This window comes from Prionailurus bengalensis, chromosome A1 (genome assembly GCF_016509475.1).
Source record: "Prionailurus bengalensis isolate Pbe53 chromosome A1, Fcat_Pben_1.1_paternal_pri, whole genome shotgun sequence".
NCBI lineage: Eukaryota > Metazoa > Chordata > Mammalia > Carnivora > Felidae > Prionailurus > Prionailurus bengalensis.
Genome location: NC_057343.1, coordinates 16,274,051 through 16,346,139, shown reverse-complemented (window position 1 = coordinate 16,346,139; position 72,089 = coordinate 16,274,051). Strand labels below are relative to the sequence as shown.

At 34.5% G+C, this 72,089-nt stretch overlaps 1 protein-coding gene across 8 annotated transcripts; it reads left to right on the top strand.

The window, feature by feature from the left end:
- Nucleotides 1-20,813: 20,813 nt before the first annotated feature.
- Nucleotides 20,814-57,042, top strand: POSTN (periostin). 8 transcript variants are annotated; one of them, XM_043577612.1, is made up of 23 exons: nt 20,823-21,071; nt 22,370-22,468; nt 27,244-27,308; nt 29,073-29,230; nt 31,876-32,040; nt 32,941-33,087; nt 33,846-33,987; nt 35,108-35,320; nt 35,901-36,035; nt 37,186-37,334; nt 38,445-38,581; nt 39,762-39,892; nt 40,432-40,562; nt 40,669-40,771; nt 40,878-40,945; nt 41,670-41,715; nt 45,149-45,229; nt 48,372-48,461; nt 49,133-49,222; nt 49,954-50,031; nt 50,421-50,504; nt 55,046-55,087; nt 56,257-57,042. In XM_043577612.1, exons 1-23 carry the CDS (start codon nt 20,953-20,955, stop codon nt 56,292-56,294), a joined length of 2,511 nt encoding a protein of 836 aa, XP_043433547.1. In that variant the 5' UTR covers nt 20,823-20,952; the 3' UTR covers nt 56,295-57,042. The 8 variants fall into 8 exon arrangements, with proteins under 8 accessions (XP_043433556.1, XP_043433578.1, XP_043433547.1 ...); XM_043577621.1 differs by lacking the exon at nt 45,149-45,229 and having other exon boundaries at nt 20,814-21,071; XM_043577628.1 differs by lacking the exon at nt 50,421-50,504.
- Nucleotides 57,043-72,089: the final 15,047 nt, after the last annotated feature.

The following is a 72,089-nucleotide window of genomic DNA, read 5'->3' as shown; positions in this document are numbered from 1 at the left end:
CTACGTGAAATTACTATTAAGGCTGAAGGCAAAGACGAAAAGAAAAAAGTTATAATTTTATCTCTATTTCATTTTGAATAAAATAAAAGTAGCACTTAATCAAAATAAGTCTTTTATAAGCCACAGGGAAGATATTACTATGGTAACATGATCCCCAACAGAAATAGCAACACTGATCTTGACATGCTCATAGGATTGGTCTTCTCTTGATATACCTACCACATGGCATACAGGTAAGACCTGCAAAGACCTCAAGCTCAACACCTAAGCTACAATTTAATGCAACCTCATGAGGAGCTTATATAAAGCTTTACCCTCAATGTCACCATGCAAAATAATCAGAAACTCCTTTTTAGATTGTGTATTTCACATGTTGATAAGGGACACAAAGCATAGTTGCTTTTCAACACACACCAGGCAGGTGTCAGATACTCCTTACTTTCAAAGCACTGGCAACCATCCCTGTCTGCTGGCAGACAAAAATCAAAAAAATCAAAAGCCAAACAGTGCGACAACAAAATTCCTTAAACCTGTCTAGACAAAATGCTCAAAAGGGATTTTTAAAAATCAATTTACATGTATTTACAGACAGATGTGGAGAGTTATTGCATATCATCCTGATACATTTGAATAATATTCCTATGTGTGTATATATATATTTTCTCTTTAATTTGGATATGCTCTATTTTGAAGACTTGTCAGTTCAGCATCTCAGTGTCACTGTGACCTAACCATACAACCCTCACAGTAAAAATTATTCAGCAAGTACTTTGCCTTTGCTCATTCAACATGTCTTTTCTCTCTTACTAGAAGAGAGCTGGGTTCTCTCTGTATCTCCCCAGAGTTGATTTCCTGAATAGACCTAGGAGCTACCTCTACATATGTTCCTTCCCCAGAGGTGTCTTAATCCTAAAACTCCAAATCTTCTTTCACCCACTTCACATTTTAAAAAGCACTTTTACACCCAGTTCACTCTGTCTTCAACAAAAAATTTACTCTGGGTATTTTCACTGCTGTTTCTGGTGCTATTGTTTCTTGAGGTTCATCACCATGCCTGTCAAGGCTGAACAGTAGGCATCCTGAGTGTGTTTGAGGGCCGCTCCTGACATAAATATAGTGTTGGCGATTTTGAGTGATTCACACTTCTCAAATTTGAAACGGCACAGAACTTACTCTATTTGGACATTTACTTAAAATCTTCCTCCTTCTTTAAAAATAACTAGTAAAACATCACTGAGAGGTTCAAAGGACAGATATTAGCTGATTACTCAGCTAAGGAGATCAAGGAATAGGGATGTAAGAGACTTTCCCAGTGTTCTCAGCTGATGACTGAGTGATCAAGGGTTCAATCCAGGCCATCTGACTTCCCAAAATATACAGCATGGTCTCTCTCTTTGCCTCAAGTCATTAAGTTTTAATTTCTTTACCCTAAGCCTTTTTATTTCTATTAATATTCAAATCTCCCTTTAAATGTTAACACTAATACAGAAGTTTCTGTGAAAGAATGATCCAATACAAAGGTTATAGAGAGGAAGGAAAGAAGAGAAATAAAGAGAAAATAACTTCTGTTAAGTGACAGATAGGTACCAGCTTCATAAATTTACTTAGAATTTTTCCAAATTTTTCTTCTCAGAATCTGAGTTCAAACAGAAATATCATAGACTCATTTTTACCTTAAAAAATAAGTAACTGATGGGGGTAGGAGCCAAGATGGCGGAACAACATGGAAGTTTTTTGTGCGTCTCGCGTCCATGAAATACAGCCAGACCAACACTAAACCATCCTACACACCTAGAAAACTGATTGGAGGATTAACACAACAATCTGCACAACCTGAACCACAGAATTCAGCAGGTATGTGGCGCGGAGAGCTAAACTTAGGGAGCGAGAAGCCACAAAAAGTAGGGAACCACTTTTGTGGGTGGAGAAAGGACGGAGACTGGGGAGGCGGAGAGAATATGGGAAAAGCACCCTTCCCCAAAAGCAGCTGGAGAGAAAGTGGAAAATTGGAAACAGCCGCAGGGACTAAACTAAAAAGGGAGAAAGGAGAAAGTAGAGGGTTTAAATTCCATTAAGACTGTAAACAAGGGGAACACAAATGCTGCAACTCTGCAGCTCATACCTGGCGGTGCTCTGGTGGGAAGGGCGAATCCCCAGGAACGGAGTGGGGTCCAGGAGGTTCTCGGGTCACACGGGGAAAAGCGGTTCCACTGCTGGAAGGACATTTGGTAGAGACTGTTGAAGCCACCTGGTTGCAGCAGACCCCAGAAGGCAGCCACATTCACTGGTGCTGGGGCAAGGTCGTTGAGGGGGAAGCCTGGTGCCCATAATCCCTGAAACGCTGCTGCTACACTGTCTCGCGAACTTTTTCTGGAGCAGGCTGGCACCTGGCCGCAGTCTCAGGGCACCAGCAGCAGCAGGTTCCAGCGGGCGTTCCTGGGTTCAGCCAACATTCAGTTATTGCTCAGTGAGACCCTACCGCAGAGGGGCGGAACGGGTCAAAGCCACAGTCCTTCAGAAGTAAGGGGCCGGAGAAAACAGCCACATCTGAGACAAAAGTTGGGAGAGAGGTATTGCCTGGAGCCTGGTTACGGAGAGTGAAAAAGCGGGGAGTGGACAAGAGTTGAAGACAGAGGACAGGTGCGCGATTGCTGATCCAGAAGAACACACTGGGTAGCTGGGAGGCGCCATTTTCATCTCGCCCGCGCTTGCGCATATGCACCCAGGAGCACCGCAACACTCCACCCCAGTAGGCTAGCAGCGCCATCTAGTGGAGAGCAGAGCTGTTACACTGAGCCCCGCCCAACTGGGCCAACTTCACTCTCAAGAACACAAGTCTCACCACCGGCTTAATTTATAGACTAGAAAGAGCTACATAGACTGACTTCTAGGGGGAAACGAAGCAATTTCATTCCTACTTCAATCTGTTAGCAGGTTCATCTATTCAATTTTCTTTCTTTTTTTTTCTTTTTTCTTTTTCTCTTTTACAATTCTTTTTCTTGAACACAGAGAAAAAATTCATTTTTATTTTTAATTTTTATTAAAAATATCTTTAATTTTTATTACTGTATTTTTTACTTTTGTGTAATTTTTTTCAAATTCTACTTTACTTCCATCATTTTATTTTAGTCTACTTCAGTGTATTCGCATTTTCAAATTTTCAAACAATTCCCTTTTTTCTTCCTTTTTATTTTTTCTTTTTCATTTCTTTTCTTTTTCTTGAATGCAGAAAGAGAAAACACTTCATTTTTACTTTCAATTTCTTTAAAAAATATTTTTATTTAATTTTTACTACTATATTTTTTGCTTTTATGTAAATTTTTTCAAATTCTATTTTATTTCCATCATTTTATTTTAGTCTACTACAGTGTATTCACTTTTTCAAATTTTCAAACGATTTCTTTTTTTTCTCTTTTTTTCTTTTCTTTTTTCTTAAATACATAAAATGAAAACTTCATATTTATATTTAATTTTTATTAAAAATAATTTTCTTTAATTGTTTTCTACTATATTCTTTACTTTTGTGTATATTGTTTTCAAATTCTATTTTACCCCCATCATCTCATTTTAGTCTACTTCAGTGTATTCATTTTGTCAAATTCTCAAACGATTTCCTCCCCCCCCCCCCCCGCTTTTTTTTCTAATATGTCAAACCACTTTCAACACACAGACCAAAACACACCTAGGATCTAGCATCATCTATTTGTGTGTGTGTGTGTTTTTAATTTTAATATTTTTTAATTTTAATTTTTTAATTTCAATTTTTCTACTTCATTAATTCCTTCTATCCCTTCAAAATGACAAAATGGAGGAATTCACCCCAAAAGAAAGAACACGAAGAAATGACAGCCGGGGATTTAACCAACACAGATACAACAAGATGTCTGAAACAGAATTTAGAATCATGATAATAAGAATAATAGCTGGAGTCGAAAATAGATTATAATCCCTTTCTGCACAGATAGAAGAAGTAAAAAATAGCCCAAATGAAATTAAAAATGCTATAACTGAGCTGCAATCATGGATGGATGCAGCGGCGACAAGGATGAACAAGGCAGAACAGAGAATCAGCGATATAGAGAACAAACTTATCGAGAATAATGAAGCAGAAAAAAAAGAGGGAGATTAAGGCAAAAGAGCACAATTTAAGAATTAGAGAAATCAGTGACTCATGAAAGACGAACAAAATCAGAATCATAGGGGTACCAAAAGAGGAAGACAGAGAAAGAGGGGTAGAAAGGTTATGTGAGCAAATCATAGTGGAAAACTTTCCTAACCTGGGGAAAGACACAGACATCAAAATCCAAGAAGCACAAAGGACCCCCATTAGATTGAACAAAACCTGACCATCAACAAGGCATATCATAGTCAAATTCACAAAATACTCAGGCAAGGAGAGAATCATGAAAGCAGCAAGGGAAAAAAAGTCCCTAACCTACAAGGGAAGACAGATCAGGTTTGCAGCAGACCTATCCACAGAAACTTGGCAGGCCAGAAAGGAGTGGCAAGATATATTCAGTGTGCTGAATCAGGAAAATATGCACCCAAGAATTCTTTATCCAGCAAGGTTGTCATTCAAAATAGAAGGAGAGATAAAAAGTCTTCCAGACAAACAAAAATTAAAGGAGTTTGTGACCACTAAACCACCCTGCAAGAAATTTTAAGGGGAAATTTCTGAGGGGAGAAAAGATGGAAATATAAATAAATAAATAAATAAATAAATAAATAAATAAATAAATACCAAAAGCAACAAAGGATTAGAAAGGACCAGAGAATACGACCAGAAACTCCAACTCTACAAGCATCATAATGGCAATAAATTCATCTTTCAGTACTCACTCTACACGTCAATGGACTCAATGCTCCAATCAAAAGACACAGAGCAACAGAATGGATAAGAAAACAAGATCCATCTATATTCTGTTTACAAGAGACCCACTTAGACCTCAAGACACCTTCAGATTAAAAGTAAGGGGATGGAGAACCACCTATCATGCTAATGGTCAACAAAAGAAAGCCAGAGTAGCCATACTTATATCAGACAATCTAGACTCTAAAATAAAGACTGTATCAAGAGATGCAGAAGGGCATTATATCATAATCAAGGGGTCTATCCACCAAGAAGACCTAACAATTGTAAACATTTATGCGCCAAATGTGGAAGCACCCAAATATATACATCAATTAATCACAAACATAAAGAAACTCATCGATAGTAATACCATAATAGTAGGAGACTTCAACACCCCACCCACAGCAATGGACAGATCATCTAATCAAAAAATCAACAAGGAAACAATGGCTTTGAATGACACACTGGACCAGATGGACTTAACAGATATATTCAGAACATTTCATCCTAAAGCAGCAGAATATACACTCTTCTCCAGTGCACATGGAACATTCTCCAGAATAGACCAAATACTGGGACACAAATCAGCCTTAAGTAAGTACAAAAAGATCGAGATCATACCGTGGATATTTTCAGACCACAACTCTATGAAACTCGAAATCAACCACAAGAAAAAATTTGGAAAGGTAATAAATACTTGGAGACTAAAGAGAACATTCTACTAAAGAATGAATGGCCTAACCAAGCAGTTAAAGAGGAAATTAAAAAGTATATGGAAGTCAATGAAAATGATAACACCACAAACCCAAAACCTCTGGGATGCAGCAAAGGAGGTCATAAGAGGAAAGTATATAGCAATCCAGGCCTTCCTAAAGAAGGAAGAAAGATCTCAGATTCACAAGCTAACCTTATGCCTTAAGGAGCTGGAAAAAGAAGAGCAAATAAAACCCCAGAATCAGCAGAAGACAGGAAATAATAAAGATTAGAGCAGAAATTAATGCTATCGAAACCAAAAAAACAGTAGAACACATCAATGAAACCAGAAGCTGGTTCTTTGAAAGAATTAACAAAATTGATAAACCACTAGCTAGTTTGATCAAAAAGAAAAAGGAAAGGACCCAAATAAATAAAATCAAGAATGAAAGAGGAGAGATCACAATCAACACAACAGAAATAAAAACAATAATAAGAGAATATTATGAGCAATTGTATGCCAATAAAATGGGTAATCTGGAAGAAATGGACAAATTCCTAGAAACATATACACTGCCAAAACTGAAACAGGAAGAAATAGAAAATTTGAACAGATCCATAACCAGTAAAGAAATTGAATTAGTAATCAAAAATCTGCCAAAAAACCAGAGTCCAGGTCCAGATGGCTTTCCAGAGGAATTCTACCAAACATTTAAGGAAGATTAACACATTTAAGGTGTTCCAAAAAATAGAAATGGAAGGAAAACTTCCAAACTCTTTCTATGAAGCCAGCATTACCTTGATTCCAAAACCAGACAGACCCCACTAAAAAGGAGAACTATAGGGGCGCCTGGGTGGCTCAGTCAGTTAAGCATCTGACTTCAGCTCAGGTCACAATCTCGCGGTCCATGAGTTCGAGCCCTGCATCGGGCTCTGGGCTGATGGCTCAGAGCTGGAGCCTGCTTCCGATTCTGTGTCTCCCTCTCTCTCTGCCCCTCCCCCGTTCATGCTCTGTCTCTCTCTGTCTCAAAACTAAATAAACTTAAAAAAAAAAAAAAGCTGCTGAGGATTCAACTCAGTTAAAAAAAAAAAAAAGGAGAACTATAGACCAATTTCCCTGATGAACGTGGATGCAAAAATCCTCAACAAGATATTGGCCAACCGTATCCAACAATACATTGAAGAAATTATTCACCACGACCAAGTGGGATTTATATCTGGGATGCATGGCTGGTTCAATATCCACAAAACAATTAATGTGATTCATCACATCAATAAAAGAAAGGACAAGAACCATATGATCCTCTCAATAGATGCAGAGAAAGCGTTTGACAAAATACAGCATCCTTTCTTGATAAAAACCCTCAAGAAAGTAGGAATAGAAGGAGCATACCTCGAGATCATAAAAGCCATATATGAACGACCCAATGCTAATATCATCCTCAATGGAGAAAAACTGAGAGCTTTCCTCCTAAGGTCAGGAACAAGACGGGATGTCCACTTTTGCCACTGTTATTCAACATAGTATTGGAAGTCTTAGCCTCTGCAATCAGACAACACAAAGAAATAAAAGGCATTCAAACCAGCCAGGAGGAGGTCAAACTCTCTCTTCGCAGATGACATAATACTCTATATGGAAAACCCAAGAGATTCCACCAAAAAAACTGCTAGAATGGATTCATGAATTCAGCAAAGTTGCAGGCTATAAAATCAATGCACAGAAATCGGTTGCATTCCTATACACCAACAATGAAGCAACGGAAAGAGAAATCAAGGAATCGACCCCATTTACAGTTGCACAAAAACCCATAAAATACCTAGGAATAAATCTAACCAAAGAGGTGAAAAATCTATACACTGAAAACTATAGAAAGCTTACGAAAGAAATTGAAGAAGACACAAAAAAATGGAAAAAGATTCCATGCTCCTGGATAGGAAGAACAAATATTGTTAAAATGTCGATACTACCCAAAGCAATCTATATATTCAATGTAATCCCTATCAAAGTAACACCAGCATTCTTCACAGAGCTAGAACAAATAATTATAAAATTTGTATGGAACCAGAAAAGACCCTGAATAGCCAAAGCAATCTTGAAAAAGAAAACCAAAGCAGGAGGCATCACAATCCCAGACTTCAAGCTGTACTACAAAGTTGTAATCATCAAGACAGTATGGTACTGGCATAAGAACAGACACTCACATCAATGGAACAAATACAGAACCCAGAAATGGACCCAGAAACGTATGGCAAACTAATCTTTGACAAAGCAGGAAAGAATATGCAATGGAATAAAGACAGTCTGTCTCTTCAGCAAGTGGTGCTGGGGAAAACTGGACAGCGACATGCAGAAGAACGAACCTGGACCACCTTCTTACACCATACACAAAAATAAACTCAAAATGGATGAAAGACCTCAATGTAAGACAGGAAGGCTTCAAAATCCTCAAGGAGAAAGCAGGCAAAAATTTCTTTGATCTTGGCCGCAGCAACTTCTTACTCAACACGTCTCCGGAGGCAAGGGAAACAAAAGCAAAAATGAACTACTGGGACCTCATCAAAATAAAAAGCTTCTGCACAGCCAAGGAAACAATCAGCAAAACTAAAAGACAACTGACGGAATGGGAGAAGATATTTGAAAATGACATATCAGATAAAGGGTTAGTATCCAAAATCTACGAAGAACTTATCAAACTCAACACCCAAAAAATAAATAACCCAGTGAAGAAATGGGCAAAAGACATGAATAGACACTTCTCCAAGGAAGACATCCAGATGGCCAACCAACACATGAAAAAATGCTCAACATCACTCATACTCAGGGAAATACAAATCAAAATCACAATGAGATACCCCTTACACCTGTCAGAATAGCTAACATTAACAACTCAGGCAACAACAGATGTTGGCGAGGATGCGGAGAAAGAAGATCTCTTTTGCATTGTTGGTGGGAATGCAAGCTGGTGCAGCCACTCTGGAAAACAGTATGGAGGTTCCTCAAAAACTAAAAATAGAACTACTCTACGACCCAGCAATTGTACTACTAGGCATTTATCCACGGGATACAGGTGTGCTGTTTTGAAGGGACACATGCACCCCCATGTTTATAGCAGCACTATCAGCAATAGCCAAAGTATGGAAAGAGCCCAAACGTCCATCAATGGATGAATGGATAAAGAAGATGTAGTATATATATAAAATGGAGTATTACTTGGCAATCAAAAAGAATGAAATCTTGCCATTTGCAACTATGTGGATGGAACCGGAGGGTATTATGCTAAGTGAAATTAGTCAGTCAGAGAAAAACAAAAATCATATGATTTCACTCATATGAGGACTTTAAGAGAAAAAAACAGATGAACATAAGGGAAGGGAAACAAAAATAATATAAAAACGGGGAGGGGGAACAAAACATAAGAGACTCCTAAAAATGGAGAACAAACTGAGGGTTGCTGGAGGGGTTGTGGGAGGGGGGATGGGCTAAATGGGTAATGGGCATTAAGGAATCTACTCCTGAAATCATTGTTTCACTATATGCTAACTAATTTGGATGTAAATTTTGAAAAATAAAAAATTAACTAAAAAAAAAGTAACTGATAAGTTACTTCTGCTTCTCAGAAGCGTACCTTACCAGATCAAATTCTTTAAGAAATAAAGACTTCTTGGGGCACCTGGGTGGCTCAGTTGGTTGAGCATCCGACTTTGGCTCAGGTCATGATCTTGCTTTCATGGGTTGGAGCCCCGCGTCAGGCTCTGTGCTGACAGCTCAGAGCCTGGAGCCTGCTTCAGATTCTGTGTCTCCCTCTCTCTCTGTCCCTCCCCCACTCACACTCTGTCTCTCTCTCAAAAATAAATAAACAGTAAAAAGCTTTTTTAAAAATAAAGACTTCCACACAATAGAATTTCAGGCTACATCAAATGGTGGAGGACCTTAGAAGGATGAAGAATTTGGAAGGGAAGAAAGAGGGTCTCTGCTGGTCTCTGAGAACATGGCCAGTAAGAGAAGTAAGCTCAGCCATCAGATTGGACAGTTAGGGTCACTGCAGTCTCCAGGCTCACTCCAAACACCATCCATCCCATCTTCACATGTTCAACTGTGTGAACGTATAGAACACTATTTGGATCAAAAGTGATCCTAAAATTCAATTAATGGAATCGCTTTATTTTGGACTCATCAAAACCCACAATCTTTATATTCAGTTCTAAATATTTTATCTATTCAGAGGATTTTTACATGCTCAATTTATTAGAAGCATAAAGTATTTGTTTGAATAACTTAAGAAGAATAACAACAAAATCCATTTGATATACCTTGTGTCAGAGTCACCGAAATCAGTGGTTCTCAAACCTGGCTGCTTATTATTGTTTCTCCGGGAAGTGCTGATTTTTTTTTTCCTGGGGTGATGGTCTGGCTTTCTATATTTTTTAAAGTTCTTCATGTCATTTTAATATGTAGGTAAGGGTCAACCAACACTGATTTAGACATTTTATATAACAGTGCTTTAGAGTCCAAATCAGCTGTTTGATAGTCAAAATATTTTCTTCCCTAAATAAGTATAAAATCTTTACATCTTTTTAAGATTTAAAATTGGATATATAGATAAGTTAAAAGTCAACTTTTAAGACTTTAATTACTAAGGTTCCTGTGTGGCTCAGTTGGTTGAGCATTTGCCTTTGGCTCAGGTCATGATTTCATGGTTCATGGGTTCGAGCCCTGCATTGGGCTTTGCACTGACAGCTGGATCTTGGAGCCTGCTTCAGATTCTGTGTCTCCCTCTCTCTCTGCCTGTCCCCTGCTCATACCCTGTCTCTCTCTGTCTCTCAGAAAATGAATGAAAACGTTAAAAAGATTTTTTTTTTAGAAAAGGCTTTAGTCACTAACAGTTTATCAAAAATATTTTCATCTGCTACATCCTGGATTTGTTATTTTGTCAATAAAATCTCAAAGGAATTAGGTTAGTTATATCTGAATAAGCTATGAAGAAAATACTTCTTGAAGCTTTGAAAGAAAAATAAATCACTTATTTTTGTTTTACTAACACATTAATGAAGAACTATTATAATGAAATTAATAATCTGGACGAGTAGAAATCAAGAACTTCTAATGGTGCTAAAAGCAAAATAAAAACAAGTGTATTTTTATTTTGGAATGTATCATATTTTTAAGCTACATGATCACGTATATACTACTTAAATAAAATATAGATGTTCCGAGTATGTTCCTGACCACTAGCACAAAGTTAGCAACAAGACACTTAATTGGAAATGCAGTGATCAGAAAATGTAATTGGTATAAGTACAGGTTGTGTTGTCCACGAATTCACTTTAGCAAAAGAGCCCTAATTCTGGTATAAGATTATTCAGCAGATTGAAGTTTTGAGAGCCCTTGGAGAAAATGCCATCTTGTGTTAAAGGCTGTCATCTCTGTTGGTGAGGATGCAGAGAAAGAGGCTCTCTTTCGCACTGCTGTTGGGAATGCAAACTGGTGCAGCCACTCTGGAAAACAGTATGGAGGTTCCTTAAAAAATTAAAAATAGAACTACCCTACAACCCAGCAATTGCACTACTAGGTATTTATCCAAGGGATACAGGTATGCTGTTTCACAGAGACACATGCACCCCCATGTTTATATCAGCACTATCACCAATAGCCAAAGTATGGAAAGAGCCCAAATGTCCATCGATGAATGAATGGATAAAGAAGATATGTGTATGTATGTATGTATATATATATATATACACACACACACACAATGGAGTATTACTCGGCAATCAAAAAAAATGAAATCTTGCCATTTGCAACTACATGGATGGAACTAGAGGGTATTGTGCTAAGCGAAATTAGTCAGAGAAAGACAAATATATGACTTCACTCATATGAGGACTTTAAGACACAAAACAGATGAACATAAGGGAAGAGAAGCAAAATAGTGTAAAAACAGGGAGGGGGACAAAACATAAGAGATTCTTAAATATGGAGAACACACAGAGGGTTACTGGTGGGGTTGTGGGAGCGGCTTAATGGGTAAGGGGCATTGAGGAATTTACTCCTGAAATCATTGTTGCACTATATGCTAACTAACTTGGATGAAAATTTAAAAAATAAATTAAAATAATAACAATAATAATAATAATAAATCAATGCTAATCACCACCCCTCCCCCCCCCCCCAAAAAAAACGCTGTCATCTCTGTAAGGGCAAGTCTGAACACAATAAGACAAGTATCCAAAATATTCAGACTTATCTTTTGTAAAGCTCAGAATAAAAATCAACAATACCCAAAGCCACCTATAGATTTAATGCAATCTCAATCAAGATTCCAAGGGCATTTTTTACAGAAATAGAAAAAACAATCTTAAAATTTCTATGAAACCACAAAAGATCCTGAATACCCAAAGTAATCTTGTGAAAGAATAAAGCTAGACGCATCATACTTTCTGATTTCAAAGTATATTACAAAACAGTACAGTATTGGCATAAAAACATACACATAGACTCACATGAATTGAAAGCCCAGAAATAAACCCACATATATATGGTCAACTAATATGTGACAAGGAAACCAAGAATACTAAGTGGGTAAATGATAGTTTCTTCAATAAATGATGTTGGGAAAACTGGATATTCACCTGCAAAATAAAATGAAACTGGATCCCTATGTTAAAAAGTTAACTTGAAAAATTAATTCACAAAAATTAACTTGAAATGGATTAAAACACCTAACCATAAAACCGCACAAGTAAAAATCCCAGAAGAAAAAATAGGGGAAAAAAAACACTGACGGTGGACAATTGAAAAGTGAAATGGAAAAAAAAATGTATCATTTGTAATAGCATCCAACAGCGTAAAGTACTTTGTGAGGACTCATCTCAAAAAAAAAAAAAAAAAGCCTACTGATTTACAGTTGCAAAAATTAGTTGCAACCAGTAGAGGTCAGACGTTTAAATTTGCAATATGATGCTCATCCAGTTCAGAACTCTGTACCTGATTTTCAAAATATTTTCTAAATTTTCTCTCATTATTCACACCTCTTTCCTTTCAAAAAGCTCAATGCATTCCCTGCCTGCTTTTTGAAAGGAAAGAGGTGTAAATAATGGGAGAAAATTTAGAAAATATTTTGAAAATCAGGTACAGAGTTCTGAACTGGATGAGCATCATATTGCAAATTTAAACGTCTGACCTCTACTGGTTGCAACTAATTTTTGCAACTGTAAATCAGTAGGCTTTTTTTTTTTGATATTTTTTTTAATATTGTATTTAAGGCAAACTGCAAAATCCCAAGAGGAATGTAATCCAGTAAGACAAAAAGATGATGCACTAACAACATTGTGATTCTGTGATGATTTATGAAAAGAAAGTAACTATTAGATATATATATTACATCCATATACCTTACCCAATTTAACCCCAAGTTAGAAGACTGTAGGCATTTCTGGGTCTATGAGGAGTCTCAAGAGCCTAAATGCCATTCTCTCATGGCTACAAACATTTGGATCCTCCCGCATTTGAGGGGTGGATTCTATATGCTCTCCTTTTATATTTGGGCTCACTTGTAACAGCTTCAACCATTAGCAAATATGGCAGAAGATCTGTATGTGTGCTTTGAGGCCAGCTCAGAAAAGCCCATGAGGGGGTGCCTGGGTGGCTCAGTCCGCTAAGTGTCTGACTTCAGCTCAGGTCACGATCTCACAGTTCATGAGTTCAAGCCCCACATAGGGCTCTCTGCTCTGCTGACAGCAGAGCCTGCTGACAGCCTGCTTTGGATCCTCTGTCTCTCTGTCTCTGCCCCTGCCCTGCTTGTGTGCATCCCCCCCACCTCAAAACTAAATAGACATTTAAATAAAGGCTATGCATCTTCTGCTTTTTAAATGGATAGTTGAGCTGTCATGTATGAAGTCCAAATACTCTGAGGCTACCATGTTGGTGAGACCACATGGAAATGCTCCCCTGATAGTCCCAGCTGAGCCAGGTCTTCCAGTTACCCTTCAGCTTCCAGCTGAAGCCACAGACATCGTGGAGCACAATGGCTTATAAGCAATCCCCAGTGTGCGCTGTTAGAATCCCTGACCCACTGAAACCTAAGTGCAGCAAGTAGATTGCTATTTTATGCCACTAACTTTGGAGTGATGTGTCAGGCAGAAATAGATAACTAGAACACCCAGAGGAATGAACTGAGCTCCCTCCCTTCACCTGGGTTTTGTCAAAGCAGAATTATCCAAATCATGGGTCGACATGGGCAAATGATTTGCTTGCTTTTCTCAACCACCCTCTGGCTATTAATCTTGTTAAGAGTCAGGGCTGGGAGAAAAAAACTGGAGAGAAAGCTGCTGCATGGTAAAAATACGTGCCGATAGTTGTTTAAATACAACTGAAAATTGGGCATAATATGTTCCAAAATTGAAGTTCCCCAAATCCTCTTTCAGACTGAAGAATTATTAATTTTCAAGCTCTCTGGCTTTACACTGTTTGGCTATTAAAATCTCTTGCGGTATTGGGACTACCAGCTTCCACCCTAAATAATGGTTTTCCTGCCACATTTTCCTTGGTATGAATTCCAAACAGTGCAAATGCATATGACAATATCCATTGTAAACAGCATCTGTCATTGTTATTATGATTTTAACCAATCTCTGCATACTTGAGAGTTTAGCTGTTTAACTGAAAGATTTGCTAATGGCAAAAAATGTACAACTGTCTGTGTTTGTGTCTATGAAACTTAAAGGCAGACTTAAAGAATCAAAGATTTTTTTTTCTCCTGTAAAGCCCAAAGCTTTCACTACTATAGGCTTTTTTTCCCCCAAATAAGAACCATAGAATTAATCTCTACATCTACTTGAATAATTTTCCTTCCCAGAACTTTTTCTAATAATGTCACCTTCTTTCTTGTTGCTCATTATATACTGGAAAACTAATAATGTTGTTCATTATATACTGAGAAACCAAACCTCTGTGCAGGTCAGGCATATACACATAACTTGAGTCCTGAGATTTGTCTAATTCCATTTTTTCCACAAGTATGGGTATCACTGGGAAAAAGAATAAAAATATAAAGAATGTTGCATATTTGTTAGCATAAAACAGAGTTTTTTTCCATTTTTGTTCCCCCACAGCATCCCAGATCAGTTTGCGTATAAGAAAATTATAGTGAATAAAAACCTTCATCAGATCCACACATTTAGAGAAGAATTGGCATTTTTGAGAAAATTGCATAAGGAAAGCAGGAAACTTCATGATATATGGGGAGAGTTAAGAAGAAAGCATCTCTATCAGTAACAATACTGAGTTGCTGCAATTGGAAATTAATCATGTAAGATTAATATCTGGAAAAGCAGAGAAACAGTTTACTTTAGAACACAATATATTCAGTGTCTTTGAGGACACCAGACACATTATGGTTAGAAAATGAGAAGTAAAATTTCTGTTCCCCCCGCCCCCCGGAAGAAGTACAAGAAGCTTTTCAGAAGTTGAGAGAGAGAGAATATATACCACGTATTACAAACACTGGGAATAGAAGATGAAGTGAATTTGAGGTCAATGTTGACATGGACAAATAAACAGAAGGGATATCAGCAGATGGCCATCTGAGTGTGGGACCTGAAAATCTTTCTATTTCAGAGAGAAGAGGCCCAAGAAGGTGATAAGTGGGTGATTATTAATTATAAAGTGATCATAATTTGAATCATTCTTTAATCAGACTAAATATGCCAGATGGGCTGAGGAAACTCTCCTACTACAAGCTCTGGCCATCTACAGATTTCTCCTGATTGCAGCAATTATGCACCCCTTCATCTTACAGTCTGATATGAAAGAATATTAGAAGTTATTTGTGAGCGGGAGACAGATGTGATGACTAGGGTCTTAGCAGTCTCTGAAACAAACTTGTCCAGATATAAATGAGAGAAAAGATGAAAGGCACGATGTTAACAGTATCAAGGATGCCAGAGATGAGAAAGAAAGGGTTTGTAAATGTGAAGGGAACCAGTGAGTAAAACAGACTATTATCTCCGATCATTTATGTGAAGTTGAAAAATCTGTCACAATTTCTTATTCTTGTCAATAGTCGATGTCAGTGTAGAACAACAAAAATCTCAGATAAAAAGTAAAGCAATTCATTGTTCAGTCACATAAAAAAAAAGACTAGATTTTTAACTTAAAATTTTTTTTAACATTTATTTATTTTTGAGAGACAGAGAGAGACAGAGCATGAGTGGGGAAGGGGCAGAGAGAGAGAGGAAGACACAGAATTCAAAGCAGGCTCCAGGCTCTGAGCTGTCAGCACAGAGCCCAACATGAGGCCTGAACCCATGAACCGTGAAATCATGACCTGAGCCGAAGTCGGACACTTAACGGACTGAGCCACCCTAGCACCCTAGATTTTTCTTTTTCTTTCTTTCTTTCTTTCTTTTTTTTTTTTAATTTACATCCAAGTTAGTTAGCATGTAGTGCAAGAATGATCCAGGAGTAAAATCCAGTGATTCATCCCCTACATGTAACACCCAGTGCTCATCCCAGCAAGTGTCTTCCTTAATGCCCCTTGCCTATTTAGCCCATCCCCCCACCCAAAACCCCTCCAGCAACCCTTAGTTTGTTCTCTGTATTTAAGAGTCTCTTATGTTTTGTCCCCCTAGATTTTTCACTTTTTAATCCAAATTTGGCATCATTAATGTGGTTAATCTAAATCAGCTCTAAAATCTTTTATTTAAGAGATCATTATTAATCTTCAGTTATTTGGCATTTTGAAATGTACGTAAAATGTTTAAGATTTTTTCATATCAATTTCATATAAATTATTCTTTAAATCAAAATGTAATAGTATCTGTGCTTCTAGAAACACATACTGTACTTTCTCCACTAGATGTCTCCAGAGAAATACAAGTAAACACTGTTAATAAGAAATACTGATAACAAGTACCCAGTTTAAAAATTTCAGAAGTGCTCAGTTCAATGAGGGACAACAGTTACATTAATTACTAAGTTTTAAAGTGAGATCTGTTACTTGATAAGCTTTTAAAGGAAAACAGCATCTAAATTTAACTAAGAAAGAAGGCATACTACCCACATTTATCACCGAAAACCTTCTGTATGCTTCCAAAAGAATGAACATTAAAGAGACATCATTTACTTTGGGGCCAAATTAGTCATCTTTTTCTCTGAATATGATTTCATTACCTTAAATATGGTAAGCCAGAACATGCCTGGAAGATCTATGGAAGCAGAGGAGATTAATCCATTGGAAATATATTGGGAGTATGGCTTGGGAAATTCCACTTACAGGCTTTACAGCGTGTCAGCCACAAGTATCTGAGCTTATACGTTGCCATTCTGACTTCTTTAAGTCAGGCACTGACATTCAATTTTCTTTTAGCTATATTTTAGCTAATATTTAAAGCTAAGAAAAATTTAATTTTTGCTTAATTTGAATTTGTTTCTACTGTTGACTGTCTCTTACTCAAAGGCAACAAAGATCACTGGGTCTTTGTCAGAACTTCAGTTTATACGGCTGCAAACCCAGGTACCAAAAAAGGCTAAGACCTTCACTAACCAAGCATTTGGACACTGAGTCATGCTGCCCCCAAGAATGTGTGACATTAGCTTTAAGGCCTTATCATGTTTTATAATTATTATGAATAGGCCAGTGAGAAAGCAATGTGGTGCTCCAAGAAATGTTTTTAATATCCCACAGAACATATGTTAAAAAGCAGGAGTTTAGGGGCACCTGGGTGGCGCAGTCGGTTAAGCGTCCGACTTCAGCCAGGTCACGATCTCGCGGTCCGTGAGTTCGAGCCCCGCGTCGGGCTCTGGGCTGATGGCTCAGAGCCTGGAGCCTGTTTCCGATTCTGTGTCTCCCTCTCTCTCTGCCCCTCCCCCGTTCATGCTCTGTCTCTCTCTGTCCCCAAAATAAATAAACGTTGAAAAAAAAAAAAAGCAGGAGTTTATACATAATTTGAGGCAAATAACTACTCTGGATGATTCCAAACCAAGGAAATGTCTTCTAAAAAATCTACTCTAGGCTTGGGTATCCAGGTTTGTTGAATCCATAGGCAATCTCAACCCTACAGTGTGTGGGCCATACTGGTTACATGCTAGCAAGAGTAGGCATACTATCACGATGATTTCACAGTCTCCAGAGGCTACAAGGCTTGCTGCAAAGATCCACTAGATAATTCGAAAACTGCCCATAAATTAGCAACCTGATAGCTAGAAACAAATGACTCTATCTTTCAGACACATTATTTTTCTTTGGTTGCATAATAAGCCACTTCCATTTCATTAATGACTTACATTTCCAGGTCAGACTTTGCAACCCTGAAAATTAGATTCAATTGCCAAGATTTCAGCCCTCCTACAAACTACTAATAAAATTACGTAGCCAACCCAGAGGCAGGATCCTTTCATGAAGCAAAAGAATAAGGGCCCTGTGTGGAGAGAAAGAATGAGAGAGACATTGACCCTGCTGAACGCTCAGACAAGAGAGATTTTTCTCTTTTCCACACCTTAGACTATCTTTTCTCCCATTCTCTGAAACTGTTTTCCTTCCCTCAGCCTACCCAGCACTGTCAGATAGGGACTACGGTTCAATTTGTCTACCAGAAGCTAGGATCCTGGCTAAAACAGTTGCTTGACTTTCTACTACTCCATAATATCATTAGTATCACACTCCCGAGCTGAGCTTGGCTTTTTCAGTTGCAGTACTCTCATGTTTTTATATTTACACTAAGGGTTTCCTTCTTTTGGAAGCCTCTCCACCCTCTAAATTTACATGTAGTTTATATGCAGTCTGGCCCTCATTTTCAAGATTGTCCTTGATGGTATTACTTATCCTGAGTGTAAATATTTGCTGAGGGGTAGCATTTGTTGACTTCCATGGGACTTATACAAGTTCCCGTATGATGCCCAGGATGGATTAAGACTCTGTTACTTGAAACTCTGAAAAGAAAGATTTAAGAAACTTTTTAGTGTATGAGCATATATCACATGTTTTATAAAAAGGAAACCTGTGTCTCCGTCAGAAAGGTGCAGTCCTTTTTTGAAATATGAATGCAATTCTTTGTCCATTTAGACCACAGAAGGAATCCAGGTGAATGGAAGCCATTTATTCCAATGGATAAAACTAGGAATGAATAAAAAAATGGTAACAAGGAACAAGTAGGTCAAAACTGTTCTTAAAAATTATCAATATTTTTTCAATGTACCACAGGCACTACTAAGAAAGGAGGTAACGTGACAGGAAATTTTTTATTTTGCCTGCACCCCGTACTCATAATCAAGTCTGTCATCATTCTGGACTGTATTTAAAGAGCTCTTTTACCCCTGATACATATTATCCAAGTCTATAACTCTTTCTCCCAATACCTCACTCCTTCCTCTCCAGTCGAACTCCATTGGATTTAAGCGGATTTCAGCTTCATTACAGAAAAGCTTATAAATGGTTACAGCTGTCTAAGAGGAAAAGGGTTGCATTAACAGCAGTGAGCATCCCAGTAAAGAATGAATGACTACTCATAATGGTGATGTTGGAGAGATTTGTTTATAAGTTTGACTTACCCTTCTATAATTCCAAAATTCCATTATTATGCCTTAGAAGATGAGTAATCTACATTATAATGTCGAACCAGTCTAGAATTGAAGATTTTTATATAACTATGTTACCAACAATATTCCAGCAGCTAATTTACTGGCATTAAGAAGACCTTATTTCCATAAAAGTCTTCCGATCCTACTCAATAAATAATTACTGACCACATACCAATTTACACAACAAGAGAATAATAGAAACCTATTATATAAAGCAAACCAGTAACATAGAGATGAAGTTAAAATAATTTCACTCAGAGAAATATAAATGTTAGATTAATTTTCTTCCCACAAGGGGCCAGGGACAGAATTTAATTTATATTTTGATGCCCTCTTTTCTCCAGATCTCCTTTTGAATTGCTGTTTCATTTTCTATACCTCATACCAAGATTTTCAAACAGGTCTCTGCATCATATTTCAGAATGTATTGTCTAATTGTATGCTTTCTTAGTAAACTAGCAGCCAGTTACAGAATTATTTTAGTGCCTCAAAGCAAAATTCTATAGCAAGCTTAATGTAACTCTCCTGATACCTGGAATCCTCTCAGGCCCAACCAACCTCCCCCAAAAGCCCTTCCAATTGGAAAACATGGTTAGTACAAAATTTCTCCATATTGCCTGTGGGAAACAATACTGATGTGCTATCACAGAGGGAAAATTTTGCAACAAGAGGTACTGGAATTACACTTTTACTTTAGGAGAGTGTGAAACTTACTTATTCAAGGAGTCTTATTGTAGGTTATCATTTCAGCTTATTGCTGACATCTGACATTCAGGTTTCTTTTATCCAGGGTTCTGAACATTTGACGTATCATGTGTGGAGGGATGAGAACGCATATTCTCTTGGATAGGAATCGCATCGTGTAACATTAAGAGACTTCAGTTACTCTCGGTAAAATCAGAAGAATAATTCTGGCAATACTTTTGTTTCTTATATGTGTTTAATCTATTACAGCTAGATTAGTAATATTTGTTTCCAACAGGGGTTGCTTTCATCCAGTGGCTATCAGATGCACGACCTAGACAAGTTCATCATCGTGTGAAGTATGTAACGAAGAAACAATAAAGCACAAATGTTTTTCTTTTCTGCTTCGTTTCAAGAGTTAGGAAAACTTGCCAGAAGTAGATTTATGTTAACTCTATCCATTCCTTGATATTTTAAAAAATAAGCGAAGTGGGAGGTATCTCGCAGTTTAGTAGGATTGCAAGGAAAATGTAGTCTCTTCTCCGTGTTGCGTCAGCAATCAGAATTCTTATTTCATATTTTGTACAAGTTTTAAATCTATCCAACATCTGTTTTTGATCAACAGCCATTACTGCCTTAAAATTATCAAACTTACATCTACATTTGTTCCTGGTGAAAAATAATAACCTTTCAGTTCTGATGTGAACTAAATGTGATAAGATGTGATAAGATCAAACAATGATCTCATTGAGCACAGGGACATATACTCTGAAAGGGATGAATGGCAGAATATTCCTTAAAACCCAGACAAAAGCATTTTCCATAAACCCCTCCAACTTACAAAAGAATAAAACTGAAATATGAACATGCAAGGAGTCAGCTATTAAGGGGAAATATAAATTATTTAAAAATAAAAATAGATGTCTTCTTCAGAATGAGAAGTAAAAGATGCTTGATGTGTTCAGTAAACATAACAAAAGTGCATTTTAGCTGCCAAATTGAAGTTGCTGATGTTTTTTGGAGAGAGCTCAGATTCCCAGGTTATACAGTGCTCCCTCCCACGACTCTGACATGTATATAAACTCTGAGCTCTCCAAAGCCCACTGCCAGTTCTCTTCGTGGACTAACTGTAACGGAGAGACTAAAGATGATTCCTTTCTTACCCATATTTTCTCTACTCTTGCTGGTTGTTGTTAACTCTGCAAATGCCAATGGCCATTATGACAAGATCTTGGCTCATAGCCGAATCAGGGGCCGGGATCAGGGGTAAGTCAGTAGTTCATTTTTATAATTTTTTTTTCTTAGCTTGTTTTATGTGTAAGTATACATAAAGTTCCTTATATATGCCTCAGGTTTTTTTTTTATTTACTAAAAAGTAACAATAAAAATGAGTATTCTGTGATTTATAAATGTGTTTTCAACTTTAAAAATTTCTGTCAAGGTAATTTTCATGTAATTGCTTTTTATGAAGCATTACATAATTTTAATCTAATTGACAACATTTAACAGGACATTTATTTATTATTTTATTTATTTGTATTTTTATTTCCTTCCAAAAACCTGAAATGAGGTTTCCAAAATTAAAAATATATATGGTTAGGGTTCTCATTAAGTAAGTTATCTTTGAAATATCTCACATAATGTTAAGGAAATTTTCATTTAAATTATGTATGAAAATAAAATAATGAGTAATAGAACTAGTTCTTTAAATATTTTAAAGCATTTAAGAATTCTTTTAAATTCTGCATTCTGTAAAATTTGCAAAAGTAACATATTTCTTGGAATCAATCCAACTACAACTTAGCATTTTTAAAGTTACCAGGCATAATTTAGTAACTTAACCAACCATTTATAATTTTTTTTTAAATGGATCTTGGCACTCTTCTAATGTCTCAGAGAGATTTTCACAATGCTCAAATGTTCCTTTGCTTTACAGTGCAAATAAAACTTCCATCTCTTTATGAGAGAAAAACACTTAAAATTCTGGCACAGGATGTTCTGATCTATTTCCACTCAAAGAAATAGATTTTCCTTTGTGCAGCCATATTATTCAAGTTAATTTTAATACTTATTTACTTCTGTGATTACTCACCTAGAAAATGACAGAATGCGGTGTTTTTTGACATAGGAAAACTTGTCTCTTTGCTTTCTGATTCCTCACTGTTCCGGAGTCCATTGTTCCAGATTAGAATCCCAAATGAGCACATGCTTGATTTAGGAAGGGTCAGTAGATTATCTTACTACTAGAAATAATAAGACACACATGACAACAAAACTAAGTTGAACTTAATGCTGCTTGAATATTCCTACTAAATTAACTTTTGAAATGCTGGTGTTCTCTCAAGGATGTATAATTTCCTTTCTCTTTTTTCTCTCCCATAGAATTTAGTTTTTCTAATGATTCAGTATGATTGAATCAAGAAGTAGATTTTTGCAAGACTAGAATCACATCTTTGAAAATTGAGTCCACATGTTAACTTTTTTTCTGAATCATCTGACCTGAAGGTATGAAACACTGGTTGTCATTAGGACACTAACTCTCTTTGCTTCCCTCTGTCTTCCAGCCCAAATGTCTGTGCCCTTCAACAGATTTTAGGCACCAAAAAGAAATACTTCAGCACTTGTAGGAACTGGTACCAAGGTGCCATCTGTGGAAAGAAAACGTAAGTCTCATCTTTTCCTTAATGTCCCAGTCCCCAAAGCAACACTACGCCTTTCCTTGGACACATGCATCATTTTTCTTGAAAATATTCTCCCAAATTGAAAGCTTTAAAAACAAAAAATATATATATCATAAAGGTGAATAAAGGAATTCTCCCTGCATTTCTCCCTCTGCTAGTGCACCTCTCATGAGCCTTGAATCTATGTGTCACAGAGGTCCAAAAGAGGTCGATGGCAATCACATTCCATGTAATTTGGTATGGAATCAGTAGGAGACTATGGCGTTTCTACCCTGGTTTGGCCCTCTTTTTTAGGCAAGACACTTAACCTCTATGCCTCACTTTATAAAAATGGTTTCCTCAGTTTCCTCATTTTATAAAAAAAAAAAAAAAAAATGGGCCAGAAAAACAAACTGATCTAAAATATCAGGATTTTTGAAGCACTAATTAATGTTTCCCTACAATCACTTGGAAATTATCTGAATTACTCCAGTTTACCTCAAAGTTTTCATCAACACTCGAAGTTGGAAAGAACTTAAGTTTCGTCTCTTCATTTAATCCAATTATTCCATCCCACACTGCCAGATCCCCAGAGGTCCACAAAGGTGATAAAGCCCATCATTGTATTTACTATTTCCATAGCCAAAAAGACAATCACTCTTTACTTAGAAGAAAATATTTTTTATTACTTGATAAACATGCATAGTGGTTTAATCTATCAATAAACCTTGGTAGGAAAATACAATCCTGAGCATATATACAAGTTGAGAGTTACTCAAGTGGTCTGATTCTTCATTTTAAAAGGAAGGAGCTGAGTCATAGAAAGAGCAAGTTGCTGTATCACAAAGATTAGTGATACCATTCCCGATCAAGAAAAGAGTGCTTCCTATTAATTTGGACTCCACTCTTGATGAAGGATGCCTTGAGAATTAAATATCTGAATGAGAACCTGCTTAGTAGATCATCATTAAACTTTAGGTGGAAGATTGGGGGATTGTTAAAAACTTCTTCCTAACTTAATAGTATTGGCACAAATACTAAATACTTACAGAGTTTCTGGGGGTGGGGGGTGGGTAGAATGATTTGATGATTGTGAAATCGCTAAGTAACTCACAATATCGATTGTCCTTAAGTGTAAAGTGCTTTAACAAATGGATATATGTGGGTGGGAAAAGGGGTTGTAACCAGATCCCTACCTAAAATACATAACATTATCTTTATTTCCAGATAAAAATCACATATTCAATGTATATAACCTTAGCTGGACTCTACTTCCCCATGGTAACTAAGTCTAGGACACCACAGGAGTTTGCTGCCTCTTCCTATTCATTTGCTTAATACAGTTTCAACTGATTTGATAGAGTTACTTTTTGGCCTGGATCTAATTCCTACTTGTTTGCAGACATCTGCTAGATTTGTGAGTCATTCACACAATTACAATGCAAGTCAGTGATTGCAATGATCTTGGCCATAATGCAGGCTGGGCCCTAGCTGGGAACTCCAAAACTCTGGATTCTCCTTCCTTTGTTCACATTCTTGGTTACCATGAGGCATATTTGGAATGCACACCAACTACATAAGAAAGGACCTGCTGTCTGAAATATTCAGGGGATATCTTTACTGCATTCTTCCTGAAAGTTAGGAAAGTATGATGTAATCTCACTTTAACCATCTAAACGGTTAGAGATGCCAAGGCTTGTGCAAAGGTCATGCCAACATTCTTTCTTGCTCTCCATTAAAAAAAAAAAAGAAAATCCTGTTTCAAAGCCTGGCTTTTTATCAGAAACATAACAGTGTGTCCTTTGTTATACTATATTAGCTTTTTTCCCCCAAGTAGCTTCATTTTCACAACCACATTTACATTTGTGCTCTGAAATAAATATAAATGCTAGCTGCTAGTTTCAAATAATCAAATAAATCAATAACATTGACAAGAGGAATGTCTGTTTTGCCATCTGCTTGCAGCTGCTAAAATTTCCAGAGGCATCTTTAGGACTCTTTGTATCAGTTGACAGAAATGCTTGTCTTCTCGTTGAACAGTTGCTTTGCAGATTTGAAGGAAATAATTGGGCAGGTCTAATGATAAACATGAATTTCCCAAGTTTAAGATATTTTCCATAACATATATTGGCTGAATAACATAGTGTTTTGTAGTCTTCCTTTCAGCTTCCATTTTCATGAGATTTTTAGACACTATTCAGAAAATGAGGATAGATTTTCCACTTTCAGAGATGTGCACAGTTATGATTCTTTTTTACTCTTGTTTCATTCTACCAACCATGTGAGAGATTTAAGTTTTGTATAGAATAAATGATCTCCTGAAAAAACCTACTTTTTTGTTTTTAAAATATCAACTCACATAACCATATTGTTCAACTATCAGTTTAAATTGCAACTGATTATTTTGGAATTTTGTTCCATCTGGTGAACTGTCTAAGGTAAGGCTTATCTTTGGTTCGTATTAGCAAGTGTTATAGAAATTTTTGTTACTTTAACAATTTCCTCTTCTATTCACTATTTTACGTCAAGTCCTGTACTATCAATATTGGACCAATAAATACGTGTCTCAGTTTTTTAATCATGTATAATATATGCTAAAGCTAACGTGGAAACATTCTGAATCAGTCCTTTGGCATCCAAGTATTCAAATTTATTTATATGGGGATGTTAGTGAATAAATTATTTCAGAGGCCATGCTAGGACTTGCCTAAGGTTCCCATATAGTTTCCATATGTTTCTAATACCAACTATTCTTGAAATTATTTTGAAATTGGAGAACAATTTGAAATTGGCATTCCCCACTTAAATTTGTCCATGTCTTATCTGTCAACTATCTTTAGTTGATATTCCATGCCAGAAACATTTCTTTCATTCGTGTTTCATATTTTACTGTATATATGGGTATGAATAAATAATGTTACATTGTACTTTTTAAATTGACATCAAGAAAATAGAGAAATAGGATTCTTTTTTTTTTTAATAAATTTTTTCAACGTTTATTTATTTTTGGGACAGAGAGAGACAGAGCATGAACGGGGGAGGGGCAGAGAGAGAGGGAGACACAGAATCGGAAGCAGGCTCCAGGCTCTGAGCCATCAGCCCAGAGCCCGATGCGGGGCTTGAACTCACGAACCGAGAGATCGTGACCTGAGCTGAAGTCGGACGCTTAACCGACTGAGCCACCCAGGCGCCCCTGAGAAATAGGATTCTAAGATGACAAACAGGGCCACAAATCATGGATAATCACTTAATGGACCTGGCTTCAATTTGAAAAGCTTATTTACTTTTTAAGCTATATAAGATAATTTCTTATATCATTAATATTCTCCTTTTTTCTTTTATTGTAATTTCTATCATTCTAAGAAAATATGACCTTTCTCTTAAATATATTGTTTCATTTACTCATACTTCTTGAGTACAATTATCACAACTAGAAAAAAGCCAAAATAAAATATCTGAACTAGTTAATACATGCTTAATTGCTAAATTGCAAGATAACCAGCTTATAAGTAATTATTTTAAATTGCATGACATGGAATTTATCAATTAAAAATTACAAAATGGTCTATATCTCCTCTTCAGTGATAATATTCCCCCATTTCCAATTTTTGTTTTGTGCATTCACCTTCATATTTCTATAGAGAGGAAACAGAGAATTATGTAAAATTTTAATTAAAAATATTACTGGGTGCCTGGGTGGCTCAGTCAGTTGAGTGTCTGACTTTGGCTCAGTTCATAATCTCATGGTTCGTGAGTTCAAGCCCCATGTCCGCTCGGTGCTCACAGCTCACAGAGCCTGGAGCCTGCTTCCGATTCTCTCTCCCTCTCTCTCTGCTCCTCCCCCACTCGTGCTCTGTTTCTTACTCTCTCTCAAAAATAACAATAAATAAAAATATTTTAAAAAATATATTACCTATGCTAGAATCTGAAGAACACCAGAAAATGTCAAATGGAATTTGATAAAATGAAGATCAGGATAATATTTTTAATAAAGTAAAAAAATAAAAGAAATTAGATAGGTGATTTCAGGTTACTATTTTCCCACAAAATATAGTAATTTATACAAAGTTGATTTGGATACATCTTTGCTGAATTTTCTGGTTTGTTGCCTTAATTATGCCTTATATAATTTAATACACTTTGTTAACTATGAACAGAATAGCATTTTCTTGAATATTGTATTGTCTTTGAAAACAATACAATACATTGGATTAAATAAATTAAGGACTGTATTTAGTATGATCAAACTAATTACTGGCAATTCAAATGTAAAATAGCATTATTTTAGTTAGCAGTAGAATAGCTTTCATTGATTGAAAGGGGTTAATATATTTCCTGATGTTTCTAGTTTCTAATAACCTTATACTAATAAACATTTCTGACCATTTATAGTTTACGAAATGATTCCCAACGCATCATTTTATTCGAGACTCACAACTAGCTTGTGAGTAGGTGTCAGGGATACTATATCCATGTTAAATAGTTGGAGAAACTGACACTTGAATTTGTTAAATTACTTGCTCAAAGTCACACATCCACCAAGTATAGAACTGGGAACCATAAACCCCATTTTTCTGCCTCAAGATCCTGGAACTTTTCTATAATGCCATGACGTTGTATAGAGAAATCAAAGTAATGTAAATAACTTGATACCAGGAAATAAACAATTCTAGAGTCTCAAAAATCATCACAGTAAGTGGTATGTTTCTGCTAAGATTATAACAAAATGAATTCTATGTAGTTCCCCATTTTAATGTTAATTTTCTTCTGACCTACAGGACAGTGTTATATGAATGTTGCCCTGGTTATATGAGGATGGAAGGAATGAAAGGCTGCCCAGCAGGTAAAATTTCAATTACTGAAATAAATGAGGAGCTTGTCTTGTGTGAAGAAAGAGATTTGAGGTAGCTTAGCCTGTAGAGAACCCAATTTTGTGTATGAGTGCATGTGCGTGTGTGTGTATGTGTATGTATTTAGCACCATAATAAATCCAAGATAAACCACCAATATCTTTGTGTTAATCATGAATTTGTCATGGTGAGAAAGTATTAAAACCTACTGCTCATGCATTGAATGTTGGACCAGACAATAGGAGCTTGGTCGTAACTTCAAATTAGTTCAATTTTCCTTCAAGAATGAAAATCCTCTCTACAAAATCCTTGTCTTTGAATTTGTTTACAAACATGGAGTGGACTAGTTGCAAAGGCATAATCTCTAATTGAACAGCTCTGATCTTATAACATCCCTCATATTGAAAGCTGGTTTCCTATAACTGCCAACTGGAGAAAAAAGTTAATCTATTTCCTCTTTGAAACAACTTTGAAAAAACATTCATATATTTAATACCAATCATCACATACTTCCTCCACTATCCTCCTTTCCCCAACAGACTCTTCTCTTCTCTGGGCTAAGCATCCCCAGTTCTTCTAATATAACATAAACTTTGGAGCTGTCACCATCATGGTCACCAACACATAAAAAGCCTCTAGTCCAGTCATCTTTTTTCTGAATCTGATCCCAGACTGGTGTCTGCGATCTATGTGGGTCCCAGCATCTGAGAGAATATCATCAAGACAAATTCTTCACTTTTGGGGGCCCCTGAACTTTGGTTACTATCATTGGTAACCACATGCTATCATCAGCTCCTAATGAATTTATGATCAGTTAAAAATTGATTACAGTTCTTTCTATCGAGTTGGGTATTTCTCTAGGATTTGTTTTTCAACTTCAAGTCTTGCCTGACTATGAATACTATCAAGTCAGCTCTTTTTCTAGGATTTATATTTTCAGCTTGGGCGTAAAGATATACATGGAACTCTGTTACATTTAACTTGTTAATCTTGACTCATTTTCCTCATCCTTTTGGGGTCTTTTAAATTCTGATTTTATAATTTGATTATTAATTGTGTCACCCAGTCTTGATATATTCACAAATGTAATAACCACTTCTCCTATGGTATTATTCAAATAAGATAGGGTCAAAAAATGAATAAATAGGCTGTACCAACTTTCAGGTTGATATTCATATATTAATATTTCTTCTGAAGTTCAGGAAAAATACTCTGGAAGTGTTAGATACTTCCATCTATTTCCTTCCTGAAATTATGCTGAAAAGAAGCAGGTCTACGTATTTCTTTTAGAAATCCAAATCTATAAAAATTAATAACCCAATACCTAACAATATTATACCATTTAAGAGCCTTAAGCCAACATAAAAGAAAATATTACCTTTGGCCATTCTTTTAGTGAGAAGTGAAGAGCATATTCTTCTGTTCAGTGAATCAGAAATATTTATTGATACTTATAATTGAACTATTATTGACATAAGAGGAGTCAAACCTACATAGAGTAAGTGTTATATCAAGATGATAATTTAAAATTCATTTTCCCTCAACATGAAAGATATATGAAATAATAGTTTTCAGTGGTGTTTTATCATCTAGCACTCCAGTGACAATCTTTGTATAAAACTGATCATTCATGCAGAGAATTTTATTGCTAAAATTTTCAGTTAAGTGTATTGAGGAACTTAGTATAAAGTTCAAATGAGTGTGAAACAATATTCTTGAAATATTATTCTAAGACCTTGATTTCTTGATTATTTCAGTTATGCCTATTGACCATGTTTACGGCACTCTGGGCATCGTGGGAGCCACCACAACACAACGCTATTCTGATGTCTCAAGACTGAGGGAAGAGATTGAAGGAAAGGGATCATTTACTTATTTTGCACCGAGTAATGAGGCTTGGGACAACTTGGATTCTGTAATTCACTATTTTTATTAATACAATTACTTTTATTGTAGTCATTGCATTTGAATGGATTTATTAACTTGGCAATTAATAGAAATTTTATATCTTTTTATAATAGATACATGAGGATACATAAAAGGATGAGTTACTAAATGTAAGGAGTAAAGTATTTTAATACATCCATAAGTGGAATAACTTACCCAGTAGGTTCATAGACCAATTAAGAAAGGGAAAACCAAGGGTAGACTGAACTGGTGTTTGTCATTATTCTATTTTACTCCTATCCTCTTTCTTTTTTGATGGGAAGAGATTTATTGAGTTTTAGATGACATATCTAATAGAACAGTAAGTTAAGAAGCCTAGTGGAGGGGCGCCTGGGTGGCGCAGTCGGTTAAGCGTCCGACTTCAGCCAGGTCACGATCTCGCGGTCCGGGAGTTCGAGCCCCGCGTCGGGCTCTGGGCTGATGGCTCGGAGCCTGGAGCCTGTTTCCGATTCTGTGTCCCCCTCTCTCTCTGCCCCTCCCCCGTTCATGCTCTGTCTCTCTTTGTCCCAAAAATAAATAAAAAACGTTGAAAAAAAAAATTTAAAAAAAAAAAAAAAAAAAAAAAAAAAAAAAAAAAAGAAGCCTAGTGGAATTTAAAATTTATTATAAAGGCATATTCTAGAGATGCAATTAATTACTTTTAATTATATGTAAATATAGATGGCTGTTCAGACATTGACATATGTATATATGTGTAGGAATATTTAAATTAAATATTGTAAATAATGAATTTGATTTTCACATTTTTTGTGCATAATCTGCTTTATAATACACTAAATTTCTAATCTGTAAAATTAGTATAGAAATATATTTCTACTTTCTATTTGATATGAAGTTGAATTGATAATTACCACTACAGTCAAATATTTAGTAAAACTTGGGCAGATTCCTCTAGATATTATCTTGCTACATTAACTGTATGTTTAATTGCTTGCGATATGGAACTCTCTCTTCTGGTTGTCTTTGACCTCATCTCTTAACCACCCTTCTGGTTATTTTTGCTGACTCCTCTTCTTCCTTCCTTAAGAATGGGTCTTATTAAAGTCTCTACTAGGAATTAGACTCTGTTCTTTATATATACTTCTGATGACTTCAACTATGACTTTAGCGTGTATAACCATGAAATCTGTTTCTGTAGGTGCTCTCCTTGGAAATCCAGGAGAGTATTTCTAATGTCCATTTTAATATCTCCCCTTAGATACACTGCTGCATCTTTAAACAAAAAGGTATCTAAGAGAATGCTATTTTCTTTCTTCACATAAACATTTGCTTTTCTTCTGGCTTCCCCCAGTCTCCCCCCCCATAATTGGGAGTATCAATCTTAGTATTCAGGCTTGAAAATTGTTAGTCATCTTATTTCTGTTCTAATTCTTACAAACTATTATTAGTTACCTATATCTCAAGTTTCATCCTCCTAATTGATACCTCCTTTTTGCTATGCATTATCACTATATTAACCTTCCTAAAGACCAGTTTAAACATTATATTCCAATGCCACAAAATCTTCAGTGGCCCTTTGTTGCCAGTTTAGTTTATACTTTAGTCAGGCATTAAAGTCTTCCACATTATTGTCCCACATACTTTTCTAAAATTCTTTCTTAATATTATCTAAGAAAGATAAAAGTATGTGCTAACCAAACTGGACAACATCTGCTCTCCCAACTTTTACCCTGTGTCAGCAACTGGACTTAGAATGATCACCACCATTCTTACCCTGTCTACCCTTCAAGATCTATTACCAAGCCTTGAATAGCTGCTCTTCCTCATTTGACCCCTAGCAGCATTTTTTCTCCTTCTATTCTTTATATTACTATGTTTATTTTTTTTAACATTTATTTATTTTCAAGAGACAGAGGGAGACAGAGTGTGAGTGGGGGAAGGGCAGAGAGAGAGGGAGACACAGAATCGTAAGCGGGCTCCAGGCTCTGAGCTGTCAGCGCAGAGCCCAATGTGGGGCTCGAACCCACTAACCATGAGATCATGACCTGAGCTGAAGTCAGACGCTTAACCAACTGAGGCAGGCGCCCCTTACTATGTTTATTTTTAACTGCCCCTATATCATAAGTACCTTAAAGATAGAGACTTTCCCATTAGAGCCATATACAGTATCATGTAATATAGGATATACATATGTTACACATATATAGGATATATATTGGATTTTAAAAAGGTACAGTATGGTTGAATTCTTGAATTTGATATGAAATAAACATAACATCCTCATTAAAATTGAAATGTTGTACAAAAATATAATGCCATTTTTGTTTTGTTTTGTTTACCATTTAAAATATTTCAAATGTCTGGTAATTTCATATTGCCCTAAGCCTTTAATTTACATCAAGTTTGTCTCTCCATCAATATCTTTATTTAAAAAATTTTTTTGTTACTATAAATGTCCAAGCACTCTATCAGATTCAGGAGCCTTAACTCAGTACCTGAATTTACAAAATTACTTAATCAATTGAAATAATATAATTTTAATTATGTTGATTTGATTTGATCATCTGGGAAATGCAATAAGAAAGTAACAAGAGAGTAAGAAATAGTGTGATTATAAGTATTTTAATGATGAACCTCAATAAAATAAACTTCTACTATTTCAATTTTTCCTAGGATATCCGTAGAGGTTTGGAGAGCAATGTAAATGTTGAATTATTGAATGCTTTACATAGCCACATGGTTAATAACAGAATGTTGACCAAGGACTTAAAAAATGGCATGATTATTCCCTCAATGTATAACAATTTGGGACTTTTCATTAACCATTATCCTAATGGGGTAAGTTTCCTTAATAAAAAGTACATTTCTGAGTAATAGCACCCTTAATTTTTTCTATACCTTTTTATAATGTTCACAGAAACAGTAAAATGTTAGTGACTGTTATATTATGCCTTTTCCCAACATTTATAGCATGTAAATTTCTAATTCAGTGGCTGATTTCTACTAGAGAGTGATTGTGAGGAAGAAATTAAATTCACAGTTGACTGATAGCAGACTTAGATGTTCTTAATAAAGGAGATTTTACTAGTTGATGTGTTTTAAAAATAACAACCTAAGAAAAAATAGTAAATAAGAGTTTATCAAAGAGTAATCACAGAATGAGTATTCCTTTATTCATCCTCTACCTACTGTACTGATTTATGTTCTTGTGTATTTAGAGAAGAGTCTTTGTGGGAAACTTCCAGCAGAGTCATAGGGCTCTTTCAACAAATTTCCAGGGATGAAAAGGGTCAACAATGAGGCAATAATTAGGAAATCACTGCAATAGAACTGATTATATTTGTTCAATAATTATTTCTTTCTCTCAGAACTTATTTTAGGACCAGTAGAATTTTTTTTAATGTAACCCATTGATCTGCATTTGAAATAGTTTATGACTATGTCTATAAAGGGAAGAGAAGGAAAAAAAGCAATAACTCAAATGAAAAAAAATGCTTTTTTTGCCTTAGTTTCTAGATTTGTTGAGTGTAACTGGATAGGGTTTTCAACTGGTCCTATTTCCTCTTAGTTTCTTTTTTAGACAGAACAATATATGTCTTCATCCTCAACATTTACATTTAGAATGTCGGTTCCTTCATGTTACATTTACCAGCAGAAATGAAAAATAATGGCCTTGCAGTCTCAGTGGTCAATGGATGGCTCTGATTTCTGCACTTGGATTTTCCCAAATAATCATAGGTTGTCACTGTTAACTGCGCTCGAATCATCCATGGGAACCAGATTGCAACAAATGGTGTTGTACATGTCATTGATCGTGTCCTTACGCAAATTGGTACCTCAATTCAAGACTTCATTGAAGCAGAAGATGAACTCTCATCTTTTAGAGTAAGTAGAAGAAATAACAGCAGATTGCCTCGGACCATTGAAACATCTCCTTTCTCTCTCAGAGTCTAACCATAAAATGCTATTTTATTTTATTTTATTTTATTTTATTTTATTTTATTTTTCAACGTTTATTTATTTATTTATTGGGACAGAGAGAGACAGAGCATGAACGGGGGAGGGGCAGAGAGAGAGGGAGACACAGAATCGGAAACAGGCTCCAGGCTCTGAGCCATCAGCCCAGAGCCTGACGCGGGGCTCGAACTCACGGACCACGAGATCGTGACCTGGCTGAAGTCGGACGCTTAACCGACTGCACCACCCAGGCGCCCCATAAAATGCTATTTTAAAACTCTGGCAGAAATATAACAAATGTGTTTCTTGAAATGAAAAGACTTTTATTTTACACGGAAGAAATCATCTCCTATGACATAATCATATTTATTTGGACATGACAGATAAAGAATGGTTAGTTATGTGCCCATAGTGTATTTGGTGTATTTAGTATGTGTCCATCTCAGTTACATGTACTGCTGGATATTGCTACAGTCAAACAAGCATGGGCAGAATTCCCATTATTACAAAAAAAGTTGGAAAGGACATAGTTGGTTGTGTCAAAAAATGTTTTAAAGATCTAGCAAGAACAAACTTCTATAGTTTTCTATACAATCAGCTCCCTGCATCAGCCTAGGTGAAGTGTGTTGTCATTTGCCTTTGGATTTGCAGTGTGCAAGCCTCTAAAAAGCATATTTGTGTTTCAGGCAGCTGCTATCACATCTGATATTCTGGAGGCCCTTGGAAGAGATGGTCACTTCACTCTCTTTGCTCCCACCAATGAGGCTTTTGAGAAGCTTCCACGAGGCGTCCTAGAAAGGATCATGGGAGACAAAGTGGCTTCTGAAGGTACTAAAAATTTCCTCCTCTTTGAGAACCCTCCCAGAATTCCAAGAAGAAAAGAGAAAAAAAAAAGATTAAGTCATGCCAAGATTATCAGCTTTTATAAGCAAAGGCAAAGACAAACTTTTGTTCTTAAGGTGGACTCTAAAAATCTTAAAAGAAAACAAAGCCCTTGAAAGAGTAGGCAGAGTAATTAAATAATGAATTTAAAAGATAAGAATATCCTAAAGATCACATTCCTTTTGTACTGCTTTCAAGTAAATAAATAGCAGGCATTAAAAAGGATTTAGCCATTGTTGAAAATAAATATTAGATCATCAAATTTTAATATCATATATGTATTATGCAATGCTTTTCATTTTAAATTTATGCTAAAAGATATCATTGAGTTGAGAAAACTTCATGGTTCTCTTTGGCCATTACTTATTTGATACACAGAATTTGCCTTCTTTCTAATCTCCCTTTCTATTTTCAAATAGATTTTACATTGTGAGTAGTACATTTAACTTAGCCTCTCCCAAAATATATTTTGAATGATTTAAAATGAAAAACTTGGATGATGCAGATATGGATAAAATCCAGTTGAGGCATTAAAATTCCTTCAGGTATCTTCCAAGAAATCATCTTCATTTTGTCTATTCTCCAGATGTTTTCTTTAGGGAATGATTTGTCTTACCCTACTAATCTTCCGCTACTAATGTCTTTACAAATTATATGTAGACATTCTGTTATGAGTGGCTAAGGCAAGAGGTTGCTTGGGCACTTAGGAACAGTTATCACAAATAAATACAGGCCTTTTGAAAGGAGCAACTCTTCTTTTTTTTCACATCAGAAATTACTTTCTTATGACAGTGAAAAGTTTCTCTAACACGTTTTCTAGTGCTACACAAATCATTTCACACAACTGATCTCTTCTTCCTACTGAGCTGAGCTATTTCTATTGTATAGTTAATGGAAGAAGCTTTCCTAGAACATAAAGAGAACTTAAAAATCTTCAGCCAATACTTAGGTCTTATATGTATTTTATTTTTTAGGAATAATTAGTTCCACAGTGAAACACATCTTTTAAGGGTTAAGTGCAGTTTCTCTTGATCTAAAAACTTGCTGTTTTTAATTTATTCTCCAGCCCTCATGAAGTACCACCTTTTGAACACCCTCCAGTGTTCTGAGGCAATTATGGGAGGAGCAGTCTTTGAGACTCTGGAAGGAAACACCATTGAGATAGGATGTGACGGTGACAGTATAACAGTAAATGGAATCAAAATGGTGAACAAAAAAGATATCGTGACAAATAATGGTGTTATCCATTTGATTGATCAGGTCCTAATTCCTGATTCTGGTGAGCAACAGTTTCATATTCTTCTACCTACTACTGTTTACCAATTATGATGCCTCAAGAATAAGTCTATGAAAAATGAATGTGTAGTATAAGGAATGGTATGTGAAGCACAGATACAAAATAGTGAACTGAGTACTAAAATAGGTAGCTTGTTAATCACAGGCATTCCATGCATGGAACATCAGCTTTCCAGAGTTTCTAACACTTCATAATTTATCAAGGTTCTCAAAGTACCATGGTTTTTCCTGAAAACAGAGGGAAAGATATAACCAAATGGTCAGCTTTGGATAAATGAAAGAACTATGGCATTCACAACAGCAGAGAGAGGAGGAAGATGAGGAATAGAGAATTGAAGACAATGAAAAGTAAGAAGCCAGAAAGATATTTTCTTTTCGAAATTTTCTGTATCAACCCCAAAAAAGGGAATCTGGAACTATTACTAGGGAAGGGCAGACTATCTTATCACATTGTGATTGCAGTAAATAGCTTATAGAAAACAGCCAAGAATTGATTTACTGACTTCCGAATGATGATAATAACAACGATGACGTTGTTGGGATGGTGATGGTTTCCTTTACAGCTAAACAAGTTATTGAGCTGGCTGGAAATCAGCAAACCACTTTCACAGACCTCGTGGCCCAACTAGGCTTGGCATCTGCTTTGCGGCCAGATGGAGAATATACTTTGCTGGCCCCTGTGAATAATGCGTTTTCAGGTATGTACTGGATACTGTCATTCCTACTCTCCCACCACCCCCCACCAACCTTCACACACTATTTTTCTTCACCATGATTGTCTGCGTTAAGGAATAACAGACATTCTACAAGGTGCTGATTATTACTTTATTGACTACACATCATTAACACTATGTCGTCTCTGTTAAAATGTCCTTCATTTCAAAACATTTCATTAGAATAGATAATAGCCTACAGGGAGTGAAAGTTTTTGATAAAGGATGTTCAGTTATTCTATGACTCTAATCATGTTTCCAGCACACTTAAGGTATGTATTAATAGATCTTAAGAAAAATAAATCTGATTTGTTTATTTAACACCAACATAATATTTAAGAAAAAATAAGTATATTTTCCATCTCAAAATTTGATGTGAGGTGTCAAATTATAAATAAATAAAAGCAAGAGACTATTTATTATCACTTTCATATTATGATGCAAACTATAATTATAAGTATTTTATCTAAGAGCTGCTAATCAAGGATGGTGTTTAGATTAATGCAACCTGCCACTTTTTCCAGAAAAGTGATTTCATAAAGATGTATTTAAATTATAAGGCAAAACTGAGTAGTTAAAAAACAAGCATTATTTTTAAAATATTTTTTGAAATGCTAAATTGTGGTACATAGTGTTATTAACAAAAAATTCAAATTCCTAGAAATACTATTATTCCTCTATGTAATAGCTATATCCACATGTGTTGACATTAACCCACATTTAAGAGAGTGTATGTATTTTGATTTTCTCTTCAGAGGTAAATATAAATTTATAAATGATTCATCCATAGTATTTCATGTGATTAATGTATATCAAATTCTCAGAAAAAATCTTGGCCAATATTAGAGCTTAACTTTTGCCAATGACCACACAACACTATGTAGCCCTTATAGAGATGGAGTCCATCGTTTGGACTCCTCCGAATGATGTTATACTCATTTGATGGAATATCTCAGAGTTCCTAATTGGTGCATAGAATTCATATACTTGAGCATTTAGTTGACTCATATACGTTTTGAGCGCAGAATCCACAATATGGGTAGTATTAGGGATTTCCCATTTTCATGATTTTTTCTTACCAGGAGGAATTTTAATGCTTTCTAATTAATCCTTGTCCTCGTGAATTTATTTATAGATGATACTCTGAGCATGGATCAGCGGCTTCTTAAATTAATTCTTCAGAATCACATACTGAAAGTAAAAGTTGGGCTTAATGAGCTTTACAATGGACAAAAACTTGAAACCATTGGAGGCAAACAGCTCAGAGTCTTTGTCTATCGAACAGTAAGTAAATCAGGAAAATATAAGACATCCACATTGGCCTAAATGTCAAATGACATGTCCTTGTCTAAGAATGGAGTTATAATGAAAGTTTCTAGAACTTTATTAATGTGGTTTTATAATAGTAAATATTCAGAGGAGGATCAGGGAACTGAGTAATGTATGAAAAGACTGTGAAGAAAGGACACAAAAAGTGCAATGTAATAATAAATCAGATAATTTGAGTTTGTTTCATTATAAATAACTTTATGTTCTAAGGCATTTATTATTTCAATTCTAGAAATCACTAAAAGTTCTCTAAAGCAAGCTTTTGATTTATGAAGTCTTGTGCAGTTTACAAGGTAATTTTTTATAGACACATAAAGATCTCTGATGTCTATAAAATGGCTCTGACATATTTTTTCTGAGGGAAAATTTCTAGAAAGTATTACTAATGAAGATTACAATTCAACTAGCAGTGCTGTTCAATTTCTGTCCAGGTAACAAATGCATCTACAGCTCAAAGGTTTCATAGGAAGTCAAGCATTACCTGATAGGGCGCACAGCAGCTGCTCACTATGGCTCCACAATTCCATGACACACATTTTACAGGCTGCAGAAAATGGGCTGCATATACATATATTTGTTCAAAAACACTACAAAATAAATTGATAGGGACTCGCAGTCAGGAAAATATAATAAATATTTGTGAAGATCACAAAAGGCACTGAAGTCAGGAATAAAGAAGGTCCTAAAGAGTTAAAGGGCAAAAGTTTCTTAAAGGGGGTGTGGAAGAATGGTTAGAACCTGGAGAGGAATGATGAAAGATGTAGGCATGGAATTCTATGGAATTTTTGTTACTTCCTGATGAAACCATTTCCTGGTGAATTTTTGTTATTTCCTGATGATGATACATAGAGTAGCCTAGCTAGTAACTGACCGAATAAGAAGTGTGAGATCAGATTGTACCAGACCATAAAAACAGAATTGAGATGCTGTTTCTTCCAGTCACAGAGGTCAGAAGACCTCTTAGAAGAGTCATTCCAGAAACTCAACTATGCAACTACTTCCACTTAGGACATCTCGATTAAGGACATACACAGCTGTGTCTTTCTTTTTTTTTTTTTTTGCTAGGCTGTCTGCATTGAAAATTCATGCATGGTGAGAGGAAGCAAACAAGGAAGAAATGGTGCCATTCACATATTCCGAGAGATCATCAAACCAGCAGAGAAATCCCTCCATGAAAAACTAAAACAAGATAAACGCTTTAGGTAAGCCTATTAGTTTCATTTATCCACACACACACACACACACACACACACACAAGAGAGAGAGAGCAAGAACTATTAACATAGTTTTGTTTCATAGTATTCCAAAAGGCATTCAGTATTCAATAATACTGAACGTAGAATTTACAGTAAGAAGTCCATGCAAATGTTTTCAAAACTGAAATATGTTAACACTATTTTACTTCCTAGTTCACCATAATATGATTTGGTGAGTGAAATAAGTTAATAGATGGACTTATTCCTTGCAAATTTTTTTGTATTTAAGTTTTTTAATGTTTTTTTTAATTTTTTTAACATTTATTTATTTTTGAGACAGAGAGAGACAGAGCATGAACGGGGGAGGGTCAGAGAGAGAGGGAGACACAGAATCTGAAACAGGCTCCAGGCTCTGAGCTGTCAGCCCAGAGCCTGATGCGGGGCTCAAACTCACGGACCGCGAGATCATGACCTGAGCCGAAGTTGTCTGCTTAACCAACTGAGCCACCCAGGCGCCCCAAGTTTTTAAATGTTAAAATCATTAATAATTATTAATAATTAAAATAATACATATTTCATTAGTATTTTATTAATAAACATTAAATATTTAATTTTTAAAAATGACATTATATACTAGCCAAGACTAGTTTGTAGAATTTTAAATGAAAACTACACGCTTCTTTTTGTTATAAAGTGTGACCTTATTAAGTTTTATAGGATAAAAACCACGTTTAGGAAATTAAACAAAAATTTTTTTAATGTTTATGCATTTTTGAGAGAGAGAGAGGGAGAGAGAAAGAGAACATGAATAGGGGAGGGGGAGAGAGAGAGGGAGACACAGAACTCGAAAAAGATTCCAGGCTCTGCACTGTCAGCACAGAGCCTGACATGGGGCTCAAACCCACGAACTGTGAGATCATGACCTGAACCAAAATTGGATGCTTAACTGACTGAGCCACTCAGGCACTCCCCGAGTTTAGGAAATTTTAAAAACCATATGTATATTTAAATAATTTCCCCCTGATTAAACTTTCTTAACAGGTAAACTGCATCTGAACTATGAAAATGTATGAACATTTTCTCATGCTTTCCAGAATATATGGATGCTCTTTTATTCCATGCATTGTGGGTGAGCATACCTAAATCTAAATCTAACAGAATAAATATACATATCTTTCCTGCTTAGCATTTTCCTCAGCCTACTTGAAGCCGCAGACCTGAAAGAGCTCCTGACACAACCTGGGGATTGGACCTTATTTGTCCCAACCAATGATGCCTTTAAGGGAATGACAAATGAAGAAAAAGAAATTCTGATTCGTGAGTAAAAGTGGATACCAGATATTTGTCCTTTGTGTTCAGGATCTCATTTCTTCCTCAAGCATTCCTGCACAGAAGTCAGCCTCAAAAATGTCCCCACTTTAATATTCATGCCTAGCATTAGTTTCCTTTAATTCCACATGGAATATACGGAAAGTCACTCATTAATGTTCTTAATTACATTAGTAATTACATTACATTAGCAGTTGCTTGCCGTCATGTTGTTGACCTAGATGTTCACTTATGCTATTTCTATTTGAGTCCACACAACTAGGTGACAAGGAAAGAAACAATTCCAATTCCAAAAATGATTTGATTTTTTTCCTCCCAGTAAGTTGGCTAATATTTTGATTGAACAGACTGAAGTGACTGTTTTGACATGGCATTCGTTGATAGCAACTTGAAGGAACAATGAAATGATGAGAAATCACAGTGTGGAAAAACTAAAGACAAAGAAATATTTTTATCCTTAGTTTTTCTAGTATCAAATTATCAAAAAATATGACATGTTATAAATAAATATATATTTTTCCCTCCAGGAGACAAAAATGCCCTTCAAAACATCATCCTTTATCACCTGACACCAGGAGTTTTCATTGGAAAGGGATTCGAACCTGGTGTTACTAACATTCTGAAGACCACACAAGGAAGCAAAATCTATCTGAAAGGAGTGAGTTCTCTAGAATGAATTTATGATAGCATTCACTTATTGTTCAATTATCTTCGTGTTAATTTTTCATTAAACTTCTCACTGATGTTATCCCCTGTTTTGATAGGTAAATGATACACTTCTGGTGAATGAAGTGAAATCAAAAGAATCTGACATCATGACAACGAATGGTGTCATTCATGTTGTAGATAAACTCCTCTACCCAGCAGGTTGGTAATTACCGAACTCACTATTGGGCTACATCTTTTTCAACAGAAGCGTATATTTGTATTTCAAATGCTCTTATCAATATTAATTTAATATTCCTCTTCATAGACACACCTGTTGGAAATGATCAGCTACTGGAAATCCTTAATAAACTGATCAAATACATCCAGATTAAGGTACAGAACATTATTGGATTTGTTCCTAAACAGATATTGCAGGTTTTACATAAAAGACTAGAAATGTATACATGAGTAGCTTAGATGTACCCTGGACTTGGACCGCTCTTTGTTGATTATGTACCATTGGCTCACCCGTGAGTAAATGAGATAATTTCTTTATGGTTTTATTCTACAAATATCTCTGAAACCTACTTGGGCTCAAGCACTGTATTAACTATAATGGGAAATGTTAAGCTGAATCAGAGATGTCCCTTTATTTAAAAAATACAGTCCAGTTGGAAAGAAAAGAAATGCAGATAAAAAATACTATAATCTTTCTATCACCAAATGCCTTTGCTACAGAATATAAGGGAAAGAGAAAGTATGTACTTGTAAAAAAATTATCACTCATCACAGTAGTTAAAGGCAAAAAAGTATTTTCCCCCTTTATCCTTATAAAGTCAAAGTATCAGAAAACATATGAAATATTATTTAATAAACATTTAACTTTGGATTAACTATTCCATAATTTTTAAGACTCTTGAGTAACACCTTCAATAATTTTTACGCCATCTGACCCAATAGCAGGAGATTGTAAAATGGTTTATATGAAGACTTCATTTCTATTAAATGTAATGATACCTTCACTATTTTCACTTTAGTAAGAATTAAAGTGGTGCCATGATTTTGTTAGTAAAACTACTAATTTCATGTTACTAAATACAAGTGTATTTATTTTCAGTTTGTTCGTGGTAGCACCTTCAAAGAAATCCCCATGACTGTCTACAGTAAGTACATAATGAATATTTGTCACATACAAGTGACAAGATGTACAAAAAAGAAAACACAATATTTACTTTGTACTTGGAAGTTATTGATAATCTGGTATTTAGAATTCCAAACAATGGCAAATTTCATCCCACTTGACACAGGCTTAAGGTCTGGATGAGACCTCTCAGCCAGAGCCATTACCATTCAGCCTCTATGGACCACTTTCCCATTCATCTGAAAAACAAGAATGATAGGATATGGGAATAGCAGTAAAACATAATTGCTAGCATGGAAAAAAAAAGACATACAAACATACGAAGAGGAGAGACAGCCAAAAGGCATTCCAGAACTATCTGAAAATTCAGATGTATGGACACAGAAGTAACACTTGCTGAAGGATTTGTAGTTCATTCCACCCTCAAGCCATCAGCTTTCTAAGGGCACGGTGGGAGGGGTGTGCCAAAGAATCCTAATGTTTATGAATTGGCAGTTCAAAAACTCTCCCCATCCAAAAGTGGATGGGGAGAAATCCAAATCCAAAAATTGGTCTTTGCCAGGCAATAAACCTAAGTTCCTAGATTCCAAGGTTCTTTTATCCCTGACTTTACCAGATTATCAAAATTAAACCTCTACTACTTAACAATGGTAAAGGGCATTTCATTCTCATAACTGTGACGTGTAGTATTCTTTTTCCAATGTGCTTTTTTCATCATTTGTCTTTTTGCTTTCCTTTGTTGTAGCTTTCAAAGCAGAAATTCTTTTCATTTTGTTTTGACTCTACAATTAAACACTCAAAATGCACCAGTAGTTAAAGGATTACTTCAATTCCCACATTTACCCTGGCTAGAAAATAACTCCATTTTATACTGTGATCATTCTGTTATTTGATAGAAAAAAATCCTTAAGATTTACACTAGATATGGAAAAAGAATAAAGAAAATGTAAGGAGCAAAACAAAATGTCTGCTGATTTCAATGATGTAATAATAACACACGCAAATCCAGTATCAGGCCAGCTCAGCACTGTTTGAAAGATGGAGCTGGAATAGCTATGATTCAACCTGGTATAAATTCCAGTATGGAAGTATACAATCTTGTATATATTTTATAACAAATTAAAGAATCATTATGGGCTCTATTCATCAGAAATGTTATGTCATCTTTCTCACTAAAGATGTATAACTATACTACATTTCTTTACCTTTCCTACTTTATCCATTAAAGGTCCACTACTTTCTACATGTGCCAATGCAATATTTTGCTTAGAGTGAGCCACAATCTTATAATTCCTTTATTTTCCTCTCTTAAAATTGGATCCTCACTCACAGAAAATACGTTACGATTTACGAAAATATGTAAGTCTAATACACCTTGTCTACCTACTCAAAGCTCTTGAAACTGCTCAGAGATTTGCATTCTGATGCCAGATGTTTCTTTAACTCCTCGCCACATGGAAATGCTGCTATTTAGAAGTGTCCCTCAAATAGAGGTGGAAAATAATTAAAACTAAGATTCCATTTTTATGTTCCTTTATTGACTTGTCTCTAAAATTTCTTTAATTTCCTTGCTATATATTATTCTTATCCCCAAAATATCATAGTTTTCAATTGTATGGGGGAAAAATTCTCTTTAGTATATGTTGCCAAATACATAACATTTGAGGTACAGCAGAATAAAATCAGTATTTGATCCTCAGCCCAGGACTTGTCAAAACTATTTAAGTCTTCAGTCAAGCAAGATTGAAACAAAGCTACCAACCTATAGCAACATCCCATACTTTGAGTCCCACTTGAAAATTTATGCTAAAAGTAATTAACCCATTTTGATAGTAGCAGCAGAGACCTCTGTGGATTTAGTTTTCATGGAAAGGTTTCCTGTGCAAGACCACTTGTGGGATCAGTAATTAGATGCATAGATTTGACATATATTAGAGCTTCATAATTTAAGATTTCAAGATATAAAATTTGATATGACTGAAACATAGTCACAATTAAAGTCTGGAACTCATAGGAATTTTTAAAAGTTGACACAGCTAAACCTTTCAGAAACCAAAGGTGACAATGTGACAGAAACCCAAATTGTGCTAACATCTCCTCTCTAATGTGTCAACACAATCTGTTATAATTGCAGTTAGCTTTAGTGTGGCCCACTATCTAATGGAGCCGTCATTTAAAAAAAAACATTTTTAATGTTTATTTATTTTTAATGTTTATGTATTTTTGAGAGACAGAGAATGAGCAGGGGAGGAACAGAGAGAGAGGGAGACACAGAATCTGAAGCAGGCTCCAGGCTCTGAGCTGTCAGCACAGAGCCGGACACGGGGCTCAAACTCACGTGCTGTGAGATCATGACCTGAGCCGAAGTCAGCTGCTCAACCGACTGAGCCACCCAGGCGCCCTAACGTTTATTTATTTTTGAGAGAAAGAGAGAGACAGACAGAGAGTGAGTTGGGGTGGAGGGTGGTAGAGAGAGAGGGAGACACAGAATCTGAAGTAGGCTCCAGGCTCTGAGCTGTCAGCAGAGCCCGACACAGGACTTGAACCCACAAGCTGTGAGATCATGACCTGAGCTGAAGTCAGAAGCTTAACTGACTGAGTCACCCAGGCACCCCTAATGGAGCCATCTTTTAAGGTTTCTAAGTAGAAATGACAAAAGCCAGTAGCTCTGGTTGTATGGCTCCAGAGGCACATTTCCAGTTAATCTGTACAAAAAAAAAAAAAAAAAAAAATTCACCAAATAGTTTGCTGCTATTTTAAATAAATTTTGCATATTATTTTCTGAGTTGGGTGGATGGCACATTTCAAATACATACTTCTAAGTTTTAAAAAAATGATGATGATATTAAGGCTGAAAACTAAACATTTTAGCCTATAATTTAAACACTGATCATATCATATTTGTTGCATAGAGCTCATATTTGGCTGGTTGAAATTTATTTTTACTTTTAATTATTTTGAACTATTTTTTCATATTTTCCTTTCTATATCACTGTTATCAAATGCATGAAAAATATTTTGTCTTTGTCTTTCATTTTTTCTTATGAGAAAAAATACCCAACAATGCAATTGAAGATATTATGAATCGCATGAAATTAATCATGTTTATTTGTCTTCTGTTGCTATGCAGCCAATATTTTCAAGAAGTACTAAAGAAGGTAAAGAGCTTTAGTGTTGCAGTTCAAAATTACAGGTCTCTAGATAGAATTCCTCACTTAGTGTGTATATATTTCACTGGAACAAATCCATGTGTCTGGACTTCAGAGTACACCATCTGGACATGAGAAGACGATAGATAATGTACCATGAATATTTACTGGACCTGACTGCCTGAACACATTACCACCCCTTATACCTCAGTACCCAGCAAAGATTAAGACAAAGAGAGAGAGGACAATTTTATTCAGGTTGTTTTTATGGAAACATCATTTATGTTCCACTTTCTATACTTTCAGCAACTAAAATTATAACCAAAGTTGTGGAACCAAAAATTAAAGTGATTGAAGGCAGTCTTCAGCCTATTATCAAAACTGAAGGTAAAATCAACTGTTATACATGGTTCCTTCTTTGTGGAAAAAAATCCAAGTAATAGACTGATTTCTATGAATGTATCTACATTCTTTTTGAAACTAACATGCTAAATATTTCTATATCAATGGCATGCTCATGTGATTGCAGAATGCGGAATGCAAATTATTTAGCAGAGTAGATGGTGCATTCCTAATACTTTCAGTACATTTGCTTGTACTTGATTTCATTTCAACCTAATTGGCCATTGCATTAGCACTAGAACCCAGATAAATACATAAGTAAACAAATAAACAAATAAATCCGAGCTTTATTTTATACTGCAATTAGACTCCTTCAGTGTACTATTTTGTAGCTTTATCTGCAATCTCCCCACATGGATATCTTGTTATAAGAAGCTCTTCCAAAAATACAGGCATTTTTCATTCAACCATCTAAGAGAGCACTGAAGCTGTACATTGATGAAAGCTTTTAAAATAATAACCACATATGATATATTTTTAAATCAGACCACCAGAAACAGATGAAGGAATAAGCAGCTGGTGCATTAAGTCAAAAAGAAATAAGTATTCTTAATTGCGGTCCTGAACTTACATATTGAGAATACACATATTCTTATATACATATATATAATATACATCAATTGGTATATTTATTTTCCTTCTGGTATTTCAGACTAGAGTATTAAATAGTTTTCTTTCTACCGTCACTGTCTGTTAGTCAACTCCAACATTTTTGATGCCACCTTTATTTCATGCATTTTAATTATTACCAAGGGTCAGACCGTAAGAACATTTTATTTTTATGTCTAAGCATCTTAATGTGGTGACTGACCACAGTGAAAAGACCAGGATTTCTCCTTTATTCTTAAGAAGGATAGAAACAATCTTCAAAAAAAAGAATAAATCACGTTCTCAATTGAATGTCAAAAAAACTATTACTTTAATTATTTTTGATTATTTGATATAACTTTGTTTATTTTTGATATTTCTTCTCATTCTGTAAATTGAGATGGCAATTTCTTGAATATTTTTGTCTCTTCCTTTAAAGGCAGGCCATGATTTACATTTAAATATTGGAAACATACATATAAAAGTTTATTTCCTAGCTAATTAATTATCTATATTTTTATTCTTGAGACCTAAATTTGATAATTGATGTAGGCTTTGAAATCTGTGCTTACTAAAAAAATACTACACCTATGGTCATTTGATTTCTTTTATATTTTGATGAGAATTTGGTGTCTTAAGAAATTAAATCACTTAAATTTTTGTTGAGAAATTTTTCTTGATCATTTTAATGAAAATTATCAAATAATCCTTGGTAATACATTTGATTTTAACATTCTTATACTCTTTTTAAAATTAGATTCCCTAAAAATTTATATAATCACTTGTACACAGCTTCTATAATAAAAATCATTCACATGTGTTTTTCTTATTTCCAAAGATTCCTATCTTTTCTTTCAAGCTTCTTCATTCAACCCATTTATCTTCCCAATTTTTGCCAGTGGGATTCTATTGTATTAATCTTTCTTGAATTAGGCACCCAGTGGAGCATCAACTCTACCTGGGTTCTTCCTAGAAAGGGAACAAGGATGACAAATGGGGTCATGTCACCGACGTATTAAAAATTTTTAAGTTCAAAGATTCAGAAGTTTTATGTCTGTGTAGCATACTGAAGGAAACACGTAATTATCTTGACACCCATTCACAATTGTCCAGCTCTAACATTGCTACTGGCATTTCCCTATCACTGAATTTTTGCAGGTTCATTAATGACTCCTGAATTCTTACTAAGTATATACTAGACTCCAAAATACAATTTAAAGTATTTCTTATAAAGGGTACTTAACCAATTATAGAATTAAGAATAAATCAACTGAAATTCATTTCAACAAACACTTACTGAGCATCTTATTATAGTGCTAGGCATTCTCCTAAGTGCTGGCAGTAAATGTGAAAAAAAAAAAGATTTGATAAAAATCCCTACCTTCATAGAGCATCATGATAGAGGGTGTTTCTGAAATTTCAGTTTAGGCTTTTCCAAAAGAAATGTTGATTTGGATGTTTTATTAACTCATTTCTGTCCTTAAATTCCTTAGGTGTAGTTTCCTTTTGAAATTTCTACACCTTAAAAACCTGGACTTACACTTGATACTCAATATCCCTTGGTCCCACAGATCAAATATTATGATATCATTCATTTATTATTTGAATGAACAATTATCTTCATTATTTTAGATTGTTTTAGACTAACTCTGGGTAATGGTGTAACATTGAAAATTTCTGGACAAACAAATAAAGCCTCTCAAAGATAAGCAAATATAGTGACATTCAACTGCTGAAGGGTGTTACAGTATGAGTTAAATGTACTGAACTTTACTTTTCTTCTCTATAAAATAGTCTTGGTCAACTAATGTAGTAATCAGCTTTCTAACATTCAAAATGATTTTCTCTGGGAGCAAAATCATTTTGTAAGTCAAATGCAACATTTGTTTAACTTCTGCATTTGAAGGACTGTTTTATTATTAATTAGTATATTAATTATTAAAATAATTAGTAATTATTAATCAATAAATAATTTCCATATATAAGGTAAGTACTCAAATTCATTTTCCCAGAAAATCTGAAATTCGGTGTATTAAATATATGTACCAAAAGTTGAGGTTTTTTTACATGTTCAGTCTTATGCACATTTGATAAAAAGGGTACAGTATTGAGTAATTAAAAATTAAATTTAAAAATTTAATAAAAGTTATAGATGATACAAGCATAGTAAAGTAAGATCTAAATTACTTATCATTAGAGCAACTTAAATTTGTACATACTGTATAATTCACAAAGTACAGCGACATATAATACCTTCTGTGATTCTACTTCACAACTGCAAATGAATGGATGAACTTATGCTAAATGCTAAAACATGAATCATGAAAGTAATTGTAGTAGCACACCAATAGACTGAGTCATTTGGTCTCATAAATACTGCTTAATTTGAAGACAATGGGAAATGTTTAAAATTGATTTCATAGAACCTGAAACCACTTTGATGTTTGAATAACACCAAGTGTTAAAACAAATTTCCTGTTCTGTCAAAGTTAAAGAACTGCCTTAACATGATAATTTGTCTCCTAAAACAATACCTCAGGACCCACAATAACAAAGGTCAAAATTGAAGGTGAACCTGAGCTCAGACTGATTAAAGAAGGTGAAACAGTAACTGAAGTGATCCATGGAGGTGCGTTATGTGTATTTCCTAAAGCCTAGTTAGGATCACTGTGATTATTTTGAAATAGTGTTGGTTAAATATATTGAACATCTGATGTTTTCTCTTGGCTTTCTTTTTATATAAATTGTGGGAATATTTTTCTCACTTACAAATAAAATACAATTTACCTTTAATGAAATTAAGCCAATGTAACAAATTGGAGTTAATTTAACCATTAAGCCACCAGGTCCAACATATGCATATCATGCATATGCAAGTGATGACTATGAAATATAATGATAATAATAATGTCAATACAAAGTGGTCTATTTGATTTAGAAGAAAAAATGACCATTGTATAAGGTTGACTAATCAGTCACTGCTGGGACTCTCCAGCAGGGTTCCCACTCTAATGATGTATAATTCCCTGGATTCTTACTAAACACTCACTCCATTGTCAGAAAATAAGTATGGCATGGAGAGTTAGCTCTCTCCCTCACCCAAGATTCAGGACATAACTGCTACAGTTTTTAGACATTTGTTGATCTAAACCTATTTAAGATATGTCCCCCAAATGATTATGTTTGAATTCTAAATGGTATGGCTTTGAGAAATATATTTAATAATGGAAATGTCTACATTTGGCAGTTTAGACATCATAAGGGGATATACCATATGAATTTTTCTTCCCCTACTTTTAGAGCCAATTATTAAAAAATACACTAAAATCATTGATGGAGTGCCTGTGGAAATAACCGAAAAAGAGACAAGAGAAGAACGAATCATTACAGGTAATCTTTGATTCCATACATGGAACTATGCTTGAATTATAAAGATAAAACCATAGTAAATCTTAAAAAAAGCTCTGTCTCTATAAGAATCACTAGAGAAATTGACTAAGTCATTTTCATGGTGGTTACTGAAGATACATCATTTTTTGACAGCAATAATATTATCCTAACTATTTAATCTGTGTTTTTCTCTGAATTGGAATTTGTGGACTAATCTATAAGCATGTGTTTTTATTATACATATTCATACATGTGACATAACATTTTCCCCTTGCTATTTGTAATGAGTTAGTAAATCCTAGAAGAAAAACGATTCCCTCCTTTGATTTTCCATTTAGCTTAGGGTTTATTACACATCTACATACTGAAATATACACAAGTTTGTATAAGGCAACTGATCAGTTTAGCAAACCACTGTGTCAGTCTCCCACCAATGAATTAGCCTAAAATTCTGAATTCAGCCATGTTTTAAGTATTTGTTTAAATGAGCAGTCAGCAACTATGGCTTGCGCCACCTACTTATGTAAAGTTCTGTTTGGAACCCAGTGTGATCCGTCCTTCATATAACGTGTGTAACTATTTTCACACTACAATGGCAATGTGAATAGCTGCACCACGAGCCGTATGGCCTACAAAGTCTAAAATACTTCCTATCTGGCCCTTTCGGTAGGAAGTTTGCCCATCGCTGTTTTAGACCTTTTTTTAAAAAAAAATTTTTTTCTTTCTTTCAGGTCCTGAAATAAAATACACTAGGATTTCCACTGGTGGTGGAGAAACGGAAGAAACACTGAAGAAATTATTGCAGGAAGGTCAGCAATAAATATTGCAAGAAGGTGTAGAAAAATTAAAATGTGACTTGACCTAAGCTACCTGTTTCAGTCTAAGATAATCTTTGAGCCCTTTTACAGGTTTTCTACTCTATCTCATTCTTTCATTCAAGTTCCATGCCAGCATGTGAAAAAAAGCCCAAAGATAGAGAATGAAATCCAAATGACATTGGGTTGTATTGATTGTTTTGTGATATATTGTTCAATAGCCTTATAAGAAAACTGACATCAAAAACCAACACTAAAGATAGAAAAAGAACCAAGTGTTGGTCTGGAATTCATTGTTTGCCAGATGCCATTATGTATCACATCAAGTCTCCTGTGTTTCTATTACATAAACCAATTTCTGCTATAAACATGTATCCTCTCAGAGGTCACCAAGGTCACCAAATTCATTGAAGGAGGTGATGGTCATTTATTTGAAGATGAAGAAATTAAAAGACTGCTTCAGGGAGGTTAGTAAAAGGAAAACCACTAACCCGCCTAACAGGTTCTGGTGACTGAATTCTTCAACTTTTTAAAGACTGAACATTCAGGTTTTTCTTTTCATAAGGCTGAAAAAGACAACATCATAGGTTGTCTTAAGAGACTGATCAGTTCAATAGAAGTTTAAGTAATAATAATGAAGAAATGATTACTAGTTGAAACGGTCTTTAAAAAGTTGTATGGTATAAACTTGGGGAGCAATGAATATTTTTTTTCTTTGATACAGATAATTGTAAGGATATTTTAAGTATCTGAAAGAAGAATACTTTTTAAATTGGTAGTTGTTTAAAGAAGTCTAAATTGACATACTTTTTATATTTAAAAAAATGTATTCACTGCCCCCACAACAATAATAAAAAGCATGTTTATAGATTTTTTAAGTGCATAGATCTAGAAATAAAAACAAAACAGTGCATTTAGCAATTTTCTTTTCCAAACTACATTCTTGAGAATGAATATCTGTTTCTTCTAACAGTTTGAGTGATAATCTATACCTGGAGATGTAAATTATTTTGCATATGAAATTAATCTTTAAAGTATGAATGTTCTCTGTCTATGGCATTAAAAGGACCTACTTTTAAAAGCAAAGGAGAAAAAAAAGAATTCAAAATCTTATGCAAACTCTAAATGGTAATTATTCAAAGAAATAGTAAATACTAATGAAATATTATTTGGGTAATTGGCATTTGAATAAATGAATTTCTAGTTCATTTTATTAAAAACGAAAGTATTTAGATGACAGATTGTTTTTTTTTTAATTTTTTTTTCTTTTTTTTCGACGTTTATTTATTTTTTTGGGACAGAGAGAGACAGAGCATGAACGGGGGAGGGGCAGAGAGAGAGGGAGACACAGAATCGGAAACAGGCTCCAGGCTCTGAGCCATCAGCCCAGAGCCTGACGCGGGGCTCGAACTCACAGACCGCGAGATCGTGACCTGGCTGAAGTCAGACGCTTAACCGACTGCGCCACCCAGGCGCCCCTAGATGACATATTGTTTTAAAGAAGCATATAAATTATTTACAAAAATCAAAAATACTTCTTGAAATATTTGAGAAACACAACTGAAAGTTGGTATTTCTCCAAAGTATTGTCCAAGATGGTTTTTCTGCTTAATTTGTTATCACTATGTCCAAGAAGATGTAAATTCTTTGGGGACCACACATATTTTAAGCAATTGTTTCTTTATTCTTTATTTTATATAGGTAAAACCTCTTATATATAGTGCTGAGACCCTTCAGCGATAGTAAAAATAAATAATTTTTATTTAACCAATGATTAAATTTCCCCTCAATAGAAAAATATGTGTCTGAAAAATACAAGATTTCCGTTCAGACTGCAGGGAGAGTGTGACACAGCCAAAGCCGTAATAGAATCAAGGTTTTCTGTATGATCTAATACAGAATTTACTCATCTACCCACAAATGTTTAACTGTCAGCTAGGTAAACAAGGATTTGAGGGAAGTGGTGAAGATATTATGAAGGTTAAATTGAATTCTTTTTTTTTGTTGTTAAGTCCTTGCCATAGTAAGCAGCTTTGTAGAATGGCAGTGCTTTTTAGAGAATGAATCAATTAGTAGCCGCACCTATATATACATTGCTTTGCTTTATCTAGTCTTAAACTTCAGGTAAGTATGTTTTCTCCACCTTTAATAAGCCCCAGGTAACAAGTCGATTATAGACAGCGAACTAAGTACACAACAATAACTTCAGGCAAAAGAAAATATACCTGCTACAAGAATATGATATTCTAATTTTAGTTAAGGAAATCTTTCTTTAACTCCTGTTTCTTTTATCCCAGAGGTTGATTCCTTTAGTTCTCAATATTTGGTTTCTCTACATATCTATAAAGCATTAATTTCCACAATGCCACATCACAAATTTTAAAAAACATTTCTAAGGCTTTTCTTCTCATAAGAAAGACAACATAAGAAGCATAGTTACTAGTATCTGGAAACTAACTGGACATGCTAGTATTTTTTTTTTTCCTAGCCCTGTAAAACCAATGCGTCATCACTGAGTTATAAGTGTCCAGATCCCGAGATACCTATTTCCAAAGAAGCTGCTGTGAATAAAGAGTACATCATGCAAGGCTTGCTTTTGTTCTTTCATAGTATAGACAATTGATCTCTATCCAAACTGTAGTCTTCATATTAAAGCTTGGAGTTTTCTATCTAGACTGCTTATAGTGATACATGTAGTACATTTTGATGAATTGAGTATATTCCTCAATTATTCTAGTCATGACTAGTAACATGGCTCAGTGGCCCTTTTGGTTTCAATATTGTGATTTACCATTGAAGTACATCCAAGCCCCCAACTAAAAAATGTTCTCATGAAATGCATAGAATTTTCACACTTATCTTAGATAAAATTACATTTACTAAAACTACCAAAGTAATTAAGGGAGAATATCAAGCTATAGAGGAAGGAACAAAAAACAAGTCATTTTGGATGGTTTTGACAAATCTGCCAATATAACATGTAAAGCCTGTGTAGAGAATAGGGATCAGCTTGCAGGTCTGGCTTTTGATCTGGGCTCCAACTCAAACTAACTTAAGTTGATTCTTCATCTGAAAATGAGGATAGTAATGTCACTTACTTATAAATGAGCTAATATATGAAAAGCACTTGGAATAATGCTCAGTAAACACAAGCTCCCAGTAATGCTAGCTACTGTAAATATCATGGCCGACTATATTAACACAATACACTTATATAGTATAAATGTAATGAAGTAATATTTTACACCTAATTTAAATTTCTGAGAGCCATACCCATGGTAAATATGCAAAAATCCGATAAATATTTGGGCTGAAGCACTTTACGTGTTTCATAAAACATGGTAGGGAGGGACCTTCATGTGGGATCATTCATATGATTGGTTTATTCTCCCACATTTTGCTTCTCTAAGCATATGACTTGATCCCACTTTCATTCATATTGAGATAGCAGAAAGCCACTGGGAACAAATCTGGTTTCCTACACTTTATTAAACTTTCTCCTAAAGATTTTTTTGCAAACAATTAGTGCTTATTTTAATATTATCATAGCAAACTAGTAACAAATTAATTACTTAATTGGATGCTGCCAAGTATATGAAAGAAAATCTAAGTGTAAGTGCTTGTTTTGAAACGTAATGCTGCAAATACTTCTGTGAGCTTGCTTTAAATTATACAGTAACTGTTATTTGGAGTTTAACAAGTCCATTATAAACAATGGTCTTATTCACTAATTAAAGACTGGATCCATCTCTTCTTGACTATATTTTATAAGCCCTTATTTTGTTACCAAATAAACCTGAAGTTAATGGAAATATATCAATTGGACCATAGTCCATAATTTAGACTTTTCTATCTCAAAAAAACTTAGACTCAATATCGAACCTAATGAGGTTTTCTACAGTTCTGTATTCTATTTTACTCTATTAACAACGTATCATAGGTGATTACACATCTTATATTCCGTGGGAAATAAACCATGTTGGAAATGTGCCAGGTAGAAACAAAATTATTCAAACATTTTTAAAATGTTTCTTTCTTAACTGTTGGTGACAGTTTCTTGCTTTACTTTTTAATGGAATTTCAGAGAATTGAAAAAAAAAAATATATATATATATATATATATAATAGAAAGATTTTGACCTGATTATTGGGTATAAATAATATATAAAAGCAAGAAATGTATAGAAAAAAATTTTACAAGGTAAGCAGAAAAATGAAGTCACTGTAGAAACCACATTTAACCTTGATCTTAAGCATCCAATAGCAGAGTGAAAATGTGAATTTGGGCCTACCAGGGGGTGTTGTTGAGGAGTTAAAGAAAAACAAGGAATTGGGAAGTATTATGCAACTATAACAACAAAAAAACTGTATAGTTATGAAACACTTTAAAATCTTAAATATGAAAGCTTTTATTATTTTTAACTAGTTAATTTTATAAATGGTCTTACAGGATTGGAATTAAACTTGGGAGTATGTTGGCACACATTTCCTAAGTTGCTTAATATTATATTTCTAGAGTTATTAGGCCAATGCTATCTTGTTGTCCTGGCGTTCTATAAGGTAATTGTGAATTAATTTATAATGAGAATTTCAGAGGCAGAAGTCTGATACATCACAAATAGGAATGACTGGAAAAATGACTCAATATCTCTGGGAAGACACTTCTGTTACACTGTATATAATATTAAATATTCCTTCATCATAAAGCAATGCTTTTTATAAAAAAAGTGAAAAAGTCATGTAAGTCACTTACTCTATGGAAAAATGACACATTGTATGGGGCTCCAAATGCTATAATGAAACAATGTTTTGCAAACAGTGAACATTTGTTCTCATCAGTGGACAACAAATGCCTGTCTGTAGCCAATGAAAAAGTCTCATGATTCCAAAAAAAACTACACGTTTAAGTGATGCTTATTTTAAACTTTATACTTTTCTTTAATTACGGTCTCCTGTCTATGTAAGCCATAACTTGAAAGTATTTCTAACTACAACTATTTAATTTTAGACACACCTGTGAGGAAGATACATGCCAACAAAAGAGTTCAAGGTAAATGTATTGATAGTACTGTGCATAGGAGATACATCCAAAGGGTAATGTTTTAATATATTTTATTGGATCTTGTTGTCTTTCAGGGAGACAAGTTAGCAAATTTTGAGGCAAAGTATTTTGCTGATAAAAATCAGAAAATAACTTATTCATGTTCTACACGATCAGTAAGATGTAAGGACAACAAATGTTAAAGGAAAGGCAATCATACTCAAGTGCTAGATTTTTGAAACCACTAAAGTAGATTCAAGTAGAGTTAAGTTGAAAAGAAATCCTTGAATATGAGCCAAGCAAAAGTTGGCTGCTGGTGAACCTGAACTCTCTAAAAATGTTAGAGATCAGGCTACAGTTTGAAACATTAGCAAATTAAACGTTAGTAAACATTAGTGGGTTCCAGCCCCACATCAGGCTCTGTGCTGACAGCTCTGAGCCTGGAGCCTGCTTCAGATTCTGTGTCTCCCTCTCTCTCTGCCCCTCCCCCGCTCACACTCTGTCTCTCTCTCTCAAAGATAAACGTTAAAAAAATAATAAAAAAATAAAACTATACACATACAGAAAGTTATTAATATAACTTTCTACAAAATTTTGATATATGTGTAGATTATACACATGCATATATTACCCATGCACTACAGTTTTCTTCATAACTATACTTATATGCATTTTCTAATCTTTCACTCAGGTTCTCTTGCATTCTAATAGATTAAACAATGACAGATTTTCCATGTGGAACTTCAAACAAATTCCAAGATTGGACTTTCTAAAATAATTACATATTAATAGTCAAAAGAAATTGCAAGGATTGTAAATGCATTATAGGTATATCTGATTTTAAACCAACCCAACTTAGACAATTGAAATTAAAGAATCAATTATACAAATACTTTTTAATTGAAGGTTTTATCAGGGATTTCTTCTAAACATCCTATTCATCCAAGTTTTCTAAAGAACTAAAATCAAACTTCAAATTATTATTCTCATACACTTTTAATCAAAAGATAACCTAGATTTCATCACCATAAACAGGATATTAAGAAAACAGAATATAATGTTTAATACAGTAAGAAATGATGGTCTTTATAGATATAGTCGTGCATAGGATATCATATTGTTAAATTCTAAAGTTTCATCACATTTACAATCTATGTGTTCATCTTTCTTCCTATCAGGATCTAGAAGACGATCCAGAGAAGGTGGTTCTCAGTGAAAATCCAGCAACCAGACAGCAAAGTTTATACCACCCTAAATCAATAACCTGATGCTAAGCGAAAACTATGAGAGCCACACTGACTTCAGGAAAAGAAACACCAGCACGAAAAAAGCAAACACAGAAAAATTCTGAATACAAATTTCACCTTTTTTTTCTCTGAATGAGAAACATGAAGGAAATTGTGGGGGTTAGTCTGCTGTGGGATAGGAACTGAAGGAAATAGAACACCTTACATACAGGCTTTTACATATTGACATTAAAAACTCTAGCTAACTTTGGAATCCATCAAAGAAGATTCTTGTCACCTGAGTTATCAAAATTCAAGTCTCACATTCCATTGAGAAGATTAAGCCTTGAATCTAAGAGATAGATAAAATGTATGCAAGCAGGTACCTCTCCATGGGAAGCTAAGCTATAAAACTGGGTGCTCAGTACTAAAAAAACAAGCAAACAAAATGTTTATGTCAAAAAACTTCACACATTTCTAATACAATGTGGGATTACCAGTAAATTATGTTATTTCTACAACTAATTTTGTACTCTTGAAATGTTTGCCATATGCTTTTTTCAATACATATTTTTATCTCAAATTTTCAATAAAACAATTTTTTCAGTTATAAAAAGAATTACTTCAAGTTGGGTAATCAGAAAACTCAAGGTTTAAATTAATAAGTGGTTTGGACTTGGGAACAAGACTTTATACCTCTTTTTTATTACAAATACTCAATAAAGGAAATTGAATGAATTTAGTGTTTCTTGAATTTTTTAAACTATTATGTTACATAAAGAATCATTACTCAATGAAGCAATCATTAAGCATCAACTGAATACCTAATAGAACCCCCGAACCATGCCAGGTTGTGAACCAGACAGTTACTGTCTTCAAAGAGTAAAGAAACAAATCACCAATAATTCATAACTCACTTTGAGCTATAGTAGAAGAATAAACAGTTCTACACAGACACAAATACTTTAATTTTTCCTAGGATTTTGCTAGATATAGGAAAAGTCACAGAGATTCCCTTAACTAAGACTGAAGTAACACTGGAATCCATTGCACAGTAAAAGAAAAATATTTGTTTGCAGAGAATGATAAAGATATCAGTTGATCTACTTAGATCTCAACAAGTGTCATCTTGTGAATGAGAGCAATCAGGGAACAGAATCCACACTCATGAGAAACTGGTGACTATGTAATAAAATTGTATTATACACATAAAACTGAGGAAGGTCAAACTCAAGATACCAGTCTTGATCACAGATGTCCAGCTTGGATGAGAGCCTCACTACTAGCATACAATTAAAGGATCTAAATTTGGGGGGGGGGGGTAGGTGAAAGCATTGGTTTTTTGGGGAAGCAATTGGGATGAGGAAGTAAAATATAAAGATACGACAGTGACATGGAGGAAGTGCTCAAGAGCCTTGGTTTTCCAGAATGCTTTCTAGTCCAGGATAGTGGTGAGATTTATGTATAGCATTTAGAACCTCTGCCAGGCAGCAAAATGCCCCACTAACTCTTGTATTCATGCAGAGAATCTTGGGACTACAATCTCAACTGGACAGAGTGTGGCCATGGTGGTCCCAAAATGATTCAGAGGGATGGTTATATAAGGTAGTACTGGTAGAATATACTGAACCATCATCAACAAAGATGACTATTCCAAAAAGACAGCATGTTGTTCATGATCCTCTGAAGATCACAAGTTATTGCATAGAGTAAATAGAAGGTTGGCTCATTCAGTTAGCCACCTTCAGGGTTTTCATTTGATGATGAGACAAGTGTTCCCAAGTTGTACTTTGAACATGGTAATCCACAACAATAGGAATGACGTTAAGGTCTTTTTAAAGACTGCTAACTTTAAAGTCCTGCCCTTTTTTCCATTATTATTATTGAACCAAAGAAGAGAAAAGAAATCAGTTTTGGTTAGTACACATACAAAAATCTAGCATATCTCTTTGGTAAAGGACAGAGTCTTTCAAATGACACATGCAAATATATTTAAAGATAAAATGTAAATAATTATTAATAAGCTATAACAATAATACAAATAAAAATAAGATTTAAAATATATGAAAATAAATAATTTTAAACTCCAAAATAAGGATTTAATAATAAATAAATAATATAAATATTAATCCTATCCAAACACTTTCTGTAAACTCAAAAGGCAGAGTAGTATGTACTTTTACACACAATATTTAATCCTTTAAAAATTCTGAAGTTTGGGGCACCCAGGTGGCTCAGTTGGTAAAGCATCGAACTTCAGCTCAGGTCATGATCTCACGGTTCGTGAGTTCGAGCCCCGAGTGACAGCTCAGAGGCTGGAGCCAGGTTCAGATTCTGTGTACCCCCCCTTCACTGCCCCTCCCCCACTCACGCTCTGTCTCCCTGTGTCTCAAAAATAAATGTAAAAAAAAGTTTTTAATAAATAAAAATTGTGAAGTTTTATCATCTCCAGTTTTATATGAAAAACATGAGGCTCAACTAATTTATGTAACTATTTTTACCTTGTACTCTTAAATCAGGCCATCAATCAACTCACCACAATTCCATTATTCAACAAGTACAAACTTGCGTATAGCAAACACATTTATTTTCCTAATTGTGCTGACTCTATATTACCTGATTTCAGCTTTTTCTAACTGTCCTCTGCATAAGTAGCATATAAGTTTGAGCACCCTGAATTTAAGACTGCAGTTCCAAATAAGGCTTCCTAATTGATCCAAATGCATAAGGTCCAAAGCCCTAACTTTGAGAAATATTGCTTTATAGAGATTTCTGCTGAGACCACAGTCTCCAAGCAACTACTGATCTACTCTGTGTCACTCCAGATAATGGCATTTTCTAGACTTTTATATAAATCGAATCACACATTGTGCATGGCTTCTTTGTCTGCTTTTCTTTCTCTGGGATTTTATGTAGGAGTGGAATTACAGGACCACACAGAAGGTATGTGATTAATGTTTTAGGAAACTGCCAAACAATACTCCAAAGCAGTTCTACTATTTTAAATTCCCACCGGAAGTATATGGGAGTTCCAATTTCTCTTGTCAACACTTGATACAATCTTCTTAATTTTAGCTATTCTAATAGGTGTGTAGTGTAGTCTTATTGTGGTATTAATTTGCTTTTCCCTGATGTATGTTTTTCATGTGCTGATTTCACATTTGTATATATTCTTTGAAGTGTCTGTTCAAATCTTTTGCCAATTTTTAATTGGGTTGGTGTTTTTAAGAATTATTATTGAGTTTTGAGAATTTCTTATATCTTATGTATATGCATAGATAGATAGATAGATAGATTACATAGCTTTATTAGCTACATAAGGTGTAAACATTTTCTCCTAATATGTTACCTATCTTTTCATTCTATCGGCAGTGTTTTTGAAGATAACAAAGTTGTATTTATGTTTTTTCTTTTATAGATTAGGCTTTGGTTGTCATATCTAAGAAATCTTTCATTGACCAAAGTTCACAAAAATTTCTGATCTATATTCTTTTAGAAGTTTTATTAGATTTAGGTTTTACATTGAGGTATATAGTTCATTTTTAATTCATTTTTGTTTAAGCTGCAGGTATAAATCAAAGTTGGTTTTTTCCCCCTATAGATAGCCAATTAAGCCGGCACCATTTTCTGAAAAGACTTTCCTTTGTGTATTGATATGTCTTTACATCTTTGTCAAAACTCCATATATTATGAGTCTATTTCTGTTTTTCTTCTTTGTGTTCTGTTCCCTTCATCTGTTTGTCTATTTTAATTGAAACACCAGACTGACTAGATTAATGTAGTTTTTAAATAAGTCATTAAATCAGGTAGGGTTAGTCTTCCAAATCTGCTCATCTTTTTCAAAGTTGAGAGGGTATTTCAAATTATTTGCATTTCCACATGAATTTTTAAATCAGCTTGGCAATTCCTACAAAAAAATTAAGGTATCTGCTGGACTTTGAATTGAGATTGTGTTGAATATATGGATCAACTTGAGTATAATTAAAATCTTTACAATACTGGGTTTTCAAACCATGAACAAAATACATCTCTCAGTTCATATAGCTCTTTATTAAATTACCTTACTAATGTTTTATTATTTTGAGGGTCCAGGTCTTGCACCTCTTTTGTAAATTTTTGTTATGTACTTAATATTTTTTATGGTATTACCAATGACATTGTTTTTATTTCAATTGCTGTTCATTTTCTGTGTATTGCCTAGTATTCAGAAAACTTGTTAAACTCACTTACTAGTTCCAGTAACTTTTTATAGATTACATCAAATTTTCTACACTGACAATCATGTTTTCTACAGATGAAGACAATTTTACTTCTTTTGCAGTTTGGGTGTTTTTGTTATTTAATCTTGCCTAATTTCATTGGTTGATGTTGAACAGTAGCATAATGTTGCAGAGAAGTGTCAAGAGAGGCCATTCTTTTTCTTCATGATCTTAAAGGGAAAACATTCATCTAGTCATCTAACCTTAAGCATAGTGTTTAATGTCATGTTAGCAACACTGCTTTTTCATAGATAACCATTACCAGGTTAAAGAAAGCACCTACTATTCCAACTTTGCTGAGAATTTTTATAAGAAATGAATGTTGGATTTTTACCAAATGCTCTTTCTGCATCTACTAAATTGATCATTTTTTTTTTAGTTTGTTAATATAGGGAATTACATGGCTTTATTTTTGAATGTTAAATCCTCATCCCATTTACCTCATTCATTCTGGGATGAATTCTACTTAGCCATAATATGTTCAGTTTGTGAAAGTTTTGTTAAGAATTTTTACACGTGGGGCACCTGGTTGGCTCAGTTGGTTGAGCCTCCAATTCTTGATTTCGGCTCAGGTCATGATCCCAGGGTCAAGGGATTGAGCCCCATGTCAGGCTCTGCACTGAGCACAAAGCCCGTGTGATATTGTCTCTCCCTCTGTCCCTTCCCCCGCCTTTCCCCTTGTGCTCTCTCTCTCTCAAATCAAAAATAATAAAAAAAAATAATTTTTACATGTATGTTCATGAAGGACACTCATCTATTGTTATCTTTTATTGTAATTTTTTTTGACTGAGTTTGGTATTATGGTAATGCAAACTTCACAAGATGAGTTGGAAAGAATTCTCTTCTCTTCAGTTTTTAGAAAGTGTCTATAGAACTGGTAATTTTTTTTTCTCCTTAAATGTTTGGTAGAATTCACCAGTGAGGACATCTATGCTTAGAATTGTTTTTGAAGAATGATTTTTAGGTACAATTCAATAGGGCTATTTGGATTACCTATTTCCTCTTGAATGGGATTAGTACTTTGTATCTTTCAAGGAACTTGTCCATCTCAAACAATTTTCAAATTTATTGGTATAGTGTTGTTCAAAATATTCCATTATTATCACTTAAATATCTTTAGTGATGTCACCTCTCTCATGCCTGATTTTGGTAATTTTTGTCTTCTCTTCTTCCTAACCAATCCAGCTAGCCATCAATCAATTTTATTGGTTTTCATTGATTTTCTATACTGTTTCTGTTTTCTATTTCATTGATTTTCACTTCTTATTATTGTCTTCCTTTTGCTTTAATTTTAATTTTATTTTTATTTTCTAGTTTCTCAAGTAGAAGCTGAAGTCAATGATTTAAGAACTTTCTTTTCTCTACTACCAGAGTGTAGTGGTATAAATTCCTCCACCAAGAATTGTTCAGTACTATCTCAAAGATTTTTTATATATTTTAATTTTCATTCACTTCAAAGTACTTTATAATTTTCTTTCTAAATATGCTTTAAAAATCAGTTATCTTTTGAGGCGTTTGGGTGGCTCAGTCAGTTAAGCGACTGACTCTTGAAATCAGCTCAGGTCATAATCTCATGGTTTGTGAGATAGACCCCCGTGTCTGGCTCTGTGATGAGTGTGCAGCCTCATGGGATTTTCTCTCTACCCCTCTACCCCTCTACTGCTCTCTCTCTCTCTTTCTCAAAATACATAAACATTTTTTAAAGTGATTTATCTTTTTAATAAATTGGAATAAGAAAAATATTATCTATTTACACATGTAGTGACTATTTCTTGTGCTCTTTGTTCCTTTGGTAGATCCATATTTCCATCTGGTATCATTTTTCTTTTCTTAACATTTCTTTTGTGCAAATATGCTGGCAATAGTTTAAATTTTTCTGCCTACGAAAGATCATTATGTCATCTTTGTTTTTGAAAAATATTGCTGGATATGCAATTCTAGGTTGACAGTTTTTATTTACACTATTGTAAAGATGTTATTTCACTGCAATTTTTCTTCTTGTCTTGTTTTTTATTTGCTTTATATATGACCTTTTTTCCTTCTTTATCACTGCTCTAAGATTTTCTTTTTATCACTGGTTTTGAAAAATGTAATTATGATGTGCATTGGTGTGGTTTTTCTCATGTTTCTTGTTCCTTGAAGTGTTGAGTTTCTTGGATCTGTGGGTTTAGAATTTTTATCAAATTTGACTTTTCTCAGTCACCAGGGATTGTTCTGTTCCCTCCCTTCTGGGATTACATATATATTAAACTGCTTTTAAAGTGTCACACAGCTCACTGTTGTTCTTTTATTTTTTTAATTATTATTTTATTTGTGTGCCTTTCTTTTTAGAAAGTTTCTATTTTTGTGTCTTCATATTCATTAACCGTTTCTTCTGTAATATAATTTGCTCCTGAATCCATACTGCATTTTTCATTTCAGATGTTGTAGTTTTCACCTCTAGAAATCCTATTTTGATATTTTTGCATCTTGCATGTCTCTCCATAACTTTTTGAACATATGAAATATAATTATGGTAACTGCTTCAATATCCTCTAACAATTATGTCAGTTCTGGGTCAGTTTAATGAACTGATTATTCTTCTCATTATTCAGCATATATTCATGTTTCTTTTCACACCTGGTAATCTTTGGTTGGTTGCCAGATTGTAAATTTTGTCTTGTTGGGTACTGCATATTTTGTATTCCTATGAATGTTCTTGAATTTTGTTCTAGAATGTTGTTAACTTGAAACAGTTTGATCCATTGGGGTCTTGCTTTTAAGATTTGTTATGATCTATATATTTTCTGGAAATTGCTCATCATAAGAACAGCCAGATGGGAAAATGTTGAAGAGATGCACCAGATCTATCATAAGCAACAGAAAAGGAATTCAAGATAAAATATCTTAGAGCTAGTGTCATTGTGATATAATGTGCACACGTCTCAAACATAAACCAATAAGAAATTGTCAAAAGGAAATAGTAGTTGAATTTTATTTTTTGAGATTTCTTTTGCACTTATCCGAACAGATATTTCTTTTCATCAAAAAAAAAAACCACTGAAAATAATAGCTCTTAAAATTTTAAGTATATCCATTTTTCTTAAATATAGGCTCATTGTCTTCTGTGCGGTCTTTGAAAGGTTTTATATAACATCTGATAAATATTGATTGATGAAATTTCTACAGTATGGTGAGAAAAGATTGGTAATTTTCTAACTAACCTAACTTCCAAAAACAACACTTGGAAAACTAGACCATATGTGAATAAGGCTGTTTGAATAAAGCTGTTTCAGAAAAAATGCAATAAACTAATACATCTAAACTTTTATGAACTTTTATAAAGCTGTTTCAGAAATAATGCAATAAACTAATACATCTAAACTTTTATGAAGTCTCACAAAAAGCTATGGAAACACAGAATAATATGAAAAATAAAGAGTAATTATGGAATTCAATGAAAGATAAATAGAACAATTCCATAATTACAAGCTTCAAGTAATTGACAAGAACACTTAATTTGGAAAGAAAAGAAATATTCCATGTATGAAATCTTCTATTTGCAACAACGTGGATAGAACTAGAGTGTATTATGCTAAGCAAAATAAGTCAGTCAGAGAGACAAATATCATATAATTCACTCATATGTGAAATTTAAGAAACAACGATGAAAATAGGGGAAGGGAAGGAAAAACAATATAAAACAGAGAGGGAGGCAAACCATAAGAGACTCTTAAATACAGAGAACAAACTGATGGCTGCTGGAAGGGAGGGAGGTGAGGGGATGGGCTAAATGGATAATGGGCATTAAGGAGGGCACTTGTTGGGAGGAGCACTGGTATTATACATAAGTGATGAATCACTGGGTTCTACCAATGCTACACTGTATGATACTCTGCAGCATACACTGTATGATAACTCACTTGAATTTAAATAAATAAATTAAAAAGAAAAGAAGAAGAAATAAAAGCAAAGTGAAATTGAGACACTGAAGACAGGTCATCTGTAGGAATCAGCAGAAAACTAGTGAGGCGCTAATGCCTTGTGCGAGGAGGAGCTGGCTGCTTCAATAAAGGAAGCTTATTGATAACATTAGAACTCTATTGTATATGTTTCAAGAACATACATACCTGCTATTCCAGGCAATGAATGTATATTACTTCTAAAGAAATATTCCATTTTTAGAATTAGCTTATTCAAAAAACCTAGAAAGGCATTATGCCTAATTACAAATGATACCTACATACAAAGTCATCATTAAAATAATATCCAGGCTTGAAATGACAGTACTTGAATCAGCACATTTGTTCTTCCTAATTGTATGAAAGAAAAAACATGGGGGGAATAGTGACATCAATAATTTAGATAATTCATTTATATCCTATCAAGCAGTCCAAGAATAAACTCTATGAATGATTTTTTCAAAAAGAAATATTCCATGTGAATTAAAAAAAACTGAACAGTAGTAGGATCAATAAACAATGTATAAATTAAGTATCCAGCTCAATTAACGGAATTTTAACAAGTGCTGAATGAATTATTTCTGAAAAGGAGCTCGAACTTAATTTGATTAAACTTCAGAAACTGTTTATTAGGCTAAAACTTTATCATAAAAATCTATATTTTTCTTAATATGGCAAAGCAAGACATCATTTCATTTTTAAAAATACTGAAATTAACTAATTTATCTTGCTCTAAGAGAACGCAATTTAATTTCTCCTAAATTCAATCCTTGAATTTCAAGCACTTGAGCCATAGTTTTTGTTTGCTTCTCTTTTCCCAGACTTCTAGTCTATTTTAATGTGGAGACTAATTTTGAACCCTGTGCTCAAGTTTGCTAAATCTCTTTTCTCAGTTTTCCCTGAATCTGGCCTTGAGTCTCATTACTATCCTTTGGATCCTTATGATTTATTTTCTGGACTATAGCAATATTTTCCCAACTGAGCATCATTCTTCTAGGGTCTCTTTCTTGGTCCTATTTCCTGTGTAAAAACTCAACTCATTTTTATTCCTAAAATCCAACTCTGATAGCATCACTCCATTGCTCAGCAACTTTGAACACTTTCACTTAACTAGAGAAGAAAGTCTAAATTTCTTTTGAGGCATACAGGATGCCTATCAACATTAACCTAACCTTACACTCACTTGACAAATCCTGAATACACCAACTGACTGTATTACTCCTGACCTCCTAGACGTGCCTATTATGATGTTTACCACATTTCTTTCCTCTTCATGCTGTGAAGCCTCAGCTCAATCCATAACACCTTGTCCATGGCACCCATCTTGATTTGTCTAGTCAACCCTCCTTTCCTCTTCTGATCTCACATACTGCTTTAGTGGAACCTCTCTTTTGTCACACATTATAGCCAATCTTAGTTTCTCCTATGGTAATTCATTCAGCAAACATAAAGCTATATATTCACGGTCACTTTTCCTACAAAGTGTTAGATTTTAGAGAAAGTGCCACTTTTTTAATCTTCTGAAAATCCCTATGGCTCCTAATCAGGTGAGTTTTACATAGATTATACTTAATTATGATTGAAATAAATACTTTTGGAAAAAAAGAGAAATAAATACTTTTTGTTTGTTCAAAATTTTATTGAAGACCTTTCAGCAACTTCTCCTAAATCAAAGTTGTAGTGTTTCCAGCTGTGAATCAGTCCACTTTCCCTCCATTTTTAACAGTCATTCCTCAACAGTAAGGCTGTTCACAAGGCATTTGTAGGGAAAAAGTGGTCTCAAGATCTTCTCAAGCTGTTGTTCATCTGTATACATCTGTTGGTCATTATTGGTCACAGGAAAATGTCTAAGAGTTACAAGTTTTATTTAAATTCTCCTTCAAAGTCTTTTTATATTAGCCAACCATCATTAGATTCTGGGTATACTAGTCCTTCTCATGTACAAAAACTCAGCTTCCTGCTCATTTTCATATTGGTAAAGCTCACAAGCCCATAATCAATGTCAGGCTGAACATAGTTCTGGGAACTCCACATGTCCTTTTTCTTTCCTTCAGCAAGAAGAACATTTCACACAGAGATATTACTTTGAAATCACTACATATTTTTACCATTTTGGGGTTTTGAGAAATTATTTGGTTTTTAATAGTGTGTTGTTAATGAACAATTGCATTTGGCAAAAGTGATAGCCCCATTATGATGCTGATCTCACTAACACAGACCCAAGGACAAATATAAGCTCCTGAAAATTCATAAACTTATAGAATTTTATTCTAAAAATACTGAAATCATTATATATTCATAAGCATAATAATAAATACTTGTCAGGCCGGTGCACAGAGCATATACAAATGCATGGACACAGAATTCAGAATGATACTAAATTTAATGCAGTATGCCATTTCTCTCAATATTATGAATCCCTACAAATGAGAGCTAAAATTTTTAAGTTAAATGTCATGCTCTCACATTATCTAATCGAATATTACACATTACTTTTTTAAACCCAAACTTCTTAGTTTTTTTTATTCATGTGTTTATTTTTCAGGAGTCATTAGCTTATAAACAATAGAAAGTCAACACATAATAAACTGAACCAAAACAATAAGCATTTTAGTTTATATACTGGTAAATATAATAAAACAGCTCCTAAGTTTCAAAAATAAAGCTGTAGACCAGAACCTTAGAAACTGAAACTGGAAACTCAGTGCAAATAAAGTCTAACTCTTCCTGGATGTTTTGTTTTTGTTTTTTGTCGCTGGGTGTTCCCACAGTATGAAACATGGTTACTGATTATCCCAGTCCAGAAAGCCCAGAAGAAAGAATGGTTGTATATTTCAGTGCCTACAAAGGAGACCAACTGATTTTCCTGAATTATGTGTCCACTCTTCGGACCAGTCACTGTGGGAAGGAGAATGTAGTAATAAGGATACATATAACTTTGTGAAGACCCAGATCTCTCCCAAGAAAAAACTACCACAATGTACAACAATGTGTAACATGTTGGGGACTTGTGTGATAAAGTCAGCATGGAAAGTGCAAGATAACATAGGAGAGTAACCAGGGGAGTCTATGCTTTGTAGAGAGAGTGAGGTTCGGACGAACAACATGGGATCTTAACAGTGTGATACCATTTTAACATGTATGGTTAGGTAAAACTGAGTTTCTGGGCACTGAAAGAACTAATCATAGTTCGGACATTCTCTCAAAGTGGGAGATGAAAGGTGCCGGATGTTTCTGTTGTTATCTCCTCATTTGTTACTATATATGTTGCACCCATCCTATGCGTAACAGCCTCTTTACCTGATGTCCCCTTTACCTGACTTCACTGCTTTTTCTGAACAGGTGTCCTTGTCTGGGTAAGGAAACGAGAGCTGTGAAAACTTTCCTTCTAATTTCTGATTCTTATAACTTTTAAAACAAAATTTGATAGTTTAAATAAAACATTAGTCACTGTTCAAAATGTAAGAAACATATGAAGATACACATCACTTATAAGAAATCATCAAGGCCTTATTAGTCCTTTCCATATCTAGGTGTTATTTATACCTGGGTGATCTAAAAATCTGCTATAAACTACTCTGATACTTCTAGCTATAAACTATTTTAACGGAGTATATCATAATATAAAGGGAAAATGATCTGTCCTACTTGGGAAAATACTTGTTGGAATTTATTTTAACATTCATCACCAAAACATAGATTTAACTTATTAACCAAAGGCAAATTTTCAGTCTTTATTAAGTCACAAGCTGAGAGTTACTCAGGCTAGTGTCTGCTTATTAGAATACTATTATTTCTCATGAATTTTAGACATTTCCCCTAATGCTTATCGCTGAAACTTTTGGGCTCATGGCCACTACATATGTACCATAACAGTTAACAACTCTCTGATGATTGGCTACTAACAGAAAAGTTATCCATATCAGAGAAGTTACAAAATGTTTTATAATCATAACTTTAGTATTGTTCTCTATTCGATGTGGTTTTAGTTATTTCCCCTCACCTTACCTGACAGTTCATCTGGGTGCCTTTACATTATGCTGGTAAAAGCAGAAATAGAGCCAGTTTTTCTATGTGTCATTTAAAATTACAAACATGCCAATCTTTTGGCCCAGTAATTCAACTTACAGTAATTTATTTAAAAGAAATAGAAAAGCACACTACATACTTATTAAAATTTTCAGTTCAGTTCAGTTAAAAGAAATGTTAAATTATGGTTATGAGAATGATATTCAGGCAGAAAAGGTTTTAATACGCTCTCATTAAAGAATCTGACAGAATGATCAAAGAACAATAGAATAATGTTATACAACAGGTTACTACAAAGAACATACAGAATGGATCCAATTGAGTAAAATATGTATGCATAGGAAAAAATACAACTTTTAGCAATATCTTAAAAGTGATTCTCTTTACTGGTAAACACTTTTTATGCTTCATAATTTTTAAAAACTAATATGCATCACTGTTATAATAAAAGTTATAAAAATTAATCTTTAGATATCCAATTTTGTGCTAACATATTTACATGTACTCCATCCAGCTGTGAAAGAATATATGGTGATGTTTATGAAGGCAGAAATGAAGACAGATAAAGAACATTTCTTCCAATTTACAGGTATAAATAAAAGGAGAGGTTAGGATAGGTATTATTTTCTGTTTATAAAGACAGGGATTACCATTTGCTTATAAAAGCAGAAAGGAGGTGAAACACTCTGTAAAGCTTTCCTTGATTGGATAGTGGTAGAACATCTGTGTACTGTTCCCTATAAAAGAAAAATGAGAACCAGATAGAAAGCTACTGAGATAACCTGGGTGAGAAATCCTGGTGGCCTGAACAAAGGTAGTGGCAATGAGGATGAAAAGAAGATGATTTTGATACATATTTTGAAGGTAGAAATGACATGTGGATGGTGGAAGGTAGAGGAAGAGAAAAAAATCAAGGCTAATTCCCAGGTTCCTGGCTCAAGTAATTGGTTTGATGGGTAAGTCATTTAATAAAATAGGAAAGTTTGGGAGAAAGGAGATGAACAGAAAAATCAAGAGATAAACTTTGGACTTGATTACTCTTGGGATCTCTATAAACATACAAATGGATATATCTAATAGGTTTTTTGACATAGAAAAATTCAGAGAAGATGCTCTAACTAGAGTTGATATAAATTGTGTATGCATTGACACATTGATGTTTTTTGAATTTATAAAATGAATTTGATTAGGGGACAAGAGGAAGAAAAGAAAGGCAGGATATACATCCTGAAGAACTTCAGTAGCTGGAGATCAGACAGAATAGGAGGAGCTAGGAAAGGAGACTAAGACACAGTGATAACAAATGTAGGGGGGAAACCAAGATCATAACTCTCAAGGGAAGCAAGGGTCTCAAGAACAGAGTGGACGGGTGTGTTGGTCAATAGTGGGGCAAAAAGAAGAAAGATGACAGAAGTGCACCCTTTGAATATTCCAGCAGAAATGTCACTGTGGGCCCTGGCAAGGGGTGGGAACAAAAGCCAAATGTCAATGACAAGAAGATGAAAAGTAAGAGAATGAAAGCAGCAGAAATAGATACATTTTGACAAATTTGTCTTTGGAGGCAAAAGAAAATGAGGCGGTACTTGAAGAAGGCTGAGAAATCAAGGGAAGAGATTTGTTAAGGAAAAGCTTTCATTATAAATTTTGTTACTAAAATCATTCAGTAAAAAGAAATTAATGTAAATTTTAAGTATTATATGAAACAAGATGTTTTGAGTTACAACCCGTTAATGAAAATGTTCTGGAAGATAGACCACTTAAAAATGTATCTAAAAGACCTTTTAAAATCTAATATACATCCAGTTGAGGTAAATATGGATTCAATATTTTCCTTCTGTCACCTTTTCTTCATTATCCCTTTTATGACATTTATTTTTCTACTGTAATTTTTCATCTGGGTTACTACAGTAACCTCTCACTGTCTCTAGCCTTGCTTCTTTATTATCAGAAACCTTTCAAAATCTTAAAAATGTCTCATCATCTCTTAAGGTAAAAGCTGAAGTTTTCGGGATAAAGGCTGAACTCCTTACTTTAAACCATTAAATCAGCCCCTACCTACTGAACATCTCTCACTTCACTCATCATGCACCATTTACCCAAACTACAATGATTTATTTATTCGATATATTCTTCCTCCTTCATACTTTTGCATATGCTTAGAATACACATTTGCTCAGAGTGTCCTCTGCAATAATCCCAACACTCAAATCATACCTGTAAATACACACAGCCTTTCACACAAGAACTCCTTTACATTTACTTGTCTTTCAACTCTTAACTCAAATGCACCTCTTCTGGCAAGCTTTCCTTAATCTGTTTATTTTAGATTCTGATTCCATAAAGCACGTTTTATAAATCATAGCATTCATCTCATTGTATCATATGATTGGTTTTCTTGTCAGAATTGGACGAAACCAGAAGATCCCTGAAGGCAAGAGCAAAGGTTCATGAATCTCGTGGCACCTGGACAAAGCATAATGCCTGGTAATTGTTTGTAACATAGGGTATAGCAATATAGCTGGAAGGAAGCTCAAAAGGGTATCAGGTGGAGAAAAGAAGGATTTACAATTTATAGACATTCTCCAAATGAATCTTAATTCCAATATAAGAACCACTCGAGAACTACTGATCTGGATGAACATCCATTCTTAGGAAGCAAAAGGAAAAAATTACTTCACTGTTCTGTTTATGGGTCTGAAATCATACCTAATTAAAAGAACACTTTGTTTTTCTTAACATAGCATATACTAAGAATTGCAGATGTCAAATTCTGGCATATTCGCAATTAGCTTACCAAACAGAAATTTTAAATTCACTACTTGAACCAGATAGAAGATTGGAGGAAAATAAAAAAGTATCAGTAATAATAACCATATTTTCTTCAAAATGGGCTGCATATTTTTTGAAGAAAACTTTTATTTTTTATTGTTTGGCTAATCCAAGCAAAACGATCCTTGCAAGTTTTGATGTGGCGTATTCTTTGGTGTTGGTGTTAAAACAAAACAAAATGTTTAAAGGCTCTTCAAACCTTAAATACTACGACAAAAGAACAACAAAAATATCCTGGCACATGTATGTCTTATGTATACTTTTTCAAAATGGATTACACCTTCAAAAATATATATTCTGTTCACTTCTGTCTCCCTACTTAAGTTCTCTATTCGTACCTTCTGTTCTCTGAAGTGTACTACAGGAAACAGAACAGTCTGCCGGCCGCAAATATACTCAGAATTTGTTTTTTACACTCAGATTGCCATGAAAGGGGAAAAGAACGGGTATATTCTACTCCTTATTTTGTGAACTTCTGATTAGTTACAGATCCTAAACATTCAGAGCCTGATTACCATGTTCAGAATTATTTAATCATAAAGATATATGGGCTGAGTAGTTGGCTTCTAAAAGGGCATGCCATTTTGCTATAGGAAAACTTAGAATAAACCACAGTAGAACACAAGTTTCAGTGTGTCTTAGACAATGTAATTCTAGAGCTGCAATTTTTTTTTAAGTTTATTTATTTGTTGAGAGAGAGAGAGACAGACAAATGGCACAAACTAGG

Bases quoted from the DNA above. Each gene is read 5' to 3' on its own strand.
- POSTN (XM_043577612.1), top strand. From the start codon at position 20,953: ATGATTCCTTTCTTACCCATATTTTCTCTACTCTTGCTGGTTGTTGTT. The intron at 40,563-40,668 runs GTGAGTTCTCTA...CTGTTTTGATAG, and splicing joins GCAAAATCTATCTGAAAGGA to GTAAATGATACACTTCTGGT. The intron at 50,032-50,420 runs GTCAGCAATAAA...GTATCCTCTCAG, and splicing joins GAAGAAATTATTGCAGGAAG to AGGTCACCAAGGTCACCAAA.